Source organism: Erpetoichthys calabaricus, chromosome 5 (genome assembly GCF_900747795.2).
Source record: "Erpetoichthys calabaricus chromosome 5, fErpCal1.3, whole genome shotgun sequence".
NCBI lineage: Eukaryota > Metazoa > Chordata > Cladistia > Polypteriformes > Polypteridae > Erpetoichthys > Erpetoichthys calabaricus.
In genome coordinates this window covers 28,738,907-28,810,995 of record NC_041398.2, presented here as the reverse complement: position 1 = coordinate 28,810,995, position 72,089 = coordinate 28,738,907, and the positions used below count along the sequence as shown (strand labels likewise).

The following is a 72,089-nucleotide window of genomic DNA, read 5'->3' as shown; positions in this document are numbered from 1 at the left end:
GTCAACATTTTAATAACCTTTATGGCTTTTCTGCATCTGGCACTGTGTGTGTGTGTGTGTATGTGTGTGTGTGTGTGTGTGTGTGTGTCTGGTGTAGGATGTGTTTTTTTTTCTTTTCTTTTCAAATCTCATCTGCCTCTGATTGCCCTGCTGGTTCTCCATCTCTACCGTACATTCTTGGGTCGTGAGATACCTCCAAGTGAGATCCTGGGGAGTGACAAGTGCTCATTCACATTCCACTAATGTAACCCCCTCTGCAATGCAGAAGAATCTTGAATAGAAGTTCAACAATCAGTGAACCCCAAAAGGAACACCTGCTAGGCTTTCACAGAACACTGTCATTGCCAGTCTTTACCTTGCCTGTCAAACTGACATGGCAGTTGTCAGAGTCCCAAAGTGGTGGTCAGCGATCTGCTCCCCTCCACCCTTTACTGGAGCACCTAGAATACAAGGCCTGAGATGAGATGATACAAACGCACACCTTCTCCTTTACCTTTGTGTCAAGTTTAAATCTGAGTAGCCTTGTGTTCAGAATTGATGATTGTTATGGACAATAATCTTAATATTAAGAAGACAATTCCTCACAATCTCACTTGCATTCATCCATGTCATTGTTTGAATGCTCACTAATGTTGCAGGCAGGACCTCCAGTAATAGGTCCACTTTCTTTAAGAAGGCCAACCACACTGAAAAGCTGTTTAGTGAACACACACCTAAATTTCCTTTCTGTGACTTTTTAGTTGTGTTTAAAGTGATTCTCTTGTACAGACTGTGTGCAAGAGTATGGTATTTAGCCTGGAGCCTCTCCCATTTGTTAACTTCAGAGTAAGAAGTAAATTTGCCCTCTGAAGTCTACTTCTAGATTTCTAAATCAAGATAGATATAAAACCTCTCACACTGGCTGATCTCTAAAAGTAAATAATCTGTCTAAACTTTCCTTTCAACTCAGTGTCCGAAATTGAGGTCACATTTTCATCTACTCTAATGGGCTAAATGTTCTTATTTAACCATCTTCAATCCTTGAGTACTCCTTGCTTGTCACTCACATGTTATTTTAAATCCCAAGAGTCCTTTGTTTCTGGTCAGTTTGAACCTGTCCCACTCCCCACCCCAAATCTCTCCTTGCAGGTTTTGAATTTACATGAGGGCTTTCAACTACCAGGAGCTCACTGATGAACCTCCTTCAGCCTGGACTTCAATCTAGCAAGATTGCATTTGTCTTCATTTGAAACTTCATGGCAGTTTTATGATTTTTTTTGGTTTGATTTACTCCTTATAGACCCTCCTTTCTGTGGAGCATTTAAAAATCTGCATATGCTAGTCCCTAATTTGTATACAGACACACTGTTTTGTGTATGGAAGTTCTGTATCCATTCAAGTGTTTTTCTGCAGAGTCATTTTTTTCAAAGCCAATGTAATTAATCACTTTTTGTCAACTTTTGACAACACTCTCAACTTGACTAATTAATCCTTTGCATTAAATAATAATTCTTTACGTATATAAGGCTTTTGTCGCTTCTCAAACCACATGCATAATGAGTATGGAGCCACTCCAACCACCACCAATGTGTATCACCCACCGGGATGATACGACGGTAGCCATTTTTGCGCCAGTAAACTTGCTAAACATTAGCTGTTAGGTGGTGAAGTGGTGAGAGACGATTGGAGTCAGGGGATGATTAAGGGACCAGAATGATGAGGACAGAGGGATCCACCCTACTTTTGGAAAGATACAAAGGATTTTTTATGACCACAGAAAGTTAGGACCTTGGTTTTATTTGGCCGGAAGGATGGTGCCATTTTTACAGCAGTGTGTCACTGCAATTGGGGCTTTGGGATTCGCATACAGAGCACAGGGTAAGCACCCCCTGATAGTCTTGCTCACACCTTTTCCAGCAGTGAACCAAGTTTTTCCTGGACTGTTACTTTTCAATGTAACAATTGTATTCCTTGACATTAAAGTTCACTGAAATTAAAACTTCTCAAAGCAGAGCATTTTACAGAATGAGTGTTTAATACATCACTTGACATAACTGATGTGACATTTACATTTATGTGTGTGTATAAAAATATACACCTTTATTTTAAACGAGTACACTGGAATATTAGGCTATAAAACTGAAGTCATTAAGATAGTGTTTCCCTATTAGATATGGATAGCCATCCAGAATCTAAACAGCACAGTAGAAGTATAACGATATTTATTTCTGGGGTTGCGTTCAATGGATACACTATGTGGTTCCCCCTCAGGGAATCGCATGGGTGGTCGCTATTTTCTAAGTATGAACCTTCCCTCTTCCTAAACATCTGCATTCAGATACGTGTGTGGTCCAAATTAAAACCTTTTGTTAGAGGTTGAGAAAAAAAACAGGTTACAAAAGTTAATTGGTAGTGAGCTGTTATTTTGTTCTTTGTACACAGTTTTGCCTCATTTAGAGTTTGTCATGTAAGTTTTTTATTTTTTTAGTACACAAAAATACTGTACAGATACTTGTAATTTTACACAAACATTGCTCTGCCATTCTAGGTCAGATCTGGACCTGCATTATCAATGTAAGTAGTATAATGCATGCGGCTTCTGTCAAAAATGATTGATGAGTTAAGCCCCGCCCCTTTTGGATTGACGTCATAAACTCCCGCCCCCTTCCGGTTTCCCCGGCCGGAAGTCCGTCACTTCCGTGACCCCCGCCCTTCCTGTTTTTACCACAGGAAATGGCCAAGATTCGTTTGGCGGATGTCCGGTCCTTCCTTGAACCCTCCCATCCTGTTTTTAACCCAGGAAACATCTGTCCCTTCCTTGAACCCTCCCATCCTGTTTTTAACCCAGGAAATGGCCAAGATTTTATTTGATGGATGGGTGCCCCCTCCTTGAACCCGCCCCCACCTCTCCCGAGGACAAGTTCAGGCAAGTCTGTAGCAGACCCTGCCGTCCGCACCTCTTGGTGGTCACAGGTCTTCTGACTTAGGGTTTCCTGCCCACGGTCGGTTAACCCTGAGGACGCCCCCTTCCGATCCCCGCCCCTAGAGGAAGAGAACGCCCATACACACACACATACACACACACACACACACACACACCGGATGGCCGTCATAGTCATTTTGACTCTGAGTCCAGCCCCAGGCCAGTCCTTGATCATTTCTCCCCGAGGAGAGACAACCACACACATGTTTCAGCCTCTCCATTCTGCCTTATAGCCATTCCGGACTCTAGTGCTTTGGGTAAGAAAATCTCTGTATCTATTATTTAAAATATCTAAACTTTTATCTAACTCAAAAATGATTTTCTTCAGCTCACAGACCGTCTCTAAGCTGAAAAAGCCTTTACTTCACCCCAGCCTGGTGCTGTCCGGCTCTCTGCCTGTAGCCCGAGGAGAGAGCGCCTCCACACACACACACACACACACACACACATACACACGCACACATCCACACAGACACCAACATGTTAAGGAAGGGCCCCTACCATCCAGGCCTCTGGGGACCATTCCTGTCTCTAGTGCTTTGGGCAAGAAACTCTATGATTTAATATATCTATTCCTTTATCTAAGTAAATGATTTCTTCAACTCACAGATAGGCTCTAAGCTGAAAAAGCCTTTACTTCACCCCGCAGGATGCTGTCCGGCTCTCTGTCTCGGAGCAGGCTGCCTGTAGTTTCCAAATACAAGCTGGCCAGTTCTCTTCGTCTACACACAGAGCCTCTTGGAGCAGACCGCTGCGCGTGCACGCAGAGAGCAGCCCCAGGAAACTGACAGACCACACGGCTGTGAGGCCCCGGGACAACGTCCTGCGCACAAACGTATCAGGAGCTAAACCCCACGAGATGAAAAAGTTTTTAATGATAACGAGATCGATATAAGATCTGTAAAATCACGCACACCGTTAAATAATAGGCAACAGGATCCTTTTAAAGAACGTTTGAGATGTATAAATTTCAAACCCGGAGTTATATATTTAAAAAATCCCAGCCAAGTGAAATTGTCTTAAGCACCTCAGCAAGGCTCAGATCGTTCGGGGGCAGTGTGAAAAAAAAAAAAAAGGTCTCGGGCTTGCTATTTTAAAGAGTGTGTGCATTTTGTTTTAAGCAACAACAAGCTTTGGAATCGGGCTTGCTATTTTAAAGAGTGTGTGCATTTTGTTTTTAGGCAATATCCCTGTAGAGAGTGAAGCAGTTCCTCAAAGGGTTTTCATCGGGGAGCCCGGCAGTAAGTGACATTTTAGAATTTAGTTTACCAAAGAAAATTCAGAATATTGTGAAAAGAGGGGTTTAAATGTTAAGTTCATATTTTATTTTCAGGAAACAGCCCCCCGGGTATTTTAATGCAACTGTTGGAAGGCTCCGAAAATCTAGCCCAGTACAATAATTGGGAGAATCTACAAACCCCTCCTCTCTCTGAGAGTAGCGTTCAGCCTTCGCCGGATCCCTCCGAGCTCAGCTTACAGACTTCGCCACTATCTCCGACACCTTCTTATTCTAGGAGATGGACACCTATGCCTGTTGTGTTTCACTCTGACAGCGGAACACGACGTAGAAGCCGCTATTCCCTTCGTCCTGACTACCGGCAGAGACATCGAGAAAGACTGGAGCAGCTGACTAATCAACTTCACCATTTACTGTTTGAATTTGTAGAATTAGACCCTCCTGTGTACAATTCCATACCCGATATGTGTGCATATTTGATGAACATGTATGCTTTTTACAATGCTCTAAATCGTAATTAAAGGAAAAGTTTTATACTTTTTTCATGAAAATAATATTCTGTGTTCACATTTGATGCATGCTTTTTACATTGCTCTAAATCGTAATTAAAGGAAAATAATATTCTGTGTTCACAATTGTTAACTTTGCTTAAATTTAGGTCATGCCTGACAACAGCTCTAGCAGCAGCAGCAGCGACAGTGGCAGTGATACAGGCGGTGAATATTCTGGAGGGCGTAAAGGTAGGAAAAGACCGTCCAGTGAAAATCTGAGACTATTAAAAGAGATGTCTGATAATTTAGAATATTCTATAAAGCCCCCTAAAATCCCCACCCCTCCACGATCTCCTCAAATTGATCAATCACCACAACCAGTGACACATCCGATCGACAATTTTGACATCATTAATAATTCGCTCCAGGTTCTAAATTCTGATGAAATAACCGTAGTTAACAATCTGTGGGATCTTTTGAAGAACACCTCTTCTGAGGCCAGAGCGGCTTCAGATCCCTCACAATATCCTAACAACCTAGACACGAATGTAAAAACCCCGCAATCTTCTACTTCGGGGTTGTCTTGCTCCTCTGGTGCAATTAGACACACACTTCAGCACACACCAGTCAATGACCCAGTAATACAACCTTCTACCTCAGAGGGCTTTGCCCTTCTTCAGCATTCGCCTGCTGATCATTTAGTAGGGTCCGGAGTTCACTCTCCACATCCATCTACCTCACTTCAGCACTCGTCTGCTGATCATTTAGTAGGGTCGACTCAATCATTTCCTCAGACAGGGTCCGGAGTGACTAATCCGTCCGGGGTAAAATCAATTCTCGAACCCAACTCTCCAAAGCCATCTACCTCGCATACGGTCAATCCTTCCTCTCCAGACCCATCAGTAAGCTCCCCGCAACCATCCCCTTCTAGATTAAATAATTTATCTATAATGGAGCGTCCAAAATTTAACAACCTCGAAATTAGACACGATTTCAGTTTTTCTGAGGCCTACACACTTGATTCATTCGCCGAAGTTTTTAATCATATACACAATACCGTGCAGCAAATATTAGACAGTTTTACGAGCACTTTGGATCCTAGGGATCTAGTGCAGTTAGAATTACGGGCCGAATCTCTCAGCCCCAGTGTTTTTTCCCTAACCACAGCGGGTATGCTTTCTGCGGAGGATTTTTTAAACCAAATTGAATTACTTCTTCAGAGTCACGCTACTATTTTAGCCGATTCCAGTCTGACGTTAATCGTTCAGGTAGTGAGGGTTCCATCTGGTGGAACTCCTAGGCGTAAAGCCTGTACCCTTTTCAACGATATAATCGTTCAAAAGAAACGGAAACACCTATGGATCTCTTTCAACCCAGATGATCAGTGTTGTTTTGCCAGGGGTGTGCTGGCTGTATTAAATACTAGGTTCAGAAACAATCAGAAATTGTGTAAACAAGAGGCTCGTCGAATACACGTTAGGGCCGGATTATCGACGGATCAGAAAGTAACGTTTGCAGATATTGAACAGTTTGAGAAGTTAATGGGAGTTAAAATCATCGTCTGGTACCGGGAACCGAACACTACAACTTTTTTAAAATTTGAAGCGTCCCGTGACAGAAAAACAAAGACGGCTTTTCTGTTTTTACACCAGGATCATTATTACGGCATTTTGAATCTAAAAGGCTTTCTGGGGTTTTCCTATATCTGTGATGTCTGCTACACGGGGTACTCTCATCCTTCACGACATCGTTGTGAGCAGCACTGCGACATCTGTTTATCTACAGACTGTCGTTGGGTTGACGGGGAGGCTATTCGATGTTCCGATTGCCGTCGTTTCTGTCGATCAAGGCTATGCTTCAAAATCCACAAAACGCTCAAATGGAATGAAAAGACGCGCAGGTCTGAAAGTATCTGCGATGTCCATAAAGTCTGTCCTCTTTGCAAACGGAGATACATAGTGAATGCCGAGTCAAAACCTCACAAGTGCCGTCCCAAACACTGTCGCATTTGTAGAATGGCCCTGAAAAAATCTGGTGATAATCATCGGTGTTTTATTCAAAGCTTACAGCAAAGACCGCTCTACGAAAAGTATGTGTTCTATGATTTTGAGTGCCGTCAAGATGACGGAATCCATATCCCCAATTACATCCACTGCATGCATTGGAACGGTCAATTGTGGAGTTGGTCCGGGGAGGACTGTGTCGCAAAGTTCTTCCACAGATACCGATGTCCGAAATACCAAGAGTACACGTTCATAGCTCACAATTCTAAGGGGTATGACGGATATTTCCTAATGAAGTATCTCGTCGAGAGCGGGCAAACTCCGGATGTTACAGCTCAGGGTTGTAAACTAATCTGTTTTATAGAAGAAGATTATGACTTGAGATTTATCGACTCGTTGAGCTTCTTACCCATGAAATTGAGCGGTATGCCCAAGGCCTTGGGTTTCCAGGCTCAAAAAGGGTACTTTCCCCATTTCTTTAACACCATTGAAAATCAAAATTACATAGGTCCGTACCCCGAACCTAAATATTACGGCATTCAAAACATGATGAGTCAGGAGAGAGAGGAATTTTTGTCTTGGTACGATTCGATTAAAAATGGTATTTTCAACTTTAGACGAGAAATGGCTTACTATTGTAGAAACGACGTGGTTATTTTGAGAACAGCGTGCATGAAATTTAGAGAGGAAGTGCTCAGGATCGGTAATATCGATCCTTTTCAATGTATGACCCTAGCTTCTCTCTGCCTGTCCATGTACAGACAAAATTGCATGCCTGATAATGCGATTGGAATAATTCCGAGTGATCATTACAAAAGCACTCACAAAGCTTTGTGGCACGCGGCTGGGGGTGGTGCCCAGCCGGGACGCCCAGGAGGACAGGAGGAGGGCTCATTCCTCCTCCGGACCACGAGGGGGCGGCCGCCCTGGTTCCTTTGAGGGCCACGGGTGCAGGGCTTGGAAGCCCAACCCTGTAGGGGCCCGTGGTCTCCGCCAGGGGGCGCCCCCATGCCTGAAGGACCCGGAACCCCAACACTTCCGCCACACCAGGAAGTACTGGGGGGAAGAAGTTTGGGAACACCCGGAGGGCTTCCGGGAACACAGCCGGCACTTCCGCCACACAAGGGAGTGTCTAGGGAGTGTTGGGGATCACCTGGAGCCCATCCGGGTACTTATAAAAGGGGCCGCCTCCCTGCAGAGAAGGGCTGGAGTCGGGTGAGGAGGTGGACGAGGTCAGAGGAGGCGGCAAGGAGAGGCCCTGAGTGTGTGTATAGTGAAGAGATGGCTTGGAGGAGAAGCCAGGACTTTGGGAGACTGTTGGGGTTTGTTGGTGGCGGTGCACTTAGTGACTTATGTACAATAATAGTGTAAATAAACGTGTGGTGATGGACTGCAACGTGTCTGCCTGTCTGTGTCCGGGCTGTACCCTTCTACAGCTTATTCTAATGCCTCTATTCAATGGCTGATGTTTCTTTCCGAGAAGGAAAATATAAACATTCGACACGCGTTGAATCACGGTGAAGTAAAGATGGGGTCCTTTTATCTAGACGGTTATGCAGAAGTTCAGGGTGTCCCTACGGCCTTTGAGTTTGCCGGGTGTTTTTATCACGGCTGCCCCAAATGCTACGATGCTCAAGCTAAACATCCTCTCACGGGGGATCCTTTTGCCGAGTTGTTTAAAACATTTGATGACAAACTGAAGGACTTGCGTGAAAAATTTAATCTGACGGTTAGAGTGCTCTGGGAACATGAATGGGAAAGTATGAAAAAAGAGGACTCGGAGATTCAGGATTTCTTAAAACGCTTCGAGTTTCCTGAACCTATCAACCCCCGTGACGCCCTGTATGGAGGGCGCACCAACGCAATCAAATTATATCATAAGGTTCAAGGCGATGAACAAATGCATTATTACGATTTTACAAGTCTGTACCCTTACGTTAACAAAACAAAAACCTACCCGACAGGACATCCAACATTTGTTTTTGAGGATTTTACGGATCTTAAACATTACTTTGGGCTCATTAAAATCACCATGCTTCCCCCTCGTAATCTGTATTTTCCGGTCCTCCCTTTAAGAATTTGTGGTAAATTGATGTTCACTCTGTGCCGTACGTGTGCAGAAACCCAATCAAACACAGGACTTTGCAGTCACAATGACCAGGAAAGGTGTTTAACAGGAACCTGGTGCAGCGTTGAAATCCTAAAAGCCTTGGATAAAGGGTATACAATTTTAAAAATACACGAGATATGGCACTATGAACAGAGCACATCCGATTTATTTTCCGATTATATCAAAATTCATTTGAAAGGCAAACAGGAAGCCTCTGGGTGGCCCTCGTGGGCCCAGGACGAGGCCTCCCACCGGCGGTATGTTGAAGACTATTTCGTAAAAGAAGGAGTCTTATTGGAGAGTGAAAACATCGCCTCCAACCCCGCTAAGAGACAAATTTCCAAGTTATTTCTGAATTCTCTTTGGGGAAAATTCTGTCAGAAGCCTAAACAATCGACTACAACGTTTGTTAAACACACCCAAGAATTCTTTGATTACTGTTCTCAGACGTGTATAGGGTATCCTATTTTGGTTTTGTCAGCGACCAAATTGCTCAAGTGCAGTGGAGGTATGCTGATGACAGATACGTTGTACCCGGGCCAGTCAACGTGGTGATTGCCGCTTTTACAACGGCGTATGCTCGCCTAGAATTGTACGAATTGCTGGAACTTTTAGGCCCGAGGATTCTGTATCATGATACAGATTCCGTTATATTCACAGCCTCCCCCGGGCAGTACACTCCGCCGCTCGGGGACTATTTAGGGGAACTCACCAGCGAATTAGATCCTGAAGATTTCATAGAAGAGTTTGTTTCTGGGGGTCCGAAAATGTACGCGTACAAAACATTCAAAGGCAAGGTCTGCATGAAGGTAAAGGGCATTACTCTCAATCACGAAACGGTTCAAACGGTAAACCTATACTCTTTAACGGATCTAGTGCATAGTTTTGTGGAACACGATCTCGCGAAAGAAATAACGGTTCAGGGTTCCCAGATTCATAGGAACAAAAAGAACCTGACGTTACAAACTCGGCCACTCAGAAAAAGATTCAGAGTGGTGTACAACAAAAGGGTTCTATTGCCCGATTTCACCACTCTCCCTTATGGATACTAAAGAGGGTTTTGACGTTAGACTTCAGCATCCTTTCTCGAAAATAGTCTCGGTACCCTCTTGTTCGGGCAAATCGCATTATGTGAAAAAACTCTTGGAGCACGCGGACCATGTGCTTTCTCGTTGCCCCGACAATATAGTCTGGTTTTACAGCTGCTGGCAGCCTCTGTACGATGAGCTACTAGCTCGATTTCCCAAAATCAAATTTTTGGAGGGATTACCCGTCTCCTTAAGCGACGATGAACTACTGCCCCCTGATCGTGTCAACCTGGTGATCGTCGACGATTTGATGGAACAGGCGAGTCATAGCGAAGAGATAGAGCGGGCCTTCACAAAATATACTCACCACAGGAATTTGTCCATCATTTACTTGGTCCAAAATTTATTTTTTCAAGGCAAGAAAAGTAGAACTATAAATCTGAATGCCAATTACATTACCCTCTTTAACAACCCCCGAGATAAACTGCAAATTACCAGTTTAGCGCGTCAAATGTATCCTGGGAGGGTTCAATTTTTCTTGGAGGCCTTTGAGGACGCTACAAGGCAACCTTACGGTTATCTTCTGGTGGACCTGAAAGTCCATACGCCTGACGAATTTCGATTACGTACCGGTTTGTTTCCTCCCGATTGGCCTGCTGTGTACGTCATGAAAAGATAAAGACGGACAACTTTTCAAGTATTTGAGAAAGAGTCGGCATGTCGTGCAGAATAAAAAGAAATTTCCCTGTGCTCAAGACCCTACATAAGGGTTCCTGTCACCAAAGAAAAGCGGTGCTGAGCAAGACTCCGGACGATTTAATTTATGCTCTGTCGGAAATAGCTCTCAATAGTTTAAAAGGCCGCGTTCCTCTGACGTCCAGACAGTTCAAGTTGCTGAAGAAGCATCGCTGCGCCATTAAAAAACTCGGCGATAAAAAACTCAAAGTTAAAAAGAAAAAAAAACCTTTTAAATCAAAAAGGAGGGTTTCTCGGTGCCCTATTAAGCGCAGCCATTCCTTTCATTACTAGTCTAATAGGATCGAGAGTATAAATATGGAATACACACGCAAGATGTACCTGGTCCCTCAACAACAAATGGCTCAATGGCAGCAGAAAGCCCCAGCTTCCACCGACCTTTTAAGCGCTATGGAAAGTGAGCTGGATAAACAAATGAAACTCATACTCGAACGTAGTGACTTGACCGCCGAGGCAAAAGTTAAACTTTATACGAACGTTTTGCAGAGATACTTGACCTTTGTGAAAAAAGCGGATAAAGAAACCGGTTCTCTGACATTATTACTGCCTGCCGAGAGCAAAGAGGAACCGCCGGGGGTTCTCAAAGAGGCTCCTAGTAACCCCGAAGACCGTGTGTACGATGAGATTTTGAAAAGTGCGCCGGATAAATCAAAGAAATACACAGAAATAATTTTACAGAAAATGTCGTATGACCCTAATACAACCTACTGGAATGGCTTGGGAGAGTTTGTGCTTCGTGGAGAACCTTTACCCGGGACGAATATGGTCGATCTAATGCGGAACTTGACCGCCCGACACAACATTCCGTCCTATCGGAGACCTAGGGGGTGGAAAGAATTTGTTAAGGCCCTGGCCGATTTGAACATCCCGTCCTCTGCCGTGCCAAATGCCGACACGAGAGAACTTTTAGAGAGTTTCAAACCTTCCTCCCCAGAGGGGGCCGCTGCCTCTATCACTGCTGCTGCTGCTGCTTCCGCTACACCTGTTGGCAAGAAAATCAAATCTCGTAAAAAGAATGAATGGATTCCTTATTGAAATGTAATTATTTTTTGTTTAATAAAATATTACATTTGATTATACAGAATGTCTATTCTTTATTAAGATAATTACAAATCATAGAGCTTTGCATACAGGGGTACTCCTGAAAACTTCTTGAAATATTCTTAGACAAGGTACTGACAAAATTTTGAACCATATAATCGTTTTTGGTGTCCTCATTAAAATACAGGTTCATGATCTCTTTATAAGAGCGTCCTTTTCCTCTGTGATGCAGGAAAAAAATACAGTGCTGTCCGCAAACGTTGGAGAACCAGCTTTGAAGCTGTCGGGTATGGTGAATAATTTCTTTACAGTTTCTGCTTAAAAAGTTGTATATTTCCTCAGGAAAATAGATAAAGTCTGGTGGGGCTCCATAGGAGTCAAAAAATTCTCTAGTTCCGTCTTCTCTGAGGTATATCGCCAACCAGTGTTCTCCGGGTTGATGTTGACGGTGAGTGTTGACTATGATCATGGCCGGGAGATCCGTAAGTATTTTTTTAGGCAGCTCATCGCACGCCAACACTCCGTAAAACAGTTTTTCTGTGTACGGGTTGCTGGCCATGAGTTCCTCGATCTGCAGGGTGTTCATGCTTTTTTAGTAATCATAAAGGATGTTTCTTCTCTGGTTTATTTCAATAATGTTGTCAAAGACTGCGTACACTATTAGATTCACAGTGTGGGGTAGAGGTTGTCGAAAGCGTATTTCACATCTCATGTTCCCTGTTTTCACCAAGGAGAAATGGTCCCCGCATTCTTGATCAGGTGTCAAGTCAAAGGCAAACAGGGTGTATCCCCGGGAGAAGTCAGAACGGCTGATGGCTAGAGGCTGGTCTTTCAAATGCTTTCCGGAGGCCAACACGAGGTTGTAATATTCTCGAGCTGTGTTGTCATTAGCAAAATTGGGTTGAAAGGGCTTGGCTGGAATCTGTTCTCCGTCCAAATACAAGGCCAGGAACTCCACTTGGTTATGCTTGAAATTGAAGGGATTTCTAGCGTAATCCCCCGAAAAGGCCTCATTGTCCACCATGCCTATGACCACGTACTTGGGCAGCTGTCCCAAGAACAAGTTCTCCTGATTGCTCACACGTATCCCAGCAGGCATACTGAGAACTTTCATATTCACTCTTTCCATGGGATACTTGGCATTGGCGTTTGTGAGAGCTTGAGCGTGTCCCAATTTCATAGCCGCTGAAACTTTCACTTTCTTGACAAAAAGAGAGGCGGATAAAATGTTTACTTTGTAGCGCTCGGCATCTCCGGACATCAGACAGAATTCATTTTTGCTCCGCACCATTTTAATTCTGACGTCCACACCGTTTAGAATTAATTTTTCTTGAAAAAATAGGTCAGAATAAATAGGTCCGAGGAATTCTACTGTTTTACCCTGGGATGTATAGCTGTTTCTTTTTTTTGAATCCCTCATTCGGACCGTCCAAGGCTGTGTTTTCATGTTCGTTGGCCGTGTCTTTGTAAAAAAGACCCGATGCAAATTGGAACCTGAGAGTTTCATTGCTGTAATTTAGCAGTCCGTCAAAAAGGGCCCTGTACGGGTAAAGGCTGGAACTCTGGGATATTAAGCGGTCTCCCAGGGTCACATCCACTTGTGAAAATAAAGAGGCTATCGGATAATTAACAAAGGCTACCTTGGCCACGGGTGGCGGGTTAGTTCCGTCGGCATTGACGATTTTGCATTGGATGTGAAGAAGCGTATTATTCAGGTCCAAGTAGTCTTCACCGTTCCCAGTAATCAGAAACTCTAGCGGAGGGACTTCAGATAGAGCTGAGAGAGGGGGCACCTCGACGTAGATGCTTTTTTCTACGCTAGTCTGAGTATAGGGTACCGTAAACAAGTCCAGTTCGGATTTCACACACTCTTGAGACATGCGATGAACGAAAGACATTTTGAGTTAAAAAATGTTTTTCGATTTCTTTTTTCTGCGGGTGCGGGACTTATCCTTGTGGCGGAGAGAAGGAAATGATGTAAAAGCTGAACGGCGTGTCTTTTTGAGGATGGGTCCTGTGCGTGACCCGGGAGGTCTCTTACGTTTAGTTTTCCTCATGACCATCAGACCCGACCCCCCTTGATTTTCTTCACTTCCTCGAGTCATAGCTCCGGACATGGCCCCAGCCACCACGTCTTTGACAATATTCTTGGCGGCTGATTTAATGTGTGGTTTGACAATTTCGAATCCTCTTTTCAAGAGAGGTAAAGCTCTTCTAAACAGACCTCGAAATATTCCTCCGATCCCCGACCCGTACATCACTGGAGCCCCAGAGAACCCGGGAAGCCCGCTACCCGCTTGGGCTTCGTAATAATGCACATAAGGGCTAGGGTCCTGGTAAGATCTCATCTCTGTATTAATCGTGCACGCACCTCTTAGAGGGTCTGAAATGTAACTTGACTATGACCTTGCCAAACTGAAATGGTACAGCTTTGTTCTGATCCGTCTTTATTTCAATGGTCAAAGTATCAAACTGAGTCTTGCTGACCGGAGCGTAGTGCGGCTTGTCATAGGTGATTGTGGTAATCTTATTCATCTCATCCTCAATATGTACGCATCTCAAGAGAGGGACATAGCTGTCTCCGACTCCTTGGTGAGATACGATGTCGCTGTAGACGTACAAGGTATAAAACCCCGCTCTAATATCCGCGGGGTAAGGAGCATCATTCGTCAGGCCTATGGTCATGTCTGAATGGGCTCCTAGAATTCTCCCCAACTGCCCCCTGACGTGAAGAGTTTCATCCTTCGCGGCGTTTAAGATGTAGAATCTTCGCTCCAGAACGTTGTAGCGGAATCTCACAGTGTTTTCCGGTATCGGTAAGCCTGAAGAACCTGCCTCGATGGCTTTGGGCTCTCTCGTCACCGCTTCATTCATCTTAGAGGTCACTTTCTCGACGCTAGAGTAATAGCCTGCGGGAATACTATAAAACCTGGTTAAGCGCGATGACACTACAATAAAGTCGTTATCTGGTTTGTCTAGGGTGTTCCAGGTGTGAGGATACTGGATTTCAGCCAAACCGACTTCCCAGGGACCCTGTAGTTCGATGGGTGCGGCTAATTTGACTGTAAACTCGGCGATGGTGTTGTTAGGGAAAACATCTCGGGAAGAATTGCTGGGGAGGACGACGTAAAAGCTTTTTCTCACCATTGTAAAATCCGTGAATGAAATACTAATTTTTTGCTTCTCAGTATTTAACGTCTTGCGCGTAGCTTTCAGGGATCCAACTATTAAACTTTTTGGGCCATCCGAGCCATTTCACCAATATATGCTTTTTTCTATTGATATTTTTTTTCGCCAAAATCTTTTCAATCCTGAAGACGTCCGTTCCTCGAATCTTTTGTAACTCCGCGTCGTAAAAAGAACCTATAATGTCTTCCCCGTCATAATCTTTCAGTTTGTAGACCGGCGGTTCCCTCGGGACTAGTTCAGAAACGGTAAATACCTCGTCTGAAAAGGTTTGTTCGTATCCTTTGGTAAAAGGATTCCGGGATTTCGACACTCTCACCGTATCCCCGACTTTGAACTTATATTTTGAGTTTCTTTGGGGCTTAGTTAGACCGTATAAGTTTTTAAAGACTTTCCAAGAATTGGAACTATTCACCTCGGCAGGGGCCATTTTTATACCTCTGTGATGGCTGAAATTATAAGATTTCACCAAGTTCTGAAGCCCTTCCACATAGGACCGGGTATTCCGGGAGCTGAAATAACGCCACATTTTGGTCTTCAGAGTTCTGTTGAATCTCTCCACCACCGACGCTTTTAATTCACTAGCGGTGGTAAAATGTTTAATACCGTGTTTATTGAGCAGGCTTTGAAATTCCCGATTGAGAAACTCTTTACTGCTATCGGTTTGAAGTTTGACGGGAACTCTTCCTTCCTCCAAAATTTCTCGAAAAACCCTCGTTACTTCTTTACCCATTTTGTTTTTCAGTACCCTGACCCAGGCATATTTAGAAAGAATATTTATACAAGTCAGTAGATACTTGTAACCTTGGTTATATTCGGCTAGGTTTGTCATATCCACCAGGTCGATCTGCCATTGTCCGTCTATTTTGGAAACATACACCTTATTCCTTTTAAAATGGATTCTGGCCGGTTTATGGATCGTATAGGTATATTGCCCCGATAACCATTCGGATACCTCTCGGTCCCCAATATGGAGCCCCGCGTGCCTGAGAGCTCTTTTCAAGGAGTCTTTACCCCCCAAGGCCCCCGCGTTCTCAGAATTATAATATGTTTTTTCCAAGACCTGTTCCATCGTCGATGATAAAACAGACACTGACAACACTTAACCTATAGAAAACATTTTATTTAGGAGTGTGAATTGTTCACAATGCTTCAGGTACAGAATTACCACTCAGTTCTATCATATCATTAAACTCCAAATCATATTTAGTCCACAGGTTCATATAACCCTCATGATTAATATTCCGCTTACAAAACTCATTTGCCACACGGCGGACTATAGAATAGGAGTATTCATCCATTTCATAAAATGACTGCATTACAGTATCATGAATAGAGCTAGTATTTTCAAACTCACCCACAGTCTTTTCAACCACAGCATTTATTTTGTGAATCGGCAATAGAAAGTTAAAATACCCCAGAATTTTCACAGTCAGTCGTTTCAGCCAAGACTTGCGGAAAATATTCAGAATCCTCAGAAAGCGTCCATCTCGGTAGGTGATTTCAGGTTCAGAGAGACAGGTATGTCTCCTCTGACTGGGATGATCAACCGTGCAGCCTTGACACTCTTTTTGTTGATCGTAGTAGATGATAATATCCAGCAGACACGTCATCAGGCCTTTAATAATTTGCTGGGCCTTTTTCCAGGCTTCAGGCAGCACACCGTCCAGGCAATCCATCTCTGTCTCAGATAGGCCGATCGACATCGGCTCCTGGGGGCCTTGGTTGTTCACCCACGGCTGTCCTGGAGCTAGGTAAGAGAGAGCCGTCTGAGTAGCCTTATCGGAGACAGGGCTATCCGTCTGATCATCAGCGGAGACGGGGGAAGAACACCAAGGACCTGGAGAATGGAAGCCGCTGTCCGGCTCAAGGTCTCTTGACCAGAGAGTGTAATCGGGGAGTATACTAAAATAACGTGGATCCCGAAGTCCGTCCGTCCGGAATGAGTTGTAGACTTGGCAAGATTCAGGCCTTGGTGCTTCAGACGGGATCCCTGAGTTTGTCACTCCGAGCCCGGTCATTTCAGAGTCTGTAGAGGCCGACATGCTGGGGATCTTAAATGTTCACGTCCTCCTTTTGGGTCCGTTGAGTAACAGTCTGAGTATTTATGGTAAAAGGGTAAGGGGCGTGGTGTAAAATAAAGGTGGGATTTCCGTTACGTTATCAGCCTGATCCTCCCCTTCAATATGCAGAAATCAATCCATGACTACTAAAGGCGGAGACCTGTTTTCCTCGTTGTCCTCCGAGGCCTCCTGTGTTTCGCACAAGAAGTCGGCGGCGGAGGCCGAGGACAGTTTTCCTTGTTGTCCTCTGAGACCTCCTGTGTATAGCGCAACGTAGCCCCCGCATCGTCTTCCGCTTTAGCTGCACGAAACTCGGGCATTAAACATCTTTTAATCCTTCTCAAAAGCTCCATCAATCGGACCCTGCGGATCAGACGTTTCAGTGGGGTGCTGGTCATAGATTCCATTTTTCTTCACAGAGTCTTTAGAAACAAAAATGTGCCGCTTTTTATATATCAGTTTCAGAAGGGTCAGGATGCTGCTGTGTGTGTGTGTGTGTGTGTGTGTGTGTGTGTGTATGTGTGTGTGTGTGTGTGTGTGTGTGTGTGGGCGTTCTCTTCCTCTAGGGGCGGGGATCGGAAGGGGGTGTCCTCAGGGTTAACCGACCGTGGGCAGGAAACTCTAAGTCAGAAGACCTGCGACCACCAAGAGGTGCGGACGGCAGGGTCTGCTACAGACTTGCCTGAACTTGTCCTCGGGAGAGGTGGGGGCGGGTTCAAGGAAGGGGCACCCATCCATCAAATAAAATCTTGGCCATTTCCTGGGGTAAAAACAGGATGGGAGGGTTCAAGGAAGGACCGGACATCCGCCAAACAGATCTTGGCCATTTCCTGTGGTAAAAAACAGGAAGGGCGGGGGTCACGGGAAGGGGGCGGGAGTTTATGACGTCAATCCAAAAGGGGCGGGGCTTAACTCATCAATCATTTTTGACAGAAGCCGCATGCATTATACTACTAATGTAAAATAAACTACATGACTTTAATCCACATGAAGTGGAGAGAAGTGAGATAAAATCCAGTATTTCACGTGTGCAGCTTTTCTTTTCCAAGACCATCCCTTCATTAACAAAGCCACATGCTCTTTAATCACTTCCCTGAAACAAAATGAACTGGAGATGGAACACTTGCATTAACAATTGGAGACTAATTTGGAAAGAAGTGTGACACAGTTATGCTCAAAAAAAATTCAAATGTAATGCAAGCTTGTGCAGAGGAGAGACGAGGAAAAATTTCAAGAAAATACACGGATGGCCACCAGCACCTACAGATGGAAGTCTGTGTAACCATTTATGTTAATCTTCAACAACAAAAATCTAGAGCACTTGTTGAAAAAGTGCACTCTTGTAAAAATGTGATTTGAATTGCTCCCCAATAAGATCCAGATCCTGGTGAACTAAAAGTCCTGCACATTGCACATTCATAGTTGGCCACTGTCAGTATTGCTTAAGTCCATTTGACAGCCAAAGGGCATGTTGTATAATGGTATCAGAGAAGAGAGAAGCTTAAACATTATTTGCTCACAGCTTTCTTTAATGTTGCTGTGTGGATGTGTGTGACGCTAATACAGTATAGTACAGATAGATACTGGGGCAAGATTCTCAATAAGTTTTAGGTATGAACCACAATGAGCAAAATGCCAGCGAGATAACAAAGGGAAAAAAATTACTTTAACAAGGTTTTTGGACTTACCGTCAGGTTGTTTGTTTCGTGGTTTTTTTTTCCGTATGTTTCGCCGTTTATTTTGGGTGTAAGCCTCGCGCGTAACATTCCACTTTTACCGACCGGTGTTTTAAAGGTGGCGCCGAAGCTAAATGCAGTCACGGGTGCCCGGGAAGGTCGAAAGACAGCTATAGGAGGAGTCCAAGTTGGATTAGAATATAGAATAGAATATAGAATGCCTTTTATTGTCACTATACACATGTACAATGAGATTAAAAGCAGCTCCTTCATTGCAGACATTATATGTAGAACACAACAAGTAAATAAACAAATGGTGCAAAAAGTTGCAAAAAAGTTCTGTGACGCTATATACATATGGAAATAATAATAACCAATCGGGTTATTGCACATTATTTAAATACTGGAAAGAATAAATAACTATTGTATAATTGGGTTATTACACATAATTTAAATATTGCACAATAATGCTGATCATGTGCTGTGATTAGTGGATGTTGGACATTGAGAGTATTGATATTGTACATTATACAGATATTACAGTTATTATCAGTACCATTTAGATATTGCACAGTTCATGGATAGAAGGCAGTCCAGGGGGGCGGCAAGGTGGCGCAGTGGGTAGCACTGCTACCTCGCAGTTGGGAGACCTGGGGACCTGGGTTCCCTTCCCGGGTCCTCCCTGCGTGGAGTTTGCATGTTCTCCCCGTGTCTGTGTGGGTTTCCTCCCACAGTCCAAAGACATGCCGGTTAGGTGGATTGGTGATTCTCAATTGGCCCTAGTGTGTGCTTGGTGTGTGGGTGTGTTTGTGTGTGTCCTGCGGTGGGTTGGCACCCTGCCCGGGATTGATTCCTGCCTTGTGCCCTGTGTTGGCTGGGATTGGCTCCAGCAGACCCCCGTGACCCTGTGTTCAGATTCAGCAGGTTGGAAAATGGATGGATGGATGGAAGTCCAGGGGTTGGGGGGTTAGACTGTGTAGTCAGTGCATGTGTGAATTTAGAATGGTTATGGCTTTTGGGAAAAAACTGTTCTTGAGTCTGTTTGTCCTTGTTGTGACGCACCTGTAGTGTCTCCCTGAGGGCAGGAGGTCAAACAGATCAGAGCCGGGGTGGGAGCTGTCCTTGATGATGTTTTTTGCTCTGCTGAGGCAGCAGGAGGTGTAAATGTCCATCAGGGAGGGGAGAGGGCAGCCGATGATCTTCTGTGCTGCCTTTACTACTCGCTGAAGCCTCTCCCTGTCTGCCATGGTGCAGCTGCCATACCATACTGTGATACAGTACGTCAGCAGGCTCTCGATGGACGAGCGGTAGAAAGTCAGTAGCAGGTTGGAGTCCAGATTGTGCTTTCTGAGGACCCTCAGGAAGTGTAATCGCTGCTGAGCCTTCTTGATGACTGCTGTGATGTTCTCTGTGCAGGAGATGTCAGCGGAGATAAGGACACAGAGAAACCAGAAAGTATGGACCCTCTCCACACACTCTCCGTTGATGTAAAGGGGGGCTAAGTCCGTGCTGTGCCTCCTTAAGTCAACAATGATCTCCTTGGTTTTCCTGGTGTTCAGAGCCAGAATGTTCTTTGAACACCAGGCTGCCAACTTCAGGACCTCCTCTCTGTAAGCTGCCTCGTCTCCCTTTGAGATGAGTCCGACCACTGTGGTGTCGTCAGCAAACTTAACGATGAGGTTGTTGTTGTGGGCTGGACTGCAGTCATGGGTGTAGAGACAGTACAGAAGGGGGCTCAGCACACAGCCTTGTGGGGTACCAGTGTTCAGTGTGCGAATGGAGGAGTGGTGGGGGCCGAGTCTCACAGTCTGGAGTCGGTTGGTAAGAAAGTCTTTTATCCAGACACATGTGAGAGGGGGGAAGCCAAGAGGGACCAGTTTGGCGATGAGAATGTCAGGAATGATTGTATTAAAAGCTGAGCTGTAATCCACAAACAGCTTCCAGACGTAGCTCTGCTGCAGCTCCAGATGGCTCAGCACAGAGTGGAGAGCTACAGCAATGGTGTCTTCTGTGGATCTGTTCGCGCGATATGCGAATTGGTAGGGATCGAAGTCTTGGGGGAGATAGTCCTTGATGTGCTGGAGAACCAGTCTCTCAAAGCACTTCATGATTACTGGAGTGAGGGCCACAGGGCAATAATCTTCTAGGCTGGTGATGGGAGACTTCTTCGGCACTGGAATGATTGTGGCTGATTTTAGGCAGGATGGAATGACTGCCTGGGCTAGGGAGAGGTTGAAGATTTTGGTAAAGATAAAGGTGAGCTGGTGGGCACACGCTCTGAGCACCCTACCAGGCACTCCATCTGGGCCGGCAGCCTTCTTGGGGTTCACTGCCAGGATATCCCGTCTGACTTTGTGCCCCTTTACAGTGAGTGGAGTAGTGCAGGAACCCGGTGAGGGTGGGAGCAGGTGAATGCTGCTGTTGTGATGATTCAAAGCGAGCAAAGAAGCAGTTTAGCTCCTCTGCTAGCTGCACACTCAGATCTCCTGTTGTTGCATCACAGCCTCTGTAGTTTGTGATGTTTTGTATTCCCTGCCACACCTCCCGTGTATTGTGGCTGGACAGGTGGGACTCTATGCTCCTTTTATGGTCCATCTTGGCTTTTTTAATTCCAGTTAGTGTACCGTATTGTTTCCGTTTGTATCTTAGTAACCTCGAGGTTAAGTATAAAAGTTTTTGTTGTTTAGCGTTTTATTATGTGTATTTTGTTTTCGGATATTTTGATTTTTACTTTTAAGTGTATGATTTCCCCGGCAGGCCCGAAATGGTATCTCCCTATGTTTAGGCAAGCCGATTCTGTGGATGAAGAAGTCTTTATAAGTATAGTTGTGGCTGCAAGAGGGGGAACAATCGTTCTGAGACACTTGAGAAGGGTTAGGTAGTGCGAGGCACGCCAGACTACGAGGTGCCTGGTGGCTCAGCTGCTGGTTGATGTAAAGGAGTGGGTTAGGCTCCTGAGTTTTGTTTTTTTTTTGAGGAGTTGTATTTTTGACCTGGAATGAGACAGAGTCCAGCTTTGTTTTATTTTAAGGCTGCTGATGCCCTTACATGGATTAGAATTTATTGTATATATATTAGGGTAAGTGCCCCTGTGTTTTACAATTTCTATTTTTCGTCTTTCCTTTTTTCATAATTAGATTTGTTTTGTCACAGAATAATTTATACATTTTTTTGTGCATCCTTTAACATCAGCAACTAGTTTTTTTTTTTTTTTGTTCTCTTCTCTATTATGGAATAATAAAATGACCTTTTTTAAACATGTGCCTCTCTTATTATCCCCTTAGTCCTGGTCGGTCCCAAACTACTAGCAGGCCATCTGCTTCAGTCGACGGCTTGTGACAATGTGATTTTTGGACTTGCACGTATTCTAACTATTTGGGTGTTTATTTGTGTCTTGTATTTGTGATCTTTACCTGTGCTTTTATTCATCCAAATATTTCTGAAGCACATTTTAGCATAAAAAATGTGCCATATATATTTGTTCTGTTCAGTGTATTGTATTGACCCCCTTCCTTTTGACATCCACTGCACAGCCAGCCTACCTGGAAAGGGGTCTCTCTTTGAACTGCCTATCCCAAGGTTTCTTCCATTTTTCCCTACTAGGTTTTTTTGGGAGTTTTTCCTTGTCTTCTTAGAGAGTCAAGACTGGGGGGCTGTCAAGAGGCAGGGCCTGTTAAATCCCATTGCTGCACTTCTTGTGTGATTTTGGGCTATACAAAAATAAATTGTATTGTATTGTATATATTAAGACTGTTGGCTCAGAGACCCAGAAATGAAAGGCATAAGTTACTTAAATCCGGAACATCAAATAATCCATACCAACTTGTAGCGTTTAAAGAAACCTTTGCCCTATTTTAACAGTAAATGAAACCTGCCATTTTCCAAGTTTAATCCAATTCAGTGTTGAACAAGACACACAGCACTCCTGAACAGGCCACCAGTTCAATAGTAAGTCAACTTGTGTGCTCAGACTGACTCTATGCCAGTTTGGAACTGCCAATTAATCTAACCAGCACGTGTTTGGAATGTGAAAGGAAAACCCAAACCGTCAAAGAAATTGCAAACACCACACAGAACAACTTGGACTGAGGTTTCAAAATGAGGATGCTTGATGTTTGAGGTACCGGTGCTGGCCACTGTGCCACTCGAGTGTCTAGAACAATCCTAGGTTCTGTGTTGGTCTTTTTCCAACTTATAAAAAAACTTTCATTTGTAATCCCTCCCCTGAAAGCAAATCCTCCAGCTGTTCTTCATCTCTGAGGATTCTCACAAAAATAATTCAACATGTTACTTTGCATTGGCAATTTGTTAAAAGTTAGTTTGCATTCCTGGATGTTAACAGCATTCCATTGACTTGACGTGCAATTTTTTCCCTCTACCTTATGCTTCTACTACACATGTTTGGTGTTTCCAAACAAACATCTGAATGTCTTGCTTGGAGTCCCAAGATGTGGACAAGCATTTTACCAACTGCATGTTTGTGTTCTGTAAACCTTAAGATCACAGGGAATACCATTGTTCACAATCCATCTTTCTTTGGATCATTTAAACCTTTTCTGGTGTTAGTTTTTTTAGCTGTTGGGCTAAGGTTTCCATGCATTGTGGTTTTTTTGGTCAATGACTGGAATGCTCTAATGGTGGTTTTCATTTCTTGATCTCAGTGCTCGATTTACATTGGGATGCAAACCCACTTGGATTGCTCTAGTGGATTTTGCAAAGAGAATTCTAATTATGCATTTACAGTGGGGCAAAAAAGTATTTAGTCAGCCACCAATTGTGCAAGTTCTCCCACTTAAAAAGATGAGAGAGGCCTGTAATTTTCATCATAGGTACACCTCAACTATGAGAGACAAAATGAGAAAAAAAAATCCAGAAAATCACACTGTCTGATTTTAAAGAATTTATTTGCAAATTATGGTGGAAAAAAAGTATTTGGTCAATAACAAAAGTTCATCTCAATACTTTGTTATATACCCTTTGTTGGCAATGACAGAGGTCAAACGTTTTCTGTAAGTCTTCACAAGGTTTTCACACACTGTTGCTGGTATTTTGTCCCATTCCTCCATGCAGATCTCCTCTAGAGCAGTGATGTTTTGGGGCTGTCGCTGGGCAACACGGACTTTCAACTCCCTCCAAAGATTTTCTATGGGGTTGAGATCTGGAGACTGGCTAGGCCACTCCAGGACCTTGAAATGCTTCTTACGAAGCCTCTCCTACGTTACCCGGGCGGTGTGTTTGGGATCATTGTCATGCTGAAAGACCCAGCCATGTTTCATCTTCAATGCCCTTGCTGATGGAAGGAGGTTTTCACTCAAAAACTGATGATACATGGCCCCATTCATTCTTTCCTTTACACGGATCAGTCGTCCTGGTCCCTTTGCAGAAAAACAGCCCCAAAGCATGATGTTTCCACCCCCATGCTTTACAGTAGGTATGGTGTTCTTTGGATGCAACTCAGCATTCTTTCTCCTCCAAACACGACGAGTACAGTTTTTTTCATCTGACCATATGACATTCTCCCAATCCTCTTCTGGATCATCCAAATGCTCTCTAGCAAACTTCAGACGGGCCTGCACATGTACTGCCTTAAGCAGGGGGACACATCTGGCACTGCAGGATTTGAGTCCCTGGCGGCGTAGTGTGTTACTGATGGTAGCCTTTGTTACTTTTGTCCCAGCTCTCTGCAGGTCATTCACTAGGTCCTCCTGTGTGGTTCTGGGATTTTTGCTCACCGTTCTCGTGATCATTTTGACCCCACGGGGTGAGATCTTGCGTGAAGCCCCAGATCGAGGGAGATTATCAGTGGTCTTGTATGTCTTCCATTTTCTAATAATTGCTCCCACAGTTGATTTCTTCACACCAAGCTGCTTACCTATTGCAGATTCAGTCTTCCCAGCCTGGTGCAGGTCTACAATTTTGTTTCTGGTGTCCTTTGACAGCTCTTTGGTCTTGGCCATAGTGGAGTTTGGAGTGTGACTGTTTGAGGTTGTGGACAGGTGTCTTTTATATTGATAACGAGTTCAAACAGGTGCCATTAATACAGGTGACGAGTGGAGGAGAGAGGAGCCTCTTACAGAAGAAGTTACAGGTCTGTGAGAGCCAGAAATCTTGCTTGTTTGTAGGTGACCAAATACTTGTTTTCCACCATAATTTGCAAATAAATTCTTTAAAATCAGACAATGTGATTTTCTGGATTTTTTTTTTCTCATTTTGTCTCTCATAGTTGAGGTATACCTATGATGAAAAGTACAGGCCTCTCTCATCTTTTTAAGTGGGAGAACTTGCACAATTGGTGGCTGACTAAATACTTTTTTGCAGTGTCTGGTAAATCTACAACCTCCTTGATGTGCTTTTGGGCAGTAACGTGATTGTGCGAAACCCACTTTTTATATGTACCAGTTACTTTGAGGGGTACACAAACTGCTCCTATGCATAGGTGATGTACTTGCAGATTATAGGAGAACCAACTAGCCATGTTTAATTTGAACCATTTTCAAATGGTTCTTCAGGTAAAACCAGTTATTTGTCAACTGATGATAAAAAAATGAATGTTTCACTACAATGTGAGCAATATTTGAAACGGCATGTGATGCAAGGGAATGATTACATTCTCCTCTGTTTAGATGTTGAGAGATGTCCTAGTAGAGTGGATACAAACAGCACTAAAGTGTGATCTAAGATTTTTGTTTTTCACTTTTTTATGTTTAGGGGTGGAACAGTAATACTTTAGGTACTGTAAAACTACATTTATGACTAATTTACTCTTATGTAACTAGACCTTAAAGGAGTCTTAGTGTTAAATACAGTTATAAGGCATCAGTAAAAAGGGTTATTCATCTCTATGAAGTCTGGTGTTTGATATGATGTTAAAGTTTCTTAGAATATGAAGGATTCACAGGCGTTAAGTACACGATATCAACAGACATGTTTCACCTAAGATACCTCTGACTGTTCCAAAGTGAGGTTTTTAGCAGGTCACTTTGTGGAGATGAATGGCCACTACTGTAGATTGATGCACTGCGTCATTAGTACCAAAAGAAGCATTTGTTAAAGGTTTGTTACATAAGATTATATCAGTAATAACTGCATTTTTTTTTGCACTACCTAAAGTTTTACCAGTGTAACTGTAATAGGAAAATTTTGCTGGTTAGGTAGTGCAATAAAGAGATTTTCAGGTTTTCAAGGTAAGATATTTGATGTCACTTATAAGGATACCTGTGAAGTATTGCTTTCCCCAATTAAATGAAAGACAGGAAAGTCAGTTTCTGGGGGGCTGACGTAGGTTTATAACTTTGAAACCATTTTCTTAACTGGAATCAAACTCTTGCTGTTAAGCAAAAGTGGAGGGGTTTTTGCCCTCTTCCAGCTGGATCTGAAATGCCTTTTTATGGTGGTTCAAGGATACACTTAGTGGCCTGGAATTTTAAGGATGGGAACTAAAATGATTAAACATTGCAACATAATGCCACGACTGTAACAACAAAAATCTTTTGTAAAGATAAACCTGTTTGTTTACTAGTAATTTTCTTTTTTTGACACTGATTAATGGCTAGCACCATGCCATTTAAAATAGTTACTGTATATACTTGCGAATAAGTCGGGACTTGATTTTACTGTATAATATCTTGTATTTTAAAATGTCGGTCGTATAAGTTGAATGTGGAAAACTCACACTATTGGTCCAAGAGATTACGATATTCTAACACCCACCTGAGAGAATAACCACTGAGCACACTGCCTTTATTTTCTATGTGGGTGCAGCAATGCACTGTATGAGCACGTGCTCCTAACTTCTCTCTCTCTCTATTGTGCCTACGTGACCACACGGTAATAACCTGAACTACTGCAAAGCAACGTTTGCACCGATTTGTGTTTTTTGTATCTCACTCCCTCATACACCTTTATCATAAGAGCATCCCTTATCTATGAAGGAGTGTTCGATCAGAAGAAAATATAAACCTGGTTTTAAATTAAACGTCGTTGAATTGGTGGAAGAAATTTGTTACTGCACTGCTGCAACAAAATTCGACGTGTCTGAGAAACTGGTGCGAGATTGGAGGAGGCAAGAAGATATAAAGAAAAAATAAAAATTAAGTGTTGCATTTTTGAACGGGCATATAAGTCAGGGTTTGATTTTATGATCGATTTTTCAGGTTTCAAGACCCGACTTATATGTGAGTATATACGGTATTTGGAACAAAAATTGCACAGCCACAGCTAGGGGCTGAATTAAAGCTTCATTGAAAAAACAAATATCTGCATATTTCTCTAGTGCCTTCAACACCATCCAGCCTCTGCTCCTTAGGGACAAGCTGACAGAGATGGGAGTAGATTCATACCTGGTGGCATGGGTCATGGACTATCTTAAAGACAGACCTCAGTATGTGCGTCTCGGGAACTGCACGTCTGACATTGTGGCCAGCAGCACAGGAGCGCCGCAGGGGACTGTACTTTCTCCGGTCCTGTTCAGCCTATATACATCGGACTTCCAATACAACTCGGAGTCCTGCCATGTGCAAAAGTTCGCTGATGACACTGCTATCGTGGGCTGCATCAGCAGTGGGCAGGAGGAGGAGTATAGGGACCTAATCAATGACTTTGTTAAATGGTGCGACTCAAACCACCTACACCTGAACACCAGCTAAACCAAGGAGCTAGTGGTGGATTTTAGGAGGACCAGGCCCCTCATGGACCCCGTGATCATCAGAGGTGACTGTGTGCAGAGGGTGCAGACCTGTAAATACCTGGGAGTGCAGCTGGATGATAAATTGGACTGGACTGCCAATACTGATGCTCTGTGTAAGAAAGGACAGAGCCGACTGTATTTCCTTAAAAGGCTGGCGTCCTTCGACATCTGCAATAAGATGCTGCAGATGTTCTATCAGATGGTTGTGGCGAGTGCCCTCTTCTACGCAGTGGTGTGCTGGGGAGGCAGCATAAAGAAGAGTGATGCCTCACGCCTGGACAAACTGGTGAGGAAGGCAGGCTCTATTGTAGGCACAGAGCTAGACAGTTTGACATCCGTGGCAGAGCGACGGGCACTGAGCAGGCTCCTGTCAATCATGAAGAATCCACTGCATCTACTAAACAGTATCATCTCCAGACAGAGGAGCAGCTTCAGCGACAGACTGCTGTCAATGTCCTGCTCCACTGACAGACTGAGGAGATCGTTCCTCCCCCACACTATGCGACTCTTCAATTCCACCCGGGGGGGGTAAACATTAACATTATTCAAAGTTATTGTCTGTCTGTATACCTGCATTATTATCACTCTTTAATTTAATATTGTTCTTTATCAGTATGCTGCTGCTGGAGTATGTGAATTTCCCCTTGGGATTAATAAAGTATCTATCTATATTTGCTATTTGTCTTAACTGTAGAATACTATTAACCAATGTTTCTTGTTTTGTCAGTCAGTCAGTCATTGTCCAACCCTAACACAGGGTCACGGGGGTCTGCTGGAGCCAATCCCAGCCAGCACAGGGTGCAAGGCAGAAGCAAATCCCGGACAGGGTGCCAGCCCACCGCAGGGCTCACACACACACCAAGCACACACCAAGGACTATTTAGGATCACCAATGCACCTAACCTGCATGTCTTTGGACTGTGGGAGGAAACTGGAGGACGCAAAGGAAACCCACTCAGACACAGGAAGAACATGCAAACTCCACACAGAGAGGGCCCTGGGAAGTGAACCTGGATCTCCTAACGGTGAGGCAGCAGCGCTACCACTGCACCACCCCTCTTGTTTTGCCTTTGGTTTATTTTTGAAACCAGTTTAATGTTTTCATTGGCAAAACTTTAACTGCAAACCCAGTGATTTAGTTATAACTAAATATTTATTTTTAATCCTAGGAACGTACTATTTGAGTCTAATAATCTTATGAATGTGTTCTGTTTGACCGCAGCAGAAACTTTATATTGAAAACTGATTCTTCCAAGACTGCAAATAATCTTCATCAACACTGCTACAATTCTGTCATTCTTTGCTTATCTATTAAATTTAATTTTTCATTAACAACTTTCAACAATCTTCATTCTTTTGCCTTGGCATGCCTTCCCTTTTTAAACAATTTTTTAAAGGCAAACTGTTAAAAGTGGTTGAGGCTTTCAAGGAAAACTAATGTAATATTAAAAAAAAAAAAATTGCAGTTTTCCAGACAATCATTTTTGCATTTCTGAAGTTAGTTCAGTCATCTTGGTATTAGCTGACGCTCCTGATCATTTGAGGTTTTCCTCGAATCTCAAATTTGGCAGGACTGCGAATTTGTTACATTTGAATGATTAGATAAAGGATATCTGAGGAAGAAACCAATGTCTACAGTAACCAATGATAAGTCTTGGGAATATGAAGCCACAACTGGTAGAGTATTACATTAAATTATCCCTCTTTAGTAACCAGACAGCTCTTGTTTAAACCAGAGTAAACTAACCATAATCTGATTTCTGAAGCAAGCAGTGGAGTGGATGTATTACAAATTTTCAATGCAGCACCCAAAAGACTTATTTTTGAATGTACAAACTTGTGTCTTCTAGAAATCTAGATGATGCATAATTTTTGTGTAAATTTTTTTTAAAAAAACAATATTCAGTTGCAAACATTCTTGCCTAAGATTCAAAGATCCAACATCAGGATGTGTGAAACTCAGCATGAGCATGAAGTCTACGATGTTGCTGGAGGCCATCTTTCCGAGAAAATCTCCTTCCACATTCCGCACAAGAGAATGGTTTTTCTCCAGTGTGAACTTTTCCATGTTTTTGAAGGTAACTTTTATGTGCAAACATCTTTCCACATTCAAGACAACAATATGGCTTCTCTCCAGTGTGAGTGCGTTTATGCAGATGGAGGTTAGCTCTACGGTTAAACGTCTTTCCACATTCATTGCAGCAGTACGGCTTCTCTCCAGTGTGAATCCTTCTGTGTTTCTGAAGGTCACTTTTCTGTGCAAACCTGCTTCCACACTGGGTACAACAATAGGGCTTCACTCCTGTGTGAACGCGTTCATGTTTCTGAAGGTTACTCTTATTCGCAAACAATTTTCCACACCTGCCACAGGAATATGGCTTTTCTCCAGTATGAACTCTGCCATGATTTTGAAGATCACTTTTAAAAACAAATCTTTTTCCACATTCTGGACAAGAATATGGCTTCTCTCCAGTGTGAATCCTTTGGTGGTGTTGAAGGTGATATTTCCTTATGAATCTTTCCCCACAGTCAGCACAACAGTAGGGTTTCTCTCCACTGTGGATTGTCTTGTGGCGTTGCAGGTGGTGTTTTCTTATGAACTTTTTGCCACATTCAGCACAGTTGAAAGGTCTGTTTTTGGTGTTCAGTCCATGATGTGTTTTTATGGCCGATGACTCGGTCACTATGTTACTAGCCATGCTGAAGCTATCCTCAATATTTGTTGAACAAACACTCTGTTTTTGGACTCCTGAGTTAATAAATGCATTGCGAATCTCAGGACAGCTATAGGGAGGGACTTTAATCTGAATCCTCTGGACATTTTCAACAGCATCTTTCCAGGTCATTTTCACTGCAAATAAGAAAAGACATAGAAGGAATTATAAAAATATAATACTCTTGTTTAAAATATAGTTCAATTTACTGGATAACTGATAGTTATCTTCAATCGGTCTTAAAAGGCATGTTCCTCTCTGTCCCTACTAAAGACATTCAGCCACCTATCGATCAAAAAAAGGCAGCCTCTTGCTAGCCCTCCACACCTTTACACTCACACTCCAGGGGATGTATGTTAAAAAGAAATATCATGGTCCCATTATCGTCTGACATTAGAACAATCTAGACAAATCCTATCCACTTAATTCTTCTTGAAAATAACATCAAGTTGAATTTTGAAAGTCCCTTAAGTCCTACTGTCTACCACACTACTTGGTCACTTATTCCAAGTGTCTGTGGTTCTCTGTATAAAGAAAAACTTCCTATTGTTTGTGCGAAATTTACCCTTAAGTTTCCAACTGTGTCCCTGTGTTCTTGATGAGCTCATTTTAAAATCACAGTCTCGATCCATTGGACTGATTACCTTTCAGGTCTCCTGTTAATTTCCTTTGGTTTAAACTGAAAAGGCTCAGCTCTTTTAATCTTAATAATCCATTCCCCTGTAGCCCTGGAATCGACCTAGTTGCTCTTCTCTGGACTTTATGTAGTGCAGCTTTGTCGTTTTTGTAGCCCGGAGACCACTTCTTTGCAATTGCAAATGGGAGATTTGGAAGACAGCGCGCATTTATAGATTATACCAATTTCCTGTCCCGTGATGATGCTTTTAAGTTGATTAAGATTTCCAACAGTTATCCTCGTTAGACTACTAGGATGTAGGGAATCCATTCCCGGATGGGTATATCCATTCCCGGGAATTTGGGAATCCCGCATTTCATTCCCGGGAATCCCAGGCATGGCACAGTGCACGGGCATCTCACATGTGAATGGTTTTAGAACGACCGACACTTATTTTTAATAAAACTACTGCAATATGTTGACACAAATAAAAGACTAACCTTATCTACAAGCAGTTCATGCTGTCATATAAGTACATGTATCTTTAGTTGTGGTAATAAGAGCGTAAAAAGCACAACGTCCTCACAGGTGGCGCAGTGGTAGTGCTTCTGCTTTGCAGTAAAGAGACTGTGGAAGATTGCGGGTTCGCTTCCTGGTTCCTCCCTGTGTGGATAGCGCTTTGAGTACTGAGAAAAGCGCTACAGAAATGTAGTTTATTATTATTATGAACGTGTCCAACGTGCGGTCATCCAGGCAAGAACGCACCTTCGTGCAGAAGTACGCCAGCTGCTAAGAAAGCACGCTCTGCCTCCACTGAAGTAGGCGGCACAATCATCAGATACTGATACACTTGTTCTAAACAACGCCCGCGCTTGCCATTGCTCTGAAACACTGCCATTTCAGCTTTTACTTATGCATCCAGTTTCTTGTCATCATTCTGTGAAGACAAGTTTCTTGGCACAGATAATGCGGATGCAACAGACTGACGCATTGCAATTTCAAGTTGCTGTTCAAAGCTGTTGTCTGATGAAGTGCAAGCTGCAGCAATGGAGCCACCTTAATTATTTTTAACTATAACTCTGTTATTTCTTGATTGTTTTTTACACGCTATATATGCGAGCTTGGCTGTTCCTGTTTTCCCGGGAATTACAGCAGTTTCAAATGTCCGGGAATCCCGGGCTCCGGAATGGATTCCCTACTAGGATGTATACTTGATATCATTTTTAGGTATGTATACTGTAAAGTATGTATATTGCATTTTACAGAAATTAACTTCATTTAAATGTATACTATTAAAAATTAAACATGTGGAGGGATGGTGGTGCAGCAGAAGTGCTGCTGCCTAACAATTAGGGAGGGGGAAATCATGTCCTGCTTGCAGCTTAGGAGATTTGGTGATGCTAAATTAACGCTACTAGTGTATGTGTGTGCTTATATTCACCCTGCGTTGAGCTGGTACTCCTTTCCAGGGATTATTTCTGCCTCGCACTTAGTGCTTGCTGGAACTGGCGTGACCCTTGATGGATGAATGGAATAACTAAACATGTAAAATTTTTTTGAATGTTCCTTAAAAATTTTGAAGAATCGCTGTTCTAAACTGGCAGCTGGTTTCACAATTATTACAGAGGCTTATTATGTGGCAATTGGTTATGTGGAGAAAGAAGGCAGGTACGTTTGACAGACACAGTACTGCTGCAATAAATGATTCCATCCAGGGTTGTGCCCATCCCAGCAAGCATCGTGCTATATGCAGGAACAATCTCTGGATGGGACACCAGTTATTGCTAACACTGTGCCACTGAGCCAGTGCATTTCATCATGAAAATGGTTTCAAGTATACATATTTGTATTCTAAAATGTTCAAAGAGCTGTAATATCATGAATGTAATGGATTTTCTGTGGCGATCACTGCCTGCACACTCCTTTCTGCGTAAGAGGAAGTCCATTTAACACTAGAATTACCAGAGCCAACAAAAAAACTCTAAACAGTCTACTATACCATCCCCCCCACCGCCTCAGAATGGGCAAGAAGTTCTCCCAGTTCCTGCCTTGATTGATTATCTGGGAGTGAGCTACCCAGAATTGTAAGGGGAAATAATTTGATGTGTGTTTTGTGTCTACAACAATCAATGTAAACAGGTTGCTTGCTGCTTGGGCTTATCGACACATTTAGAAGACAAAAGACGCTGACGGAAAGACGCAAAGGGATTTAAGGTGGGCAGGAATTACGAGTTTTTTCGTAGGCTCTGGTAATTCTAGTGTTAAGAAACACGTAGCAATTAACGACTGGGTCAGGGAACACTTGGAATACAAAGCGCTTAACTTGCTACTTTAGTTACAATGGGGTTTGAGAAACTCTAGTAAAGTAAACATGTATTTTTAAAATGAAGTTTGACTTTCTACTTTAATGAGAAAATAAACTACTAGATTAACGTGGAAATTTCAACTTTTTTTTTTTTTTTTTTTTTGTTGGTGGGCTGACCACTTTTTTATATTTAATTTTTTTTGGACACGGACTTTCTTAACTTGAACTTTGGAGTGCCTCTGGCATGCTATACCACTCCAATCTTTCCTTTTCACTGTTTAAGCCACAAAACAGAACTTTTTTTTGCTTGCTTACACTTCACTGAGCAGGACCTCCATTTCACATTTCAAATTATACTTCTGTTTTCAAGTGCTTTTGCCATTGTTTAACACTTAATGGAAGGGGCAAATTAAATTGATTTCCATATTCGAATAGGTATAATTCTGGGAGGAGTCGGGGTTGGGACATAGGCACGTGCATATACTGTATGTTAAAATTCACATTAATAGGGATTTATAAAGGGAAAGTGCATAGAATTTTGCTTATGCACAGTTTTATCCATCTGAATTCTTTTGTGAGTATGCACATTTCCAGTTTTGTCCATACGCCTTTTTTTAGTAGGAATTCTAGACAAGTTATTATACATGAGGCCCCTTGTCATTACCAAGTTCTAAAATTATTAAATCTAATGTCAGGTGTAAAATGCACAACAGACTTGTTTAACAAAAATGGAGCCAAAATGGACAAGCCATATGTGACAACACAAGTACACCCCATGATTCAATAGCTTGTAAAATCACCTTTAGTAACCACAACTTGAAGTAATCATTTTTGTATGACTATCACTGTCTCACATCATTGTGGAGGAAATTGGGCCCTATCTCTTCTTTACAACGTTGCTTCAGTTCATTGCGGTTTGCGGACTTTCGTTTCTGCACAGCTTTCTTAATGTCCCAATATAGCATTTCAATCGGGTTGAGACCTGGACTTTGCCTGGGCCAGTGCAACACCACATTTCATTTCTTTCTCAGCCATTCTGTTGTAGGTTTGTTGGTGTGTTGGGATCATTGTCCTGTTGCATGACCCAGTTTCGGCCTAGGTTTAGCTGTCGGACATATGGCCTCACATTTAACTCTAGAATATTTTGGTACATACAGGAGTTCATGGTTGACTCAATGACTGCATGGTGCCCAGATCCTATGGTTGCAAAACTAGCCCAAATCATCAGCCTTCCACCACCATACCTGGCAGTTTGGTATGAGGTGTTTGTACTGATGTGCTGTGTTTGGATTTAACCAAGCACGGCGCTGTGCATTATGGCCAAACGTCTTCACTTTGGTCTTGCCTGTCCAAAGGACATTGTTCCAGAAGTCTTGTGGCTTGTTCAGATGCAACTTTGTAAATCTAAGCTGTGCTGCCATCTTCCTTTTAGAGAGAAGAGGCTTTCTCCTGGCAACCCTTCTAAACAAGACATACTTGTCCTTTTCAGATTGTCATGAACACTGAACATGGTAATTGAGGCCTGTAGAGTCTGCGATGTAGCTCTTGAGTTTTTTTGCACTTTCTCTGAGCATTTTAAGGTCCGACCTTAGGGTGAATTTGTTGGGGCATCCACTTCTGGGAAGATTGCTAACTTTCTTAAATGTTTTCCACTTGTGAATAATCTTTTTCACTGTAGGATGATGGACTTCCAATTGTTTAGAAATGGCCTTATAACCCTTTCCAGATCGATGGGCAGCAACAATTGCTTCGCCTTTCTTCCTTGGCACTGTGTTAACACACACCTGAATGCTCTAGACCAGCAAACTGTCAAAACGTCTGCTTTTATTGAGGTGGTCCCACTTGCTGATGATCAATTAATCAGGTGCATTTGATTAGCAGCACCTAGCTGCTACTTACCATCTTAATTTCTATGGAAGTAGTAAGGGGGTACTTATTTGTCAGATGCTGCTTCTGCATTTTGTCTTAACTTTTGTTAAATAATATGGTGTAATAATGTGAATTTGTAATGTGAATTTCCCCTTGGGATTAATAAAGTATCTATCTATCTATCTATCTATCTATCTATCTAATATGTCATGTGGTGTTCATCTGAGGTTGTATTCACCTAATTTTAAGACCTGCCAAGGACCAGATTTTTATGTCCCGATACATAGAATGCATAATTCAAAGAGATTGTACTTTTTCAAGTGACTGTAGGTGCTTATTTTTTCCTCCTACATGTTAGTTCCCATAAAGAACTTTAAACAAGAGAAAGATACAAATTAAATGTGTCATCCAACAGGTGTTTTTGCATTTCGCAACTTCGAAGGAATCTAGTTTAACTACAAAACATTACAGGGTAACTGTACGCCATTATTTTAAGAAATTGATCACATTACAGTTGTAATTTACATCCTTCCATCTACAGTATTTTCTATTTAGGTATTGAAGACTGTTATACTTTTCATCAATATATTGGTTAAAAAGGAAGATATTGAAGTACTTAATGGAGTGGAATATTCTTTTATTAATTCAATACCCTGTGTTTGTAGTGATGTCTGAGAATTTTTAATCTTGTTTTGATGGGGGAAGTAGATTATAAATTGACACAACTGACTTCAATGGGGCCAATAATGAACAACAGAAAACAATATTAAAACACAGGTTGAAAAACTGGTTCTGTGTGTTGTATAATCCCATGTTATCCAGTCATGTATACAATATGTAAAACTCGTGGGCTAAAAATAAAAGTTCAATTTACAGAAAATTGTAAAAGTAGTGCATGATCAGATTTGAGCTTTTAATTGACTACTGGACTCTTCCCAATGAATGAGTGGGAGGTAGGAGAATTTAACTGAAGTGCTCATCCCTACTGAATGTATTCTCAGGCCTAATATTTTCAGTTTGGCTGGGGGGGGGGGGGGGGGGTGTTGCTAAACTATAATAAAACACTACATTCAAACATCAAAATATAACGAAAAAATGTGATCCGCAAAGAATAAAATTTGGAATCACTGGGCACAATTAGTGGAAAAAGGTTGGTTTCTTATCATTGGTTAACATTTTTAGGGTCAATAAGGGGCTAGCACTTATTCTGGCAACACTCATCACATGATGGGACCTGACTGGTCAGGTTGCCACCCCACCACTGGGCCCACTCACACTAGCTAACCAGCTTTACTTTGGGAATGTTGAGAGTAAAGTAGTATGTTTAACTTCATGAGTCTAGGTCTTCCTCGATGTACTAAAAAGTTAACACAAAAAGTCAGTGGGAGTGGAATCTGAAATTGTAAGGCAGCTGTGCTAACCACTGCATGGCTGTGTTGCCCCTACTGAATGTGCATTGTATTAATTACACATTTTAAAATGTTGCCAAATTTAATACATTTTCACATGTATTGTATGACACTTAATTCTGTCCAATCTGGTAGCTAGGAGGTTTTAAAATTATCCATTTCAAGAGGCTGTTAGGATTGCATGCATATTTAGAAATTATGGAAAAGGTGCCACTTATAGTTTGGTGGGGGAGCAAAGTATCTGAATTTAAGCAGAGGGTTCCCAGATTCAGTCCTGGTGTACCACTGTGGCTGCTGGCTTTAATTCCTAACTTGCTTTGCAAATAAAAGATTGTCTTTGTTCTAAATAATAGATGCTAGTGTAATTACGTGTTAACAAGTCAGAAATTGCCATTTTTGCCATATCTTTAAAATGTTTACTTTTTTATCATATTCTTTTTTTAAGTTGGCTTTTCCCATGGAATGTAACTTCCTTAATTGTATCCAAATCCTGACAATTAGTGATGAGCAGCACAGAAACCAGTGCACATGACAGTAAATACAAAAGGAAAGTAGCTACCTCATTGGAAAATTCACGAGTGTGCTAATTTAATAAGAAAAGACTTAAATGGTAAGAACATAAAGAGCAAAATCTTAAAAGCAAGGAGAAATATCTCCCACATGCTTGCTACAGTCCCCTAAAAAATTCAGCAAACCTATTTTTATCATTTGTGGATGGACACCAAGAAACTGGGAAAGAAACTGCTTGTTTAATAAAGGAGAGAGTCCATATAAAAGCAGAAGGTGGTTGTGATGAACACCTGCAGTTGAGGAGGTACACAAGGCTGAACTTAGTTAAGTCTCTTATTACTAACTAGCTGTGTAAGCCCATGCTGTAAAAAGCCCCGGGTCCTAGAAACTATTGAAATCGTCAGGTGATTGAAAGGAGCTCCTCTGGGCGCTCTCTCTCTCCTAGGAGGATTCGTATTGCCGATGTGCTCGCATAGCTTGTGTATTACCGACGGGCGGAAAAGTAAAAGGGATACCGTTTTGCCGATGTTAGCTGCTAAGCGACTTTGTCTTTCTTCTGATGTTTCATGTTGCCGAGATGCTCACCTCGCTTGTGCACTAGCGGCTAAGTGACTGGCTCTCTCTCTCCTAGGTTTAGTTTAGCTGACGTGCTCGCATCGCTTGTGTATTAGCGGCTAAGCGAGTGAATAAAACATTGAAGTAGTGGCTCTGCTTTAACATTCAGTGTCATTTGCACAATTAACAGTGTAAAACCCACATTAAACAGAATAAACGACGATGTGGCAAATGCAAATTTTTAAAATTTTGTTTTACATGTAAATACAAGCTCATTTCAGAATACAAAATATGAGGCTAAACAATTAGATCATTTTAGAAGTAAGGCTGAACCATTTATTTGTGAAACTGGTTAGCATGAAAATGCACAGCCACAGTGCACTTTAACCTGAATTAAAGTTATTTAAAATGCTGCACTGTTTAGGAATGGACATTAAAGTCCAGTGTGAACTCTTCAGCATCGGACAACATGGTTCCTTTAACAGACGTTCCTCCTTTCCTATCACAGGCCAAATACCTTTGGCTTTTCACTACACAACTAACATTGCCTTCATGTAGGTACAGTATGTGTGTGTTTGTGCCATTTCCACTCAAACCTGCCTGCCAGACCAGTAGGCACACTGTTTTACAGTGTGTACATGTGTATCATTTAGGAATGACAGTTTTATTTAACTTTTGTGTATATGTGGCTGCAACATTTAGTTTTCGATTGTATTTGGTTGCGATTATTTGGAATGCAAAGCTGAAATTTGAACATGTGTTGCTTTGTGCTGTAAAAAATTACTATATTAGTACTCTGAAACAAATAGCTAAACAATGACTGATAAAACTAATATCCAAACAGTATACAAATTGTTAGAATTCTGTAGTTAGAATACTGTAACTGAGTAACACTTGAATAATCAATATTTTAGGTTGGTAGAGGGGTGCAGTGACTAACGCTGCCTACCCAGAATTTTAGATGCATGTTCTTTCTGTTCTAAGTGCTTTTTCTTTCTATATTGCAGGTTGAGAGGTGACTCTCTAAGTTGATCTTCCATATGTTACTGTACCTTGTGGTGGTAGTTTCAGGGTTGATTCTTGCCTTACACTGTAAGTTGTAAAGATTGACTCTAACAACTACAAGATGGGGGAAGTCATCCATGGAGTTCTTCAGTGGTCAGTCCTTTTATCATTGGCCCTTTTATAAGAATGTTAAGATTCTTATATAGCAGTAACCCCATGAAATTGTGCTGATGATGCTAAAATGAAAAAGAAAATACTTAAAAGGCAAGCAAAAACCATGCAAAGGGTTCTGGACAATTTTCCAAAATGTACAAACAATAGCAAAATGCAGTGTAATGTAAAAATATGAAAAACTTACATGCAGGTAAAAGGAACATTTGTTTGAAATACAAGGCAGGCAAAAGTGACCAACAGGGAGCAGAAACTGAAAAGGGTTCAAGGAGTTGTTGACACAAGGGGTGGCATGGTGGTGCTTGTGCCTAGCAACAAGGAGACTGGATACAAGTCCCAGGTGCTAAGAAAGCCCAAATATCTACAGGTTAGGTGGGTTGGTGATGCTAAATTGGCCCCTACTGGCTGTGTTTGGGCGTTCACCCTGCGATGGAGTGGCATCCTGTCTAGGGATTGTTCCTGTCTTGTGCTAGATGTGTTAACAACAACATTTATTTATAAAGCATGTTTTCATACAAACAATGTAGCTCAAAGTACAACGTCCATCCATCCATCCATCCATTTTCTTCCGCTTATCCGAGGTCGGGTTGCGGGGGCAGCAGCTTGAGCAGAGATGCCCAGACTTCCCTCTCCCCGGCCACTTCTTCTAGCTCTTCCGGGAGAATCCCAAGGCGTTCCCAGGCCAGTCGAGCATACATAGTCCCTCCAGCTTGTCCTGGGTCTTCCCCGGGGCCTCCTCCCGGTTAGACGTGCCCGGAACACCTCACCAGGGAGGCATCCTGATCAGATGCCCGAGCCACCTCATCTGACTCCTCTCGATGCGGAGGAGCAGCAGCTCTACTCTGAGCCCCTCCCGAATGACTGAGCTTCTCATCCTATCTTTAAGAGAGATCCCAGACACCCTACGGAGGAAACTCATTTCAGCCGCTTGTATTCGCGATCTCGTTCTTTCGGTCACTACCCATAACTCATGACCATAGGTGAGGGTAGGAACGTACATCGACTGGTAAATTGAGAGCTTTGTCCTACGGCTCAGCTCCTTTTTCACCACGACAGACCGATGCAGAGCCCACATCACTGCGGACGCCGCACCGATCCGCCTGTCGATCTCATGCTCCATTCTTCCCTCACTCGTGAACAAGACCCCGAGATACTTGAACTCCTCCACTTGAGGCAGGATCTCGCTCCCAACCCTGAGAGGGCACTCCACCCTTTTCCGGCTGAGGACCATGGTCTCGGATTTGGAGGTGCTGATTCCCATCCCAGCCGCTTCACACTCAGCTGCGAACCGATCCAGAGAGAGCTGAAGATCACGGCCTGATGATGCAAACAGGACATCATCTGCAAAAAGCAGTGACCCAATCCTGAGTCCACCAAACCGGACCCCCTCAATGCCCTGGCTGCGCCTAGAAACTCTGTCCATAAAAGTTATGAACAGAATCGGTGACAATGGGCAGCCCTGGTGGAGTCCAACTCTCACTGGAAACGGGTTTGACTTACTGCCGGCAATGCGGAGAAAGCTCTGACACCGGTTGTACAGGGACCGAACCGCCCTTATCAAGGGGGTCCGGTACCCCATACTCCCGGAGTACCCCCCACAGGATTCCCCGAGGGACACGGTCGAACGCCTTTTCCAAGTCCACAAAACACATGTAGACTGGTTGGGCGAACTCCCATGCACCCTCCAGGACTCTGCTAAGGGTGTAGAGCTGGTCCACTGTTCCGCGACCAGGACGAAAACCACACTGTTCCTCCTGAATCCGAGGTTCGACTATCCGACGGATCCTCCTCTCCAGGACCCCCGAATAGACTTTTCCAGGGAGGCTGAGGAGTGTGATCCCTCTGTAGTTGGAACACACCCTCTGGTCCCCCTTCTTAAAGAGGGGGACCACCACCCCGGTCTGCCAATCCAGAGGCACTGTCCCTGATGTCCATGCGATGTTGCAGAGACGTGTCAACCAAGACAGCCCTACAACATCCAGAGCCTTGAGGAACTCTGGGCGTATCTCATCCACCCCCAGGGCCCTGCCACCAAGGAGTTTTTTGACCACCTCGGTGACCTCAGTCCCAGAGATGGGGTAGCCCACCTCTGAGTCCCCAGGCTCTGCTTGCTCATTGGAAGGCATGTTAGTGGGATTGAGGAGGTCTTCAAAGTACTCCCCCCACCGACCCACAACGTCCCGAGTCGAGGTCAGCAGTGCACCATCCCCACCATATACAGTGTTGACACTGCACTGCTTCCTCCTCCTGAGACGCCGGACGGTGGACCAGAATCTCCTCGAAGCCGTCCGAAAGTCGTTCTCCATGGCCTCCCCAAACTCCTCCCATGCCCGAGTTTTTGCCTCAGCAACCACCAAAGCCGCATTCCGCTTGGCCTGCCGGTACCTATTAGCTGCCTCCAGAGTCCCACAAGACAAAAGGGTCCTGTAGGACTCCTTCTTCAGCTTGATGGCATCCCTCACCGCTGGTGTCCACCAACGGGTTCGGGGATTGCCGCCACGACAGGCATCGACCACCTTACGGCCACAGCTCCAGTCAGCCGCCTCAACAATAGAGGCACGGAACGTGGCCCATTCAGACTCAATGTCCCCCACCTCACTCGGGACGTGGTCGAAGTTCTGCCGGAGGTGGGAGTTGAAGCTACTTCTGACAGGGGGCTCTGCCAGACGTTCCCAGCAGACCCTCACAACACGTTTGGGCCTACCAGGCCTGACCGGCATCCTCCCCCACCATCGAAGCCAACTCACCACCAGGTGGTGATCAGTTGATAGCTCCGCCCCTCTCTTCACCCGAGTGTCCAAGACATGTGGCCGCGAGTCCGACGACACGACCACAAAATCGATCATCGAACTGAGGCCTAGGGTGTCCTGGTGCCAAGTGCACATATGAACACCCTTATGCTTGAACATGGTGTTCGTTATGGACAATCCGTGACGAGCACAGAAGTCCAATAACAAAACACCACTCGGGTTCAGATCGGGAGGGCCATTCCTCCCAATCACACCCTTCCAGGTCTCACTGTCATTGCCCATGTGAGCATTGAAGTCTCCCAGCAGTACGAGGGAGTCCCCAGATGGTATGCCCTCTAGCACCCCCTCCAGGGACTCCAAAAAGGGTGAGTACTCCGAACTGCTGTTCGGTGCATACGCACAAACAACAGTTAGGACCCTTCCCCCCACCCGAAGGCAGAGGGAGGCTACCCTCTCGTCCACCGGGGTAAACCCCAATGTACAGGCTCCAAGTCGGGGGGCAATAAGTATGCCCACACCTGCTCGGAGCCTGTCACCGGGGGCAACTCCAGAGTGGTACAGAGTCTATCCCCTCTCAAGGAGATTGGTTCCAGAGTCCAAGCTGTGCGTCGAGGTGAGCCCGACTATATCTAGCCGGAACCTCTCAACCTCGTGCACTAGCTCAGGCTCCTTCCCCTTCAGAGAGGTGACATTCCATGTCCCAAGAGCCAGCTTCTGTAGCCAAGGATCGGACCGCCAAGGTCCCCGCCTTCGGCCACCACCCAACTCACACTGCACCCGACCTCCTTGGACCCTCCCATAGGTGGTGAGCCCATGGGAAGGGGGACCCGCGCTGCCTCTTCGGGCTGTGCCCGGCCGAGCCCCATGGGTGCAAGCCCGGCCACCAGGCGCTCGCCATCGAGCCCCACCTCCAGGCCTCGCTCCAGAGGGGGGCCCCGGTGACCTGCGTCCGGGCGAGGGAAAACGCCGTCCAAATTTTTTGTTCATCATAGAAGGTCTTTTTGAACCGCACTTTGTCTCATCCCTCACCTAGGACCAGTTTGCCTTGGGTGACCCTACCAGGGGCATAAAGCCCCGAACAACAGAGCTCCTAGGATCAAAGTACAATGTAGCTTTAAAAAAAAAAGAAATAAAAAGAATAAAAGGAGGTTAATAAAAGGAGGTTAATATAAAACAAACAAGATTAGGCAGTAATAATATACAGTATGTAACAAAGAAAAAGGTAAGGTCGAAAGACCAGGAGGACAGGAGGAGAGGGGGAAAAACAAATAAGTGTTAAGGCTCCAGCTGCCCTACTTTTAATAAGCAGGTTTGGAAGATGGATGGGTAAATGTAGAAACAAATTCCTCATTGTGTAGGCAATGTAATAACAACAATTAAAAAGGCAAAAAAAGTGTTGGGTTATATTGTAAGAATTGTTAAAGAAAAATCATGGGACTTTATACTCGGACTACAGGTGGTACTAGACGCACTGTGGATTACTGTGTACAGTAGCATCCAAGTGCATCCCAGGATTAAAGGACATGACCTACTGTGACAGGCTAAGTGTATTAAACCTCTTCAGTCTTTTAAAGCAGACAAGGCAGTGTAGGAAGTTAATCTTAAGTCTTCAAAATTTCGTTAGTATACACTGACCTAATGAAACCCAAATTGACAATATTTGTATGTAATAGTTCTGCAGTGCTTGCAGAAATGTTTCAATTATAAAACTACACATTGTGGGAAACTGGTACATCCATTTCTCCATGCATGCTTTCCACCTTTGCTTATGACACCTTTGAAAGACACAAAAGACAAATTACGTTGATTAAGAAGCACTTATTTTTGTATGTGAAGGTGCAGTTTGCCTTTAATAATAACAAGCTTTGTGTGTTTTTTGGTTTTTTTTTAATACTGGGGGCTAAAATTTCCATTTGTTTGCACTAATGCAACCTTTACTATCAGTTTTTTGAAGCTTTCGAATTTTAGTACTTCCATTATCTCTAACCTGCTCTGCATGTGTATCGTGCCAACATTTTTTAACCTCTTTACGACGTTGTACTTTTTCATCTACTCTTTGACTTTTATTTCCAACCCCACTTGGAGCTGAGAGCGCAGGAACTGTGTCTGACAATAGCATTAACACGAATGAGAAGTGAGTCCAAATTTGAGAAGCCCTGGTCTATATTGAACAGGGTATAGCTTTTTGGGAGCATTAACATCACAAATTGTACAGTTTATGAGTTCAAGAGACTCCCTGTTGAGTTTGAGGAAGCTTTTTATTTTCTTCCATGTCACTTCTACAGCCTCCTACTGGATTAGGAATCTTTAACCAGCACAAAACAATGTGTCATGTCTAGTTTCAAAGCTTGGCTCCTCTTACAGAGTTTCTATTACCCAAGACCTACAAGTGCTTCTTGTGACAGTGTGTGACAATGTGTGAAGGAACTCTAATGGATATTGATAATGATAAGGTGGCGGTTCAAGGAGGGGGGATATCAACTATTGTCTCAAAAATGTAGGCTATAATGAAGCACACAACTTACTTACTTATTACTGGCTCAACTGAAGTACGTGAAACTGGCTTTTTCTCTTGGTCTCTGTCTTCCTCCTCAAGTATGTCATCATCTTCCTCCTCCAGGGACTCTTGAAATGAAGGAGAGCCAAAGGTCCTCTGAGTGGATTCCTGATCCGTTTCCTGTGGAGGTTCTTCCAAGAAGTCCTCACCTTCACTTTCTATCGTTTTAATGTGGATAGATTCAAAATCGTAGCCCTCCTCTTTAATGACTACAGATGGTGAGTCGCAGACTTCTTCTTTAACAGACGGAAACACAGGGTCTCTGGCCTCTTTAACAGATTCGTATTCAGGGTCACAGACTTCCTCCTTAATGCACACAGACATGGAATCAAAAAAATCCTGGTCAGTGGAAGATGACTTGTTCTCCTTGCACAAAGTAGGACTTAAAGCAGAGGTCGGAGTGTCTTCATTGCCAGTTGTGATAGGGCTCTCTTCACCAATGTCTTCCACTTCAGGATATCCCAAAGCCATAAAGTCTGACTTTCTTTGTTCAACTTTCATATCAAAACTTTGACTGATGTTGTGCAGTCTCTCTTTCTATACAAACAGAAGGAAAAAGCTCTTCAAAACTACAAAAAGAAGCAAGTGAATGCATAGCATAACATTCTCAAACCTGCTTAATCCAGTTTAGAGTTGCGGGAGGCCACGGCAGCACTGGCCAGGAGGTAGAAAGTAGCACTGGTCAAGTGTGCCAGTCTAAAACTGGACCAGCAAGTGTGCTTTGCGGAACGTTAGCCTATATTTATATGGCAACTTTTACAGTTAGCACTATTGCAGAGTTTAGTAATTTAGTCTTTATCAATGTATTCAATTCAATTTAGGGTTTTTTTTAAATATAAACAAAGCGCTCTCTTTATATATACTGTGGAAGTCTTCTCATTTTATTACTGATTATACTCAGAATGGATTTAATTTGGCTTTTTGACAGTCTTCAATAGACTAGTGTCAAAGTGAAGACAAATTTCTACAAAGTGGTCTGCAGTATTAGGGTGTTGTACCGTGTTAGCCATTATGGATGTAGTGAGAAGTCAAGCAAAATGACACCTTTAATTGGCTAACTACAAAGATTATATGCAAGCTTTCAAGGAGCCCCCATGATTACATCTTGCTTGAAGAAGGGGTCTGAGTTGCCTCAAAAGCTTGCATATTGTAATCTTTGTAGTTAGCCAATAAAAAGTGTCATTCTGCTTGACTTCTCACTACATTCATAACGGCTAACACGATACAACATCACCTAGTACTACAGACCACTTTGTAGAAATTTGTCTTCACTATGACACTAGCCTATTGAAGAGTGTTAAAAAGCCAAATTAAATCCACTCCATTGGATAATCTTTGTAGTTAGCCAATAAAAGGTATCATTCTGCTTGACGTCTCACTACAAAGTGGTCTAAATTACTAATACAAAACACAATTGATGACATAAATGTTCACCCCTGTCGAGTTAATACATAGCTGCCAAAGGTGTGTCTACTATAACAGCCTTGAGTCGGTGTTAGTGATGTCATGATACCAGGATTTTTGATATCAAAACTAGTGAAATTTTGGTACTGTTTTTACCATGGTATGGAAAGGTAAATTCTATTCATTGGCCCTTTATTAAAGTACCTCCATTACTGAAGTAAATAATATTCTGCCTTTTTCCGTAATTCAATATAAAACACTAACCGTAAAGGTGTTAAAATACCGGTATATCTAACAAGTAGATACCCAAATATAATTTAAGTAAACAAGAGCTAGCATTAATTAAAATTCAAGCCCTGCATTATATTTTGATATTCATATTTGACATAGATGGGAATCCCACCGTGTAACAATGAATGAGATGGTGGTGTGTGTGTGTGTGTGGTTATAATTTTGGAGATTTCAGCATTGCGTTTATAAAGAATAACTAGGGGGCTCTTCCCCCTGCTCACCCCGGGTTTCCACATATAAAATTTATAGCGATTGTTATTTTAATGGGAATTGTTACATAATATGCATTATTTTCACTTTGACTTTAAAACTTCTGTTAAAACAATATTAGGAATTAACTTTTCTTCAAGATCACACTGAATTTTGATTCCGTGTTTGGACTTTCATCATGACAACACAACGTATAACTGCCTGTGAGTGAATTTCGTTTCTTTCTAATAAATAAACTGACTTTTTTGAATGTTTGTCCCAATGATTTGTTAATTGTCATAGCAAAAGCTATTCTAATGGGAAACTGTAAACGTTTTAGTACGAATGGCATATCAAGATTTCCTTTGGTGTCTAATGTTATCCCCTGAAGATAGACTACATTACCATTCTTGTCGCCTGTTAAAATTTCACATGTCAGAATTGTTCGACCAATTTTGAATACAACTAATCTTGTCGTATTGCAAAGCCTATCACTCAGACATAAATTACGCAATAACATTACGATACATTCTTCCTTCAACAGTAATTCGTGTTGGTGGAAGACCGTACGGTGTTAACGGTTGTAGATATTCTACAGGATATTGTAAGTTGGTGTTTTCATGTTCCGCACCATCACCACCAACTGCTTCATCGTAGTCTATTGATACGCATTTAACCAATTTGCTGTGTAACCGATCCACAATTTTCGAGTTAATTCATTTGACTTCATCGTTTCTCGCTACCATATTTGGATGAATGGGTGATTCTAAACAGGATCTTTATAAAAGTGTGTGTGTTCATAAGTAAGCCCTTTAATGGATGGGTGTCTGTCCAGGTAAAGTGCCAGAATGCACCTGATGACCATGGTCTTGTATGAAATAGTTGTAAGTATGGAGCGACTTGAAAGAACCTCATGGTAAAAGTCTCCATCTTATGGGACTTCCTTCCAAAAAGTCTCTTCAAAATGTCACGTCTCGTCGCAGGATTAGTCTCGTCCCAAGATTTTTTTTATTATAACAGAGAGATATCAAACTGTGATTTATCTTAGCATGTACAGATTCAAAATGTATTCTCTGACATTTTCTTTTAAGCAACTCAAAAATACACTTTAAAATTCATACTAAATAAAAATCCAAATGTTTTACATGTTTTCCTCCGTGTACTCCGGTTTCCTCCCACAGTCCAAAGACATGCAGGTTAGGTGCATTGGCAATTCTAAATTGTCCCTTGTGTGTGTGGGTGCGTGCCCTGCGGTGGACTGGCACCCTGCCCGGGGTTTGTTTCCTGCCTTGTGCCCTGTGTTGGCTGGTATTGGCTCCAGCAGACCCCCGTGACTCTGTAGTTATGATATAACGGGTTGGATAATGGATGGATGTTTCACATGTACTGTTAAATTAGTGAATTTCAAGGTAATGTAGAATATTTCCATTTAAGAAAATTATTTAAAAGCTTGTTACAAAAACAGTTTTAAAGTGTGATTTTGTCAGTGAACCACTCTTATCTTTGTAACATTTGCAAGACATTAACTAGCTAATGGTGCAATTTCTTTTTAAATAGATAAGTAAAATTTTATTCAGATTTCAACTTTCAAACTCCTGATACTTTTCCAAATCTCACCCAAATTATCCCAAGTTTAAAGCTTCCTGTCTGCAAAGTCTCTTCAATTTCATCAACTGTGGCTTGTAACTCCTTTTAGATTTCTCACAGGTCTCTTGGTGGCTTCCGTCACTTGTCTTAATTTTTTGTGGATGGCCTGCTCTAGGCAGGTTTAAAGCTATGCCACACACTTTCCACTTCTTCGTGATTGATTTAACTGGACACTCTGTCACTTGGAGATTTTCTTGTCTCCATTTCCCTGACTTGGTTTTCAATCACTTTTCCCACAGAGCTGCTTACTGTGTTCTTTTGTCTCTCAGTAGGTTAGGCCGCCATACTGACTTGCCACAAGTTAGACCTTCCAAGTAAGTTGGGTGCAATTTAGACTACAATCAAATGAAACTCCAGACGGATTTCCATTGAACCAATTGTGTGACTTCTAAAACCAATTGGCTCTACCAGTAATTTCTGGAGTATCCTATTAAAGGGGTGATTTCTTATTGATCCCTCTCTCACTTGGACAGAGGCAGTGGTGCTGTAAGAATTATGTTTCTAGACTTATCTAGCGCCTTCAACACAATCCAACCTCTGCTCCTTAGGGACAAGCTGACAGAGATGGGATTAGATTCATACCTGGTGGCATGGATCGTGGACTATCTTAAAGACAGACCTCAGTATGTGCGTCTTGGGAACTGCACGTCTGACATTGTGGTCAGCAACACAGGAGCGCCACAAGGGACTGTACTTTCTCCGGTCCTGTTCAGCCTATATACATCGGACTTCCACTACAACTCTGAGTCCTGTCATGTGTAAAAGTTCGCTGATGACACTGCTATCGTGGGCTGTATCAGGAATGGGCTGGAGGAGGAGTATAGGGACCTAATCAATGACTTTGTTAAATGGTCCGACTCAAACCACCTACACCTGAACACCAGCAAAACCAAGGAGCTGGTGGTGGATTTTAGGAGGCCCAGACCCCTCATAGACCCAGTGATCATCAGAGGTGACTGTGTGCAGATGGTGCAGACCTATAAATATCTGGGAGTGCAGCTGGATGATAAATTAGACTGGACTGCCAATACTGATGCGCTGTGCAAGAAAGGACAGAGCCGGCTATACTTACTTAGAAGGCTGGCGTCCTTCAACATCTGCAATAAGATGCTGCAGATGTTCTATCAGACAGTTGTGGCGAGTGCCCTCTTCTACGCGGTGGTGTGCTGGGGAGGCAGCATAAAGAGGAAAGACGCCTCACGCCTGGACAAACTGGTGAGGAAGGCAGGCTCTATTGTTGGCATGGAGCTGGACAGTTTAACATCTGTGGCAGAGCGAAGGGCGCTCAACAGGCTCCTATCAATTATGGAGAATCCACTGCATCCACTAAATAGTATCATCTCCAGACAGAAGAGCAGCTTCAGCGACAGACTGCTGTCACTGTCCTGCTCCACTGACCGATTGAGGAGATCGTTCCTCCCCCAAACTATGCGACTCTTCAATTCTACCCAGGGGGGTAAATGTTAACATTTAACATTATACAAAGTTATTGTCTGTTTTTCACCTGCATTATTATCATTCTTTAATTTAATATTATTTATTGTATCAGTATGCTGCTGCTGGAGAATGTGAATTTCCCATTGGGATTAATAAAGTATCTATCTATCTATTTATAATTTAGACCACCTTGGGACCTGTTTTCACTGTTTTTTTTTCCCCTCTCTCTGTTGATCGATGTGAAAAAAGCCAAATTAAATCCACTGTGATTTGATGTTGTTGTAGAACAGTAAAATGTGAGACTTCCAAGAAGGAGAATACTTTTTTATAGGCACAGTACTTTTCACAGCTGGCACTATTGCACAGTGTCATAGAACTTTGTTTGACAAATTAGTCTTGCCAGGAATATCCACACAGAGAACTCACTACAATCTGTTTCAAACAAAACACTCCATTTACAATGTGTGTGTACAGATGTTTTGTTTCATGCAGTTTTTAAAATGTATATACCATACTGCATATTATATATGTTTTAGTGCCTTTGAAATGCAAAATAGTTGGTTAAAAACTAAACCATTCTACATACCCCCTTGCACCCACAATTCAGTCACAAATTAACCAGTCCTGTAGGCCTTTGACATATGGCCAGAAAACCTGAATGCCAGGTGAAAAATCCCCACCAAAAACAGGAGAATCTCCAACCGCCACAGGCTGGGGTTCAAGCTCCGTCTCTTGGCCAATCACTGTGCCGCCATGCAAACAACCTTTGATTGTAACGAACGAGCAATGCATCTTGTAGATACTTACTCTGATCAGGTAGTTCAATCTACTTTTCTTTTCAAAAATCACTTTATATAATTCTGTCTCATTGTAGCAGGAAGATGAAGCCCACCTTATTAGCTTTTAACACAATGTGAACATGAACCGCACCGAAAGCAAAACCTACACGCTAAACTCCTGTGCGTAACGTTAATAGTGGTCTCTGGGACAATGTGAGACTGTGCAATGAGAGGCAGTCGTGCCCTCTAGGGTAGGTTTCTGCTTTGCACCTAAAGCTTGAAGCACTGGCCTCTGACACCGTAAACTGAACACACGAGTGATACAATCACTTATCATTGTGTACAGAATAATCTTGATGCTGGAAAAAAAATAAATTCTTAAGAGATAAGAGTGTTAACTTGTCTATTAACAGTTGAAGCTACACTTTTTACGGTATTAATAAACGAAGTGACTTACGCCAAAGGGTGATGTGTCAAATGCCTACAATATAAGTTACGAAAGTCAAAAACCTTAAGAGCTGTTGTAGTCCAAACGTTCAGTTTTAGCAGACCTGATCCACTTCTGCTCTCCTTTCTTCCCAGTAGTAACAACAATGGTTACAGACGTAAATAATACGATCACTCACCGATTTAGAGTCCTTGGTAGAAACAAATTGAGGTTAAATAGTGCTGTGCTTTCTATATGAAAATAATTGACAGATAACACAAAACATAATTGAGTCCGGTCTTTGCAGTCTGAGGCTAGCAACATTTAGGTAATAGGAAAGAACTACTTCCGGTGACCTTAAAAAAAGTATATCTGTCAAAATAAAAGTCCCTCTTCGTCTCCTTCATTCGAGGTGTTCTCAAATATTCTGCTGTTTTCATTTTTACCTTTTGCTCAGATCCATCATTACCAAGTTTAATACTAATCTTTAAAAAAGTCCGACAGATTTTGACTTGATTTCAAATGTATTTTTTTTCCAACTATTATGTATGTGTGGATTATGCGTGTGTATATTTAAGTATACGGTGGCGCAGTGGGTAGCGCTGCTGCCTCGCAGTTGGGAGACCCGGGGACCTGGGTTCGCTTCCCGGGTCCTCCTTGCGTGGAGTTTGCATGTTCTCCCCGTGTCTGCGTGGGTTTCCTCCCACAATCCAAAGACTTGCAGGTTAGGTGGATTGGCGATTCTAAATTGGCCCTAGTGTGTGCCGGGTGTGTTTGTGTGTGTCCTGCGGTGGGTTGTCAGCCTGCCCGGGGTTGGTTCCTGCCTTGTGCCCTGTGTTGGCTGGGATTGGCTCCAGCAGACCCCTGTGTTCGGATTCAGCGGGTTGGAAAATGGATGTATGTATGTATCTTATACTGCGGTGGGTTGGCACCCTGCCCGGGATTGGTTCCTGCCTTGTGCCCTGTGTTGGCTGGGATTGGCTCCAGCAGACCCCCGTGACCCTGTGTTCGGATTCAGCGGGTTGGAAAATGGATGGATGGAAGGATGTATCTTATAAACTCTAAATGTGTTCATACTTTTCAGAAAGTTTTTTTTTTTTTTGCATTAGTGCCCATAGAATTGCAAATTTCAGACTTCCTTATTTCCCCAAAAAGAATTGCAGAAAAATGTTTTGTTACAGTAACCTATTAGGTAATAGAGCACTTTTCAACCCACGCCATAACCCCCACCCCCCTTAGGTCTCCAGTCCAGTGCAGGATTGAATAAAGATAATCAAGAGGGGTTAAAAAGCAGGACATCATCAGTAGCTGGTAGAGCAAAACTAATGAACTTAAACAGGAGGAGGAGAAGGAATGACAGTGGCCAAAAAACAGCCAAGCTAAAAGGAAATTGTGGTGTAGATAAGATATTTAACCTTCAAATCATTAAGTGTTTACAACATGCATGGCAAGACGTGAAACAAGGTTGTCACCCTGCATCATCATGGTCTCTGACAAGGAAATTGGAATTTCAAGATGTGCTGTCCAAGCTCTTCTAAAGACACAGTTTGTAAGGCTGATGACTGGAAACACTGGTGGTCACCTTTCTCAGCCATGGAAATGAAGTGCATCAGATAACGGGAGCATTACACTGATGTCCCATGAAAATTGAAAGATTCCCAGCTCTATTATCTGGTCTGAATTCATAGTAACCACTGGAGCCAAAATTTGCCCCTCTATCATCCAGGGAGGTCCTGTCAGAATTAATCTTCACAGAAGAGCTAATGACAAAAAGCCATTCCTCTAAAGTGTGCATGGAAGGAACACAAGAAATAGGATACTGAACAATGGCAGCAAATGTTCTGCACGGACAGTGCAAATTTGAAAATGTTGGCTTGAACAGATGGTGGTTGGTTGGCTACATTGTTGCCCTTACATGTTAGTCAGTGGAGCACATTGGAGGTTCCCTGCAGGTTTGGGGCTGCATTTTGCAAATGAGGTTAGTAATCTGTATCAGAATGAATGGAATCTGCAATGTTGAGAAGTTCAAGGAGACACTCCTGCACCATGCATGCCATCAGAGAGGCTCCTGATCAGGCCCAAACACACAGCTGGGATAAAGAAGAACTCTTCAGGAAACAGAATCGTGTTCTGCACCAGATAGTGTAGCCTCCACAGAACCTTGATCTCAACTTTGTGGCTGTCTGATATAAACTCAACAGGCTGATGCAAGAAGAGGGGAAAATGTCTGCACAAGAACTGGGGTAGGTCAACCAGAGCCTTAAGACTATCAGACCATTTACTAAATAATGGTGGACCTATGAGAATCGATGCCTTTCCGAAAGGTTATTTTCCACTTTATTTTTTTTGTAGTGGTGAAATTGGTGTGCAAATTCTTCCACAGTATTATAGTGTTTTATACCTGTGTGTATATATAATGTGCACACAGCCCATGGGGTGAGAAATTGTGACTATTGTTGCATTGTAATTGGAGCAGCATCAGTGGGCTGCTTCTGTGCAAAGCTTATGCAGTTCTCACAAGAAAAGGTCCAGGGCGCCACAGTAATGCTCTGAGTTCATTTCATTTGCCAATGTAAATTCTGGTAGTTTTTACAGGATCTGATCTTTAAACAAGGTTTGTGTTCACCTTTAATGATAACTAGCATTCTGTTGTAATCTTTTTAGATAGATAGTGTGGTGATTATTTCTTCGGGAAAATAAATCTTCACAAACAAGATAAAGTTTTGGGGACCGTCCCCATATATTGTCATATAGACAAAGTGAAATAAACAGACCAAAGTATTTTTCAAGTGCATTGAACAATTTTACTTAGAAAACATGGCATTTATATATGCAAAGAATTATGGGAACAGGAAATGGTTGGCAGGAAGTGACGTTGGAGACAGGAACCGGAACCAACATAATCAAGGTGAGACGGAAGTGGAGTAATGTTAGAGGGACGGAAGTGACGTCATCGCGGATCACCATAGTGACGTTGTCGTTGCCATTTTGGTACCCGGAAGTGGAGGTGATTAATTTCCTTCTGTTTTTCTGTTGAAAGAAGAGATTCAGGTAAGTACCACGTGATGACCCCTTATCTCGCAATAGTTCACTCACCTTTAGGCTCTTTAACTGCCTCCTAATCGCACGTGCGTGACAATAGATAGATAGATAGGAGTTAGGTCCATAAATATTTGGTCAGAGACAACTTTTTTCTAATTTTGGTTCTGTACATTACCACAATGAATTTTAAATGTAACAACTCAGATGCAGTTGAAGTGCAGACTTTCAGCTTGAATTCAGTGGGGTGAACAAAACGATTGCATAAAAATGTGAGGCAACTAAAGCATTTTTTTAACACAATCCCTTCATTTCAGGGGCTCAAAAGTAATTGGACAAATTAAATAACTGGAAATAAAATGTTAATTTCTAATACTTGGTTGAAAACCCTTTGCTGGGAATGACAGCCTGAGGTCTTGAACTCATGAACATCACCAGATGCTGGGTTTCCTCCTTTTTAATGCTCTGCCAGGCCTTTACTGCAGCGGCTTTCAGTTGCTGTTTGTTTGTGGGCCTTTCTGTCTGAAGTTTAGTCTTCAACAAGTGAAATGCATGCTCAATTGGGTTAAGATCAGGTGACTGACTTGGCCATTTAAGAATTTTCCACTTCTTTGCTTTAATAAACTCCTGGGTTGCTTTGGCTGTATGTTTTGGGTCATTGTCCATCTGTATCATGAAACGCCACCCAATCAATTTGACTGCATTTAGCTGGATTTGAGCAGACAGTATGTCTCTGAACACCTCAGAATTCATTCGCTGCTTCTGTCCTGTGTCACATCATCAATAAACACTAGTGTCCCAGTGCCACTGGCAGCCATGCACGTCCAATCCATCACACTGCCTCCACCGTGTTTTACAGATAATGTGGTATGCTTTGGATAATGAGCTGTTCCACGCCTTCTCCATACTTTTTTCTTGCCATCATTCTGGTAGAGGTTGATCTTGGTTTCATCTGTCCAAAGAATATTTTTCCAGAACTGTGTTGACTTTTTTAGATGCTCTTTAGCAAATTCCAATCTAGCCTTTCTATTCTTGAGACTTATGAGTGTCTTGCACCTTGCAGTTCACCCTCTGTATTTACTTTCATGCAGTCTTCTCTTTATGGTAGACTTGGATATCGATTCGCCTACCCCCTGGAGTGTTGTTCACTTGGTTGGCTGTTGTGAAGGGGTTTCTCTTCACCATGGAAATGATTCTGCGATCATCCACCACTGTTGTCTTCCGTGGACGTCCAGGTCTTTTTGCATTGCTGAGTTCACCAGTGCTTGCCTTCTTTCTCAGGATGTACCAAACTGTAGATTTTGCCACTCGTAATATTGTAGCAATTTCTCGGATGGGTTTTTTCTGTTTTTGCAGCTTAAGGATGGCTTCTTTCACCTGCATGGAGAGCTCCTTTGACCACATGTTGTCTGTTCACAGCAAAATCTTCCACATGCAAGCACCACACCTCAAATCAACTCCAGGCCTTTTATCTGTTTAATTGATAATGACGTAACGACGGACTTGTCCACACCTGCCCATGAAATAACCTTTGAGTCAATTGTCCAATTACTTTTGAGCCCCTGAAATGAAGGGATTGTGTTAAAAAAATGCTTTAGTTGCCTCACATTTTTATGCAATCGTTTTGTTCACCCCACTGAATTAAAGCTGAAAGTCTGCACTTCAACTGCATCTGAGTTTTTTCATTTAAAATTCATTGTGGTAATGTACAGAACCAAAATTAGAAAAAAGTTGTCTCTGTCCAAATATTTATGGACCTAACTGTAGATAGATAGATAGATAGATAGATAGATAGATAGATAGATAGATAGATAGATAGATAGATAGATAGATAGATAGATAGATAGATAGATAGATAGATAGATAGATAGATAGATACTTTATTAATCCCAGGGGGATATTCACATACTGCGGTGGGTTGGCACCCTGCCCTGGATTGGTTCCTGCCTTGTGCCCTGTGTTGGCTGGGATTGGCTCCAGCAGACCCCCGTGACCCTGTGTTCGGATTCAGCGGGTTGGAAAATGGATGGATGGATGGATATTCACATACTCCAACAGCAGCATATTGATAAAAAACAATATTAAATTAAAGAGTGATAACAATGCAGGTATAACAGACAATAACTTTGAATAATGTTAACGTTTACCCCCCCTCCCCCAAGTGGAACTGAAGAGTTGCATAGTGTGGGGGAGGAACGATCTGTCAGTGGAGCAGGACGGTGACAGCAGTCTGTCGCTGAAGCTGCTCCTCTGTCTGGAGATGACACTGTTCAGTGGATGCAGTGGATTCTCCATGATTGACAGGAGCCTGCTCAGCGCCCGTAGCTCCACCACGGATGTCAAACTGTCCAGCTCTGTGCCTACAATAGAGCCTGCATTCCTCACCAGTTTGTCCAGGCGTGAGGCGTCCGTCTTCTTTATGCTGCCTCCCCAGCACACCACCGCATAGAAGAGGGGGCTTGCCACAACCGTCTGATAGAACATCTGCAGCATCTTATTGCAGATGTTGAAAGACGCCAGCCTTCTAAGGAAGTATAGTTGGCTTTGTCCTCCCTTGCACTGAGCATCAGTATTGGCAGTCTAGTCTAATTTATCATCCAGCTGCACTCCAAGGTATTTATAGGTCTGCACCCTCTGCACACAGTCACCTTTGTTGATCACAGGGTCCATGAGGGGCCTGGTCCTCCTAAAATTCACCACCAGCTCCTTGGTTTTGCTGGTGTTCAGTTGTAGGTGGTTTGAATCGCACCATTTAACAAAGTCCTTGATTAGGTTCCTATACTCCTTCTCCTGCCCACTCCTGATGCAGCCCACAATAGCAATGTCGTCAGCGAACTTTTGCATGTGGCAGGACTCTGAGTTGTATTGGAAGTCCATGTATATAGGCTGAACAGGACCAGAGAAAGTACAGGCCCCTGTGCGCTCCTGTGTTGCTGACCACAATGTCAGACCTGCAGTTCCCGAGACGCACATACTGAGATCTGTCTTTAAGATAGTTCACGATCCATGCCACCAGGTATGAATCTACTCCCATCTCTGTCAGCTTGTCCCTAAGGAGCAGAGGTTAGATGGTGTTGAAGGCGCTAGAGAAGTCCAGAAACATGATTCTTACTGCACCACTGCCTCTGTCCAAGTGGGAGAGGGATCGGTGTAGCATATAGATGATGGCATCCTCCCTCCCACCTTCTCCTGGTATGCGAACTGCAGAGGGGCGAGGGCGTGGCGGACCTGTGGCCTCAGGTGGTGAAGCAGCAGCCGCTCCATGGTCTTCATCACATGTAACATCAGAGCAACAGGCTGGAAGTCCTTCAGCTCACTAGGAAATGATACCTTTGGGACTGGGGTGATGCAAGATGTTTTCCAAAGCCTCGGGACTCCCCCCTGTTCCAGGCTCAGGTTGAAGATGCAGTTTAGTTTAGTTTATTTATTTATAAAGCACTTTAAAAACAACCTCAAGGCTGACCAAAGTGCTGTACAAAGAAAAACAACACATAAACACATAAGAGCTGAAGACATTCTTAATAGAAAGTATAAAAAGTATACAAATAGCCAACATATTATACAGGGTTAAAAGCCAGAGAGTAAGAATGTGTTTTTAAAAAGGATTTAAAGGCAGCTAGCAAAGGAGCCTGCCTAACATGCAATGGCAAATCGTTCCAGAGTTTTGGGGCTGCAACTGAAAAAGCTCGATCACCTCGGAGTTTGCATCGTGCCCTGGGAACGCGTAAAAGAATCTGGTCTGCTGACCTGAAAGAGCGAGATGGTACATATGGGTGCAGCAGTTCCAACAAATAAAGAGGGGCACACCCATTAAGAGATTTAAAAACAAATACAAGGATCTTAAAATGGATTCGAAAATGAATTGGAAGCCAGTGGAGGGAAGCCAAAATCGGGGTAACATGCTCATGCTTTCTTGTGCCAGTTAAAAATCGAGCAGCAGCGTTTTGCACCAGCTGTAGGCGTGCAGTGGAGGCCTGGCTAATTCCAAAAAGAAGCGCATTACAGTAATCTAGACAAGATGTTATAAAAGCATGTATCACTGTTTCATGGTTGCGCTTAGACAACACAGGCTTGATTTTTGGCATCTGCCTCAACTGGAAAAAGCAAGATTTTACCACTGCATTCACATGGCTATCAAGTTTAAAAGTGGAGTCCATTTTTACACCTAAATTTGTGATGATGGATTTCTCAAATTGAGCCACAGTGGAAAGGTCGATGCAAGGGGTCCCACTGGTGCTATTGGGCCTAAATAGCATGACTTCTGTTTTGTTCTCATTAAAATTTAGAAAATTTAGTGCCATCCAACTCCTTATGTCAATAAGGCAATCAAGCAGGAGCTGGACAGAACATGGACCTTGGCGCTTCAGTGGGAAATACACCTGGCAGTCATCTGCATAAAGATGAAAGGAAATACCGTGTTTCTGAAAAATAGCGCCGAGTGGCAGCAGGTATAAGGAGGACAGAAGAGGTCCCAGGATGGAGCCCTGTGGTACCCCCCAGGGGAGGGCAACAGAGGTGGAAGTGAAATCATCAATACTGACACAAAAACTTCTATCTGAAAGATAGGACCTAAACCATTGGAGAGCTGAACCTGTGATGCCCACCCTAAAGATGCACTTTCGAGGACTCCCCAGCTCCAATGCACAGGCCTTCAGCAGTCTTTAAACACTGATGTAGAGTTTCTGTCTCATGTCTGGAAATTGTATTGCTGTTTCACTTGTGTGTTGTGTGCTCCTTCATCTGTTACATATGATCTCCTTGTATGCTTTGCTGCAGCTTCTCTTTGTTGCAACACATCTGCAATTGAAGGTGTGCTGCTTGTAGTCGGACCGACTGGGACCGTAGTTTGAAAAGAAAAAAAAACATACAAAGATGCCAAGAAGTTAAAATTAAAGAAGTTGCAGTTTGTTGCATACAATCCTTTTCAATCGATTTTAGGGTGCAACCATATATAAGGAAAAAAATATATAAAGTCCAAAAAAATATATAGGCTCTGTTGTAACCCACCCTCTAAACAAAACCAATAAGACTCCCTTAAAAAAATAAATAAATAAACAAATCAGGGGTCATCACTGGCTTAGTGGGGTTGTCATTTTTGACATATACCCAGAACCCACCAGCCACTGAGTCACACAATCTCTCTCTGCTGTTCGCTCAGTTTTTCAACACTCTCGTCTACCACTTCTCTGCAGTGCGGTTCCCTCCCTCGCCTCCTGTCTATTCAGCCTTAAATAACCTAAAACCTGCTCATCTAATGATACGCTTCACCAAGGCATCTCCATTCTTATCTTTCGTGGGGTGGTGGGGATATAATAACTTTATCCAAATCCCAACAATGACAAACACGAAATCAAAACTGACGTTAGCGCCCTTAATGGATACTTGTATAATATTAACAACCCTCAAATCACAAGACATCAACAATAAGTTTGGGTACTTTCCCATCAAAACAAACCTGACACTCACGGCACCTCCCTAATACTTGATCTTCTGCCAACCCACACGGTCTTGCGTTACAATACGGACAGTGGGCCACGTTTAAAACTGATGTTGGCTCTGCGCACGCCTGCTGCCCAAAAGTGCAGAACAAAAAAAAAACAGAACAAGCATGATGTGCACAAAGCCCTCCGTGGCGGTATGTTTAATAAAACTCTTCGTTCTCTTTTTCTTTTCTTTTTTTCCCTTCCTTTTCTTATAACCCTCTCCTAGCGAAACAGGTAAATGCGCGTCCTCGGCACCAGGAGGTTCGTTACTCGTTTTTCCATGAGACTAACGGTCTCACACTCTTACTTCAAATTTTGATGTTCAGGTAATTCATTTTGTCGATCCTCACTCTGCAGTGCTACCCCCACCATATCTTTTGTCATATTTGACATGTTAAGTGCTTAAATATGCTTGATTTTTTGTTGGAGTGCTAATTTTAAAGACGTTTTCCTTTAAATTGTTGCATCTAGCTTCGTTAGATCTCACCACTCCTCGGTAGTTTCAAAGCACTCTAATCTAAAAGACTGTATAAAATGGATATCCCTGACAAAATTTCTTTGTCTGCTCTAGGATAGACAGTTTGTTTCAGTGACATAAAATTTAATTCTTGTTTGGTCATAGTTCAATATAAAATTACAATCTAAAGTATATATGAAATGCATACGATATAATACAAGACAATCCAAGTAAAAGTTTCAACAAAATGTAATATGAAATATGATGTGAATTTGATCCATGGAGAGCGGTAGTGCGTCTATTTAGCACACCCAGAGGCATAGACTGTGAGAGGCCAGACTGTTCAATGTTTTATTACCACATTAATTTCATTTTATGCCAATTTTACATCCATATAGTTAACTCCTGTATAACTTGCCTAAACAGCGCACAAGTTTCAATTTTTTTAACCAATAACATAAAGACTCCTCCTACAAGAACTTTATTGGATCGCTGTGATAAAGGTTAATTTTTGTAACCTCATTTTATTTTTGGTATTGAAATAATGGGAGTAACATTAGGGGAAACTAATATAGTAAGGAAGGAACGGAAGGAAATGTAAAAAAAAATAAGAAAACAGTGTTTTGGAAGCTAAGAAACCTGACAATGGAGGGAAAAAAGGTTTCAGCTTCTCGTTGGGAAGTGGCATTTAGGTGAGTGTAAGGCACAGGAGCCAGTGAGGCAAACAGCATTGGGAGCTTAAAGTGATAAATAAAAGGTACCCCAAAAATTATTTATTTACATAAAGGACCCCTCCCCCAAATAATAATAATGAAAATAATATTAATTAAATTAATTAATTATTTAATTAATTCATTAATTTCTACCTACCTACATCGGTATCATTGCTGCATTATTAATATTTTTAAGTTCTCTCACCTCCTTTGAGAGCAGAGGGGAACAGCGAGTGATGCGAAGAGAACTAATTGGAGAGAAGTGTAGCTGAGAGCACTTTTTTTCTTTCTTTCATCCATCGTTTTTGTGCAACTTTACTGATTTCAAGCTGCTTTACTTGCTGCCAAGTGGCGAGTTTCTGACACGGGTGAAAGGAGGAACAGAAAAAGACCGGGAAAAGGGTGACCCCTGCTAGCAGAAAGGCAAAAGCTTACAGCACTCGGTATTCCCAGGCGGTCTCCCATCCAAGTACTAACCGTGCCCGATCCTGGCTTAGCTGCCGCGATCGTGCGTATTCAAGGTGGTATGGCCGTAAACGAGAGGTACAAGTTTTTCTCTCCCCATATAGGCAACGTTGGAAGCCCTCTTTACTAAACGACAGCCCAATGTTTTTTCTCAATCTATTCTATATGCATCATTTAATGTCCGAAAGAGACACAGCCTGATGCAAAGAATTCACAAGACGGTCATTACTCGTGCATGGATACAATGGTCTGTACAAGATTAAAAGTCACACATGCAAAATATACAACTTATAAAATGTTGACAGTAAATATCTATGCAGTAAACTGTAATAAATGCATTAATGTAGTAAGGCTAAGAAAAGCATACATATTACTGAAATACAGTAACACCTCAAACTTCAACACTAGGTAGAAAAGTTGCGTAATTTTGGTCTGCGCATGCGTAGTATCAGTGAGTAGATCATTTCGATGGGTAGGATGTTTCGTTAGAACACCTGGCTCTCATACGCAGCGCTGCCCAAGATCTCCCAGTGGCCTCGGCGTAGGCCTTCCCGAGGGTGCTTTGCTGCTGTGCGCGACCTTCCACGCCAAGGGATCTTTCTTTCTGTCTGTCTCTCTCTCCGGAGCGCAGGGCCGCCTTCCTCTTTCTCAGCTTTGCCTCAACCCGCCTGTCTAAGCTGTTGGGCGGCTGTTTCTCATTCAGCGTCCCGCCCAGGCCCACCCCTTCTGTTTATCTTCCAGCCAATAAGCTCCAGCAATGTGTGGCTGGTTTGCATAAGAGCGTGGTGCACCTTGGGTTTACTGGCGAAACCTGTCTAATGAAGGTGGTGAGGTCGGTGCAACCCCATCATCCGGGATACGGAGCACACGGGCGTTCGGAGGCCGAAGGAGCCCGAAGGACCCCGAAGGACCTAGAACGGGGGGTTGGGAACGCCACCCGCCGGCGAGCGATGAAGCCGAAGAAGAGGGAGGTTGAGCGCCGGGCTGTATGGTTCATACTTATCATAACGCTAAAGATATTTTTGAGTGCTGCTGGAAAACAGAGAATACCTAAGGTTATTAAGGTGAAAACAAAACACCGCCAGAAGTACATCTAACAGCAGAGCAGCTATTGAGCGAGGCTAAGGAAAGAAAACTTCAGCTACTGCCTCCTTCCCCCAAAGCAGAGGATAACCGATGAAGAAGAATAAAACAGTTACATTCTGAGAAAAAGAAAAGTATTTGAAGATAATATCAGAAAAAATCGTACAGTTATTAGTAATCAGATAGGATAAAGTATGCACAATGGGAGGAAAGCTTGAAAAAAGTTCAAAGGGCACGTTCAATTTATAGATTTAGGTCACAAAAATGTTGCTCTTTGGCTCAAGTATGCAGAGATGGAAATGAAGAATCGACAGGTGAACCATGCCAGAAATATTTGGGACAGAGCTATCACTATCCTCCCTTGGGTCAACCAGTTTTGGTACAAGTATACATATATGGAAGAAATGTTGGGAAATGTTGCTGGTTGTCGCCAGGTGTTTGAGCAATGGATGGAATGGCAGCCAGATGAGCAGGCCTGGCACTTCTACATCAATTTTGAATTAAAATACAAAGAAGTGGAAAAAGCCTGCAATATTTATGAGAAATTTGTATTTGTACACCCGGAGGTGAAAAACTGGATTAAATATGCTTGTTTTGAAGATAAACATGAATATATTGCTCATGCTAGGAAAGTGTTTGAAAGAGCAGTGACATTCTTTGAAGAGGAATATATGGATGAACAACTGTTTGTGGCATTTGCAAAGTTTGAGGAAAAACAAAAGGAGTCTGAAAGAGTCAGAGTAATCTACAAATATGCTTTGGACAAGATTCCTAAACAACAAGCTCAGGAGCTCTTCAATAACTATAAAATATTTGAGAAGAAATTTGGAGACAGGAGGGGAATTAAAGATGTACAGGTGCTGGTCATAAAATTAGAATATCATGACAAAGTTGATTTATTTCAGTAATTCCATTCAAAACGTGAAACTTGGATATTAGATTCATTCATTACACACAGACTGATGTATTTCAAATGTTTATTTCTTTTAATGTTGATGATTATAACTGACAACTAATGAAAGTCCCAAATTCAGTATCTTGGAAAATTAGAACATTGTTTAAAAGGTTCAATATTGAAGACACCTGGTGCCACACTCTAATCAGCTAATTAACTCAAAACACCTGCAAAAGCCTTTAAATGGTCTCTCAGTCTAGTTCTGTGGGCTACACAATCATGGGGAAGACTGCTGACTTGACAGTTGTCCAAAAGACAACCATTGACACCTTGCACAAGGAGGGCAAGACACTAAAGGTCATTGCTAAAGAGGCTGGCTGTTCACAGAGCTCTGTGTCCAAGCACATTAGAAGAGAGGCGAAGGGAAGGACAAGATGTGGTAGAAAAAAGTGTACAAGCAATAGGGATAACCGCACCCTGGAGAGGATTGTGAAACAAAAGCCATTCAAAAATGTGGGGGAGATTCACAAAGAGTGGACTGCAGCTGTAGTCAGTGCTTCAAGAACCACCACGCACAGACGTATACAAGACATGGGTTTCAGCTGTCGCATTCCTTGTGTCAAGCCACTCTTGAACAAGAGACAGCATCAGAAGCGTCTCGCCTGGGCTAAAGACAAAAAGGACTAGACTGCTGCTGAGTGGTCCAAAGTTATGTTCTCTGATGAAAGTAAATTTTGCATTTCCTTTGGAAATCAAGGTCCCAGAGTCTGGAGGAAGAGAGGAGAGGCACAGAATCCACGTTGCGTGAGGTCCAGTGTAAAGTTTCCACAGTCATTGATGGTTTGGGGTGCCATGTCATCTGCTGGTGTTGGTCCATTGTGTTTTCTGAGGTCCAAGGTCAACACAGCCGTCTACCAGGAAGTTTTAGAGCACTTCATGCTTCCCGCTGCTGACGAACTTTATGGAGATGCAGATTTCATTTTCCAACAGGACCTGGCACCTGCACAGTGCCAAAGCTACCAGTACCTGGTTTAAGGACCATGATATCCCTGTTCTTGATTGGCCAGCAAACTCGCCTGACCTTAACCCCATAGAAAATCTGTGGGGTATTGTGAAGAGGAAGATGCAATACGCCAGACCCAACAATTCAGAAGAGCTGAAGGCCACTATCAGAGCAACATGGGCTCTCATAACACCTGAGCAGTGCCACAGACTGATCGACTCCATGCCACGCCGCATTGCTGCAGTAATCCAGGCCAAAGGAGCCCCAACTAGATATTGAGTGCTGTACATGCTCATACTTTTCATGTTCATACCTTTCAGTTGGCCAACATTTCTAAAAATCCTTTTTTTGCATTGGTCTTAATTGATATTCTAATTTTCCGAGATACTGAATTTGGGACTTTCATTAGTTGTCAGCCCCTGTGACCCTGTGTTCGGATTCAGCAGGTTGGAAAATGGATAGATGGATGGATTAGTTGTCAGTTATAATCATCAACATTAAAAGAAATAAACATTTGAAATACATCAGTCTGTGTGTAATGAATGAATCTAATATTCAAGTTTCACTTTTTGAATGGAATTACTGAAATAAATCAACTTTGTCATGATATTCTAATTTTATGACCAGCACCTGTAATAGCAAGAGACGCTTTCAGTATGAAGAGGGAGTTAAGGCAAAACCTCACAATTACGATGCCTAGTTTGATTACTTGAGACTTGTTGAAAGTGATACAGATTCAGACACTGTTCGAGAAGTCTATGAGAGAGCTATTACGAATGTCCCACCAATCTCAGAGAAGAGGTGTAACAGGTGTATAAAATAAAAAGCTTTAGTTGTTTGGAGCTTCACCAAATCCTGGTAACATTCATTGTGTTGTATGCTTTCTGTTGTGGTCCTGTTATATTTCCCCACTCTGTTTGTTGTGTTGTTACGTCATCAGTGTGCGCCTCTCTCTGTTGTGGTGGGCGGAGTGAAGCCTCACGAAGCATTGTCATTGTATTGGAAATCGTATCGAAGCTTCGAAGCATTTGACACTCACCTCTCTAGTGACATCTCCTGGCCATTTTCATTAATGTTACACAAACTCATGATCCACTTCAATGACGTCTGTTAAAACTCTTATTGCTTTTATTTTTTCGCTGCTACAGACTGACAAAGAAGAGAAGGGTTCGTCAGCAGCTTCTAGTGCCTGATGTCTAAAATATATATATATATATATATATATATATATATATATATATATATATATATATATATATATATATAACTAACGCCGACAGGCAGAATGCTTTATACGATAGCAAGAGTTAAACAAAATAAGACGCCTCACTCATGGATTACCGGTTTTTTCAATTAGTATTTACTTTTGCACTGTATCATTATAATCGCTCCAGTTATTAGTATTATAATTAACCCTCATCTTTTCTTGAGATCACATTTAATAGCCTTAAATGTTTTCTTTGGTCTGACCTAATTAAAACGGAGTAGATGGAAAATAAAAGGTTATCCCTGTACTTTGCCATGATATAGGTAAGCACATTTGAGAAAGAAAAGGTGAAATCCTTAAATCACAGATGTGATTATTCGATCAAGTATTGAAATATTTCATTTATTAATACTTTACAATATTTTGTGGAGCACAAAAGTAACGAGTTCGCTACGAATCGAAGATGCCATCAGTGGCTCAACAAACTAAGGTGGTTGCTTTTCAAATTCTGAGCGTAGTGCTAGCCTGAGTTCGAGCTCAATTAAAGACTCATCAAAGTTAATAATATAAAAAAAATGATCTGGAGTGAAATCTTTATAACCAATTTGAACTAAATAATTTTGAGATATACTGTGGAAGGATCGCATAAGAGATCTCTTCGAGAATCATCCCCACTTAGAATCGCCATCAAAATGCGATGACTAATTGCGTAAGGCAGCTCGCGTATTTACATTAATCCATCTTCTATTCATTGCCATTTGACGTCCACGAACCCCTCCATTGAATAAGGTGATAACAAACCCACTGTGGTAGATCAGGTTCAATTTGCTCTGCTGCACCAAACATTCAAAGCTGTCAATCCGGAGCACATCAGAGAGGCTGAGAGACACGGCGCAGATCAGTCACCGACACACAGACACACACGAGATACTCCAAGGTGAGCAGTGCGTGTATCAAGTGAGCAGTGCACGTATCAAGGTCGGCATTAAAGATCCTCTTGAGTGCTGAGGCAACAACAAAAAGCAGCGGGATAAACACATCTGGACCTGCTGCCGAAAAAGCATTTGCTTTTAACAACAGCATCCCTCCCTCGTGAACACATCTTCAAGGTCCGGATAGGCGATCAGTAAAAAGTTGTCTTAGTCACAGCACAGTGCAATAATAAAACATTTCCTAAAACATATAGTTTTCCAGTCTGTATCATTCCTAAGCAATCTTCCAGTTATAGAGGCGCAATCCCAGTTACTAACACATTTACCGTGTAGCTCCCCCCCCCACCCCCACCCCCACCCCAAAGTAAGAACACATTCCACCTTATCAATTTAATATTTTAAATTTTAAACCGCTAAACCCGCCATCAACAACTACAATAACAGTTGAAATCGTCACTGAAATAATTTGTTTTGTTACAGACATAAAACAAGATGCCCATTTCCATTTGATATATCTTTACTAGTGTTCTCGCCTTGCTCGCTATCGGTCAAAGAAGGGGCCTGAGTTGCCTCGAAAGCTTGCATATTGTAATCTTTTTAGTTAGCCAATAAAAGGTGTCATTTTGCTTGGCTTTTCTCTGTTAAATGAAAAAAAAAAAGAAAAACAGACTCTTTTGGGTCACAATAGGTGGACGTGGGACCCGATCCCACGCAAGCCTTATTATGGAGCGGCAACGCTACCGCTGCACCACTACTGTTTTCAGCAGGGTACATGTATATAATGTATGTTTTTTATGTATGTAATGAAGATGAAAACAATTATATAGACTAGACAAAGCACCCGTTTCGACAACGTAAGATGAAACGGGCACGAGTTTATGTCAGCAGTGTATGAAGAACAAATGATAAGTAATGAAGAAGTTGTTTTGTAATGATTGTAGTCCGCTTTACTCATTACTGTACAAGCTTGTACTGTTAGTTGATTAATTTTCCAGGCCTATAGTATAATTTTGAATGATGAATGTTCCAGTACAATATGGAATAGTAATAAGTATAAGCACCACAAACCTGCTACAGGTGTATTGAATGAATGCGTAATTGAATCAGAATGTGTAATTAGGCCTCAAGCTGTAGTCGAAATCGCCTTTCAGGCCTCTAGAGGTTTAATTGAAGTCGCCTTTCTCTTTGAATTTGTGCGGCCGTAAATCCGGCGCCTGCTGCGATGTTGGGGTTGGATGTCAGTCTCATAAGGTTTTTCGGGCAGCTGCGCAGAAGGCGACTGCGCATTCGGCTTTGGACGCACATGAGTGAGTGAGTGAGGAGGCAGGCGAATTATGTATTAAGATGTATACTATATGACATACGTTCAGTGTTGCATGAAAAAGTTGCATGAGGCAAAGAATGGATATTTATGAGAGTATTATAGTGAGAAATGTGTTGTCACCCATATTACTAAAGCTCTTCTTTGCAGCATTATGCATTCTACAAGTCAGCATTTGTATGATGTATGATTTATAATTTTATTTTTTGGCACAAAGTATTATCGGGCACAATCATTTAACATGTATTGATCATCCACAAACATTCATTTCAATGGGAATTCTGTCAAGTTTTTGATCTCTGTTGATGCCATATGTACTTCAAACTGGAGCTCGATGAATAATGATTCAAAGCACTTAGTAGACATGCTTACTGAGATTGCATCATGACGGGGCTTGGAAGCCTCGAGCAGCTCCAGGGTACAAGCTGTGCGTCGAGGTGAGCCCGACTATATCTAACCGGAACCTCCCGACCTCGCGCACTAGCTCAGGCTCCTTCCCCTTCAGAGAGGTGACATTCCAATATATCTCTATATATAATCTTCATTTGGATCTTGATCTTTGTTTGTCCGCGAATGAATTAGAAGAAGAAGCACTAGATGGCAGTAGAGAGACAGCTAAAACATAGGCATTGCATTAAGAATCTCCTCCAGGCTTATACTACTGAAGACTGTAGTACTCCAGTCACACCTCAAAACACAGACATTCAAACTAAACAAATTGTTGTGCTTTAAATTAACTAATCTTTATATACAATCTTAATTTGGAACTTGATCTTTGTTTGTCCGCAAATTCCACGCATGCGTAGACCACCTTCCAGTTTAGTACGTTGTTGTTACTCACGGATGTCAACAATGTGCCGGAATAACGAAAGGGGTGGTGGACAGTGTTATGCTGGTTATCTCCTGAGGCCTGGTTAGAGAATGAGATTGCCGAAGATAAAAGGTACGTGCCTACGTAACATATGAATGAAAGAAAGACGGTGGGTAAAATGAATGACAACGTAACAGCACGTTCCGGTGTTCTAACGAAACATTCTACCCATCGAAATGATCTACTTACTGATACTACGCATGCGCAGACCAAACTTACGCAACTTTTCTCGAAACTTTCCAACTGCTTGTCGATCTGTCCTTCCTAGTGTTGAAGTTTGAGGTAAGTGTTACTGTATTTCAGTAATATGTATGCTTTTCTTAGCCTTACTACATTAATGCATTTATTACAGTTTACTGCATAGGTATTTTTAACTGATGACATGGTATAACGTTATAAGTTTAATGCTACGACTTACAATAAACGGATGGGTGTAACATATACGGTGTATATACCATTCATGCCAAGTAATCTGTTGCTTTTGTTGACATAGTGTGTAATAAATAAACTGTTTGCGCCACACTTTTTTCATTGAGGTCCAAAATTCACACTACAACAAAGCACTCCCCATTTCTACTTATGTATGGGAGAGAAGCAGTGATCCCCTCAGAGGTTCCAGTTGACTTGCCGGTGAGTGTTTACTTACAGCTCTGTGTGTAAATTTATATTATTATATATTATGAATAATGAATTATTTTGTCAGAAGCCGCAAATATTAGCATACTAGCAATAAAATAATTGAAAGGAAATTAAATATTGATTGAAGATTATTTTCTTATTTTGAATAACAGCAGTATGTTACACCTAACACTACTATTGCTTTTTCAAAATACTGAAAATTAATCAAATGACTGATGTTAAAGCTTGTATACTAATGAGAACAACTGTGATTATAGGCAATGCAGAGGATCATTGCTTGGTTTGTTCCAAGCTGGAAGATGATCCCAACAAAAGCACAATTGAAATGGTAACAATATTTCAACATGTGCCATCCACAATAATATAATATCCTACTATGCTCATTTTCAGTCTTCATAATTTTGTTCTTGGGGTCTAGTAATATAACTTAACAAGTAACATATTAACTGCTTCTACACCTGCTTGGCCGCATCGGAAGAAATAGTTAATTGAATCAGTCATTATTATTACTGTTTCCATGTTCAGACTAATCGTTATGTTTTATTTTTCAGGTGCAGTGTGATATGTGCAGTTGCTGGGCACATTTTGAATGTGCAAAATACAATGAAAAAATTGAAATAGCATATGTTTATAAAAAATGTATAGATAAATAAGTATTGTTCTTTGGTCTTTGTTGTTGGAGTGTTTTATTGTTCACAAATGTATGTAAATTAAAGCCTTTCTATTCTTCCTATGATGTGCTATTGTTTTATTTGAAATGCCCTCAAATAAGGTGCTTTATGGACCTTAAAAGTTTCACTTAATATATTCAATAGAAAATATTACACATATTTTATGTTGTATGTAATACAGTTGTTGTTTATTTTGTTATACTATACTGTATAAAATGTGTCAGCTTTGCAGTATATTTCAGTCCTTGGAAATGTGTTACTGATGTACCCATATGCATTATGAAGGTAGGATGTTTAGTTAGTGTTATTTACCCCATCGAGATGATCTACCCATGTGTATAATAAAGGTAGGATGTTTTGATAAGGTAGCACCAATCGATAGATACATCTGTCGAAATAAACTACGGTAGGATACTTCGACAAAGTAGGACAAATCGTCAGAACACCTGAAATTATTATTGTTACGTTGTAGCCGGCGAGTGCTCCGCGTCTCACAGTTGTACCGTGGCTTGCTCACATGTCAGTGAAGTGATCCCTATTTATCCTTTAAAGAGCCTGGATACCTATGTGTCCCCCATTTATAACCATTGCTTCGTGTATATTGCCTTACTCTTTGGATTGCCACAAAGCAACCTGCGAGATTGGAGAAAGGTTGAGAAGAGATCGTGAGAAGAAACGACAGCGTCGTGTAAACGAGACGGACTGTGAACGAAGAGAAGCAGAAATGCTCCTACACCACCACATAATTACTATTCGGACGGTGATTCCGAGTAGGCCGGCCCTATCGAATCAATGACTAAGGGTTTTCATTTGTAATTTTGTTTCCCTTATAAAAAATCATAATGCTGTGCGACGAAGGGCCCAGTTCACGACTGGCAGCCGCGTTTAAACAGGGAGCCCTTCACAGACAACTTTAACACGCGCAGCGTAGTTGGGCGCACATGGCTAATATATATTGCAGATAATGAAAAACTTAACAGCGACCTCGCGTCCATCTTAAAATTCACGTGTTCGCACCGAAATGGAATAGTGAAACGTCGCAAGTTGGGGTTCAGAATAGTCCGAGGGCACGTGAGTGCAGCAGGCTCAGGTTGCGAGACAATCTGCCAGTGTTCGCTATAAGCATGTCACCCGTCTACAGACAATGATAGTGAAAGGATCACCTTCACCTGATGATTAATGATGATTAGGTACGTGAAAAGGTGGAAAAAATACTTAAATCGGACAGGAGAAATAAAACACGCAGCGAAATATAAACATCATAACACAGCTGCACGATTGCAGGACGGTAACTGGAAACAACGCTGTGCAAGTGAAGCAGTCGTTGTGCATTTAAACCGTTATACCTCGTCAAGCCTTGTTTGGCGCGGGTACATAGACTGCGATTTCTGCCAAAACTGGCAGCTTCATTTCACTTTCTCTTAGAATATGCAGGTTTCTGTCGGGGTAGTGAAGGGGTCTTCGGTGTCTTTCTCTCTCTATTCTCCTAAGAGCAGCATTCTACCTATTTATTTTGCGACTGTAACAAAACACAGCTCTAACGTCCCTGGGTGGGCTCGAACCACCAACCTTTCGGTTAACAGCCGAACGCGCTAACCGATTGCGCCACAGAGACTCCTATACGTGACGATTTTTTTTTTCTTTTTTTCAAGGTAGACTAGAAGAATAATCGAGTGTCTATTTTTTTTAATCAATAAGAATTCAGCGGGTTTGAACAAATGAAGCTGCTTTTTTATTTTTATTTTTTTTTTGTTCCTTCGCTACTATAAGTGCATATTTTAGTTTTACCCTTACGTTTAATTAACGTTTCGGGTAACATTGATAAACAGAGATAATCTCATTGTTGTGTGATTATGTAATATGTAATGTTACAGTGTGGTTTTCCTCTGTACATTGGCTTGCCTACCCTCTAATAGAATTAATTAAAAAAATATATATATATATTTTTTAAGTAACACGTTTTTATTCAGAAATGCACTACAAAGGAAAATATTTTTTTTCTTGTACTAAGATTCTGTTGGTCATATGTGACTAAAAATAAAATGATGGGGTGCCCATAAAATAATTAAAGTCAATTAAAATGCATAGATTTCCTTGCTTAATTATTACTTCCCTTTCATGTTCTGTAACTGGTTTGGGGGTTAGGGGTTGAGAGCACATGCTAATACAGCACATTGCCAGGCCCACCACACCACAAACCACCTCAGGATCCCAGATTAGGACCTGAGTGCAGCCGTGCCACCATAATGCAGGGTCTACAGAAATGCTATCCACCACATAGCTATCGAATGAGTTTTAAAAAATTTTATTCTACTTACTGACTGGACTGAAGACTGAATCCATTTATTCATTCATTCATTTATTCATTTTTCTTTCCACTTATTCCAAAATTCAAAGACTGTGAAGAATTGTCCATAAATGTGGTGGAGTTTAATGAAGAAAATGGTAGAAATAGATAGAAGTGTGTTTGTGCTTTCAGTTTCTTTGAAGAAACTTTGCCCCCTTGCTCGCTTTGCTCGCCAACCCCCGTGTGGGCGCTACATGCAGTTCAGCTGATCACATATGAGGATGCGGATGTACAATTTAAACAGATTATTTTCATGTGAATTGTTACATATGCATAATAGAACTAGTTTACATTTACAGCGAGCAATTAACCATATTGAAAAATAGTAAAACATAATAATTTGAAAGTAAATTGTTTCATGTTGCATTAGAATTATTCATTGTGTCATACGATTTGGTTCTGTTTGGATTTGAAATTAACACGCAAATACTTTTTAAATTTACACTTTTACTGTAAAACTTCAGTAAAAACAATATTAGAAATTAACTTTTCATCAGTATCACGTTGAATTCTGATTCCGTATTTGGACTTTCATCATGACAACGCAACATATAACTGCTGGTGAGTGAATATCGTTTCTTTCTAATAAATAAACCGACATTTTCAAATGTTTGGCTCTCTGATTTGTTAATTGTCTTTGCAAAAGCTATTCTAACGGGAAACTGTTAACATTTTAATACGAATGGCATATCAAGATCTCCTTTGGTGTCTAATGTGATCCACGGCAAATGCACTACATTACCTTTCTTGGATACATCCTTCTTTCTACAGTAATTCGGGTGGTGGAAGACTGGACAGTGTTAACAGTTGTAGATATTCTATGGGATATTGTAATTTATTTAACTTAATTAATCCATTTGACTTTGTTTGTCGGTGCTAGGATTGGCTGTGTACTCATTTCTTGGGTTGATAACCCTTCGGGATGAAATTCTTCAATAACATTTGGACTAAATAAGTCTTCTTTTTTGGGAACTTAAAGTGAGGAAAACATAAAATTTTATAAGAGCTAAGAGAACAGGAACTGAGTCTGACAAAAGCATTCACACAAATGAGAGGCGGGAGGGCCTTGTGGGTGGTTGAATATAGTTG

The 72,089-nt window shown here is 42.2% G+C and overlaps 1 protein-coding gene, 1 non-coding gene and 1 pseudogene across 2 annotated transcripts; 1 reads left to right on the top strand and 2 right to left on the bottom strand.

Moving 5' to 3' along the window:
• Positions 1 to 28,363: 28,363 nt before the first annotated feature.
• On the bottom strand, positions 28,364 to 50,234 carry LOC114651578 (zinc finger protein OZF-like). Its single transcript, XM_028801403.2, has 3 exons — positions 50,074 to 50,234; positions 43,673 to 44,237; positions 28,364 to 30,090 (listed from the first exon to the last, which is right to left on the bottom strand). The coding sequence occupies exons 2-3, from the start codon at positions 44,199 to 44,201 to the stop codon at positions 29,183 to 29,185; spliced, it is 1,437 nt and encodes a 478-aa protein (XP_028657236.1). The 5' UTR covers positions 44,202 to 44,237; positions 50,074 to 50,234; the 3' UTR covers positions 28,364 to 29,182.
• Positions 50,235 to 60,981: 10,747 nt separating this feature from the next.
• LOC114652460 (crooked neck-like protein 1) lies at positions 60,982 to 63,835 on the top strand (annotated as a pseudogene).
• Positions 63,836 to 70,194: 6,359 nt separating this feature from the next.
• Positions 70,195 to 70,268, bottom strand: trnan-guu (transfer RNA asparagine (anticodon GUU)). The gene has a single exon. It is a non-coding gene; the product is annotated as a tRNA-Asn (tRNA).
• Positions 70,269 to 72,089: the final 1,821 nt, after the last annotated feature.

What these genes read in the sequence shown, in the direction of transcription:
- LOC114651578 (XM_028801403.2), bottom strand. Translation starts at nt 44,201, where the DNA reads ATGAAAGTTGAACAAAGAAAGTCAGACTTTATGGCTTTGGGATATCCT. An exon ending in TTCAGTTGAGCCAGTAATAA is followed by an intron (nt 30,091 to 43,672) that starts GTAAGTAAGTTG and finishes TCTTATTTGCAG; the next exon opens with TGAAAATGACCTGGAAAGAT.